We start from the raw sequence: 70,447 nt of genomic DNA on the forward strand, positions 1-70,447 counted from the left end.
GAGATCCCTGTGCTGCTGTGATGGCATAACACCTAGATCTAAATAAAAAAAATTAAATACCAGCCTATATTTGCACCTGTACAATACATATTTGTCGCCATGTGACCGGTAGCATTCTCTTAATGAGTTTGTGACTCTTTATATTGTATCACCCAAATGTCTACATCATTATCATAAATCGAAGTTCATCAGAAATTACCTTCTGATAGGATTAATGGATTATCTGCATTGAATACAAGTCACAATGTAACGTGCAGGCTGTTTTTTATTTAAATTGAGCTGTAACGATGGTTTGCTCTGATTTAAGAGATAAGTCTGTTTGTTGCCTTCAGCAATCCTCCACATGAGTGAGAGAGCGGTTCATCAACGTAGTATCGTAGCAATAGTCTTCAAAAAGAGACAGAATATGTGACGAGTACGAAGCCAAGCACAAGCCCACAGGCTTTTTGCTATAGCATATTGATTGGACACGATCAGATTGGTGGATTTGACGGGCAAATATTGAGCAGACATCCACGTGGTGATGCTGTTATTTACGTTGATGTGAAGCTGGCAGAGCTGCAGACACCTGCTATAGACTGCGTCTTCAATCTGTCAATAACGGCAATATCTAAACGTTGTGAATGAGTGACGCATCGATTGTGTTCAGCTTCTGGATTTGGTGTCAGCAACGCTGTTTTCACCAGCCTCACTGACTGCAATTCACTGTATAAATAGAAGAATTAAATAGGGTTGTTTTGTGTTTACCAGCTTACAATGTAATTTATTTAAGAGCTCTTAATTGGACTAGTTACTCATTTGGCCGTCGTCAAGTCCCACAGCAGATCGCAGCTCTATCACTACACACTGGGGCACGCTGGAGTACGCAGCCAGAGAGACGCATTGTACACAGCCAGCTGTTTGAAGTCTGCAGCCGCACCGTGCAGCATAAATAAACACACAATCCCCCGATGAGAGGACAGATCGACACACTGGAGACCCGATTGCAGGCTAATGAACTATTAATGTTGATTTGAAATACAAGCACTTTTTGGAGGGTCTTCTCTGCCGTCATTCATAGCTCTGTGTTTGGAGAAAGGAGAACAAACTAATTTGTATGGACCCTTCACTGCCACCACCACCCCCCAAAAAAAAAAAAAACAGCTGGGCTCAGATCTCAGAGGGCCTGATGTGTTGCTGAAGACCGCAGCAAATGAGGCCATATAAAATGTATGTCAATGGGTTTAGCCTGGCTTAGCACTCTCCACAGTAGTGTTAATGGAATAACTATAAGATGTATAAATGATCCTGATTTAATTCATAATAATGTTGGACCTCATCGCCTGCCCATTCAGCCCAATAGATTATGGAAATAGCTGTAATGAGTACTGGAACAATGAGCCAAATTGCATTATCATTCAGTGGCACGTTGGCTTTGAAATAACCAGCAACGTCCCTTTTCCCTTCTCTCTCTGAAGATATGAGGCAACAATGGCCAGCAGTCATTTTACACCAGGACAAATGAGGAGTGTTGAGCGTGAATGGAGGTTTTAGGCTGTGAAAGGAGATCAATAATAACACAGTCAATTCTAACATTAACACTCATCCACATCCCGGTACGACTGCCTTTCCCCCAGCTTGACTCAACCCGCCCCCCCCCACATACCCAACATGTGTGCCTCATGTCAGCAGGGTTCCTCACCCCAAATGTCCATCTCATGCTCGAACACCACCCACCAAGACAAAAGAAGCAGTCTCTCCATGTTTTATTTTTAGCTCAGCCGTGGACTTTTGTGTTTTTCCTCCATTGAGCAGAAACAAAAGGAATGAATGTTAACATTCAGTCCACAAGATCTTTGGTGAAAGCAAGACAATCAGACATAATATTTCATGGAAATAAAGGAAGAATATAAAAGAGTACAAGAGAATGGCAGATGAGTAGAAATCATTGCAGTGTTACAAAAGTCTTACATCACATATGGCTGGATTCAGTTTATACTCCCTAACAGATAATATATAACCTGGTATCATTATAATCATTGCATTAGTGTCTTGTTAAAGTGATGATGAGAGCAGCAAAGAGGATTTATTTAAATCCTATTAACTTTAAAGGCACAAGGAAGCTTCTGTGATTAGAAATACTTAAATGACTGAATAGTTTCTAAATATTTTAATCAAATTGTCTCATTTATTTTCCTGAGGCCTCACATCTGTACTGAATGGTCTAATTTAAGCTGACTAACCTTTGTAATAATGTGCATCAGTGTAAGGACTGTCAGGAACTCTTGATTGATTATGTGCAGAATATACAGTAGATCCTCTTCATTGGGTAGGGTTTGCATGTCAAAAGTGGTGTAAGAGCAGCCTCTGGTGGTGTTTCTTCGTCGGATAGAAAAAGTACATTTCACTTGGCTTTTTCCATTGTGTGCAAAATGCTATGCCTTTCCCAAAATGTATTAGTGTTTAAAATCTTTAGAAAAAAAAAAAAAGTTATGAATATACATTAAAGCACATCGACACGAATATAAAAAACGTTTCTGAATGCTGTCAAAGCGACCAAAGACAAAGAGGCACTGGCCAGTGATTTAACGTTCTCCTCTATGTGCATCCTGCTCACTGTGGTCACAACGACAGTTTCACAGACAAACCAAACGCTACCAAGCTCTCAATTACTTTGACATTAAAAATCTTTTACAATTACAAACCCCAATGTGCGAGTAACCACAGTTTTGGGGAGTAACGACTCTTTTCATTCTTTCAAAGAATATTTGGTTAGAAAAATCAGGTATAAACTTTTAATGTTCTCAAACTGCACTGTCATTTTCCCACATGATTATAGGACTATAGATTCTGTTAGTGCAGTTAGTAACTAGATATGAATGATTATAGTTTCCCCACCCCATCCCACCCCTCATTGATGTTACTTCAGTTGTGGAGATGCAAAGAAGTTGCCCTGGTGCTTGGAGGCAGAAGTTGCTTTGCTCTTGCTCCCAAATCTGTAGGTGGAGAAAAAAAAAGAAAGGGACGAATAAAACTTAAGTCGTCTCAGCTGGAAGAAAGATAACCAGAAAATTCAGGATTTCCCAAAAATAAATAATAAATTATTCTAAATAAAATGGACACTTGATGACATAGTGTTTTTTTAGTTTTTTTAAGTTGTCATGTGGTGGGGGTTTTTTTATATGGTTTTTTTTCCCCTGTTAATGGCATCATTAATAGTCACTCAGTCGCTTCAGTAAAGGCGTGGCAAGCATGCAGCCGACACAGCGGGACCAATGTGGCCCTCAGGATGACATTGCATTTTGTGAACATTTTAAAGAAGTCATTAACTGAAACGTTATCGGTAATTATCCCCCAGGGGTCACTCGGTTTCCGTAAGACAAGCTCTCATAACATAACTTTGAGACACAAAACTCAATGTCTACGGGGTAAAAACACATAGTACATGTATGAATTTAACAGTACAGGATGGGTGATCTTACATGGTGGTACTGGACAGGGTCTGCATCATGCGTTGAGACAGTGAGCCAGAGGACGGGGTTTTAGCCATCATCTGATGCTCTGGAGTGGTCAGTGGTCCCAATATGCTCACTGTGGAAAAAGAAATCATCCAGTTAAATTAGTTGATGTGGCAAACAGAGATGAGGAATGTCAGTGATTTCAACACTTGAATGTGCTCGACCCATTGACCAAATCATTTTGGAGGTCAGTGTATCTCACACCGATGTACCTGTATGCTTTGGAGTGTCTATAATGTGAGCATTGTCCATGTTTTCATTATCTGGATAAGCAAACCGACTCCAGTAGCCTTCTGGAATATTGAGCAGGCGCTGAACAACCTGAACAGAGAGAACGTGTATACAATCACAACCCCAGGAAAGGACATACTTTCAGTTTTCATGATTGCCAATCTTTGGAAACATAGTTCAACATATTTTTTTTAATTTTTAGTTAAACATTTCATATTGTATATTGTAATATGCCCAGAGACACAATATCTCCCACTCCGTTCATGGATTATCGTCAAGCAAACTATTGTTTACCCGGGGTTGCCTGGTGGTGTCATGCAGGATGGTCATGGGCTCGGGCTCGGGAACTGCATGACCCACGAGGGTCGGCCCAAACACCCTGGCCAGATTGTGTACATCCATCTTTGTAGCCACACTTTGGGCCACCCTGAAGAAAGAAAAGAGTTCAATCTGAGCCGGGCTGCAGAAATACAGGAAGCTCGAACAAAGTTCCTAAGTTGTTTACCCTCATTCTGTTGTATACAGTAGATTACGCTAATAGAGTAAAGTAAAATGAGATAAATGATGTGAAGCAGCACTGGGATGCAATTAATAAAAATTACTTCTGCAGATGGATCATCAGGCAGGCCAGAGTGTCTCGGTTGGGTGCAGGCAGCTCACTGATGGTCTGATACAACATTGCAAGACTGTTGTCGTCGTCCTCAATTTCTATAAAAGAAGAAAAAGGGGGGAAAGAACACTTAGTGGCCATTCAGTATAAATCCCCAGTCTGAGCCGTGTAATACAAACACAGACAGAGAAAAGTGCCAACAGATCTCCATCTTTCTCACCAGCTGCTGTCATGAAGCTCTTGTTGAGGTGGAAGGTGAGCAGTGGCTCCGGGAGATTTCTGAGGAAGTCTTTGAGGACACCTGTAATGACATTGATGTCGTCCACTTTGTTGAGAGGAGGCAGGGTCTTTCCTCTAATGAGCTTCTCCTTCAGCTCCTTCACTGTGCGCTCATTGCCTGAAACTCTGTACAGGCCAACCTGGGGCAAGGAGAGATAAAAGAAACCAGCTGTCATTGTTCGCCTGCCTCTGATACCCCCATTACTACTAAATGAGATAACCAATTAGAGGGAAATTATCCCTTATTGTCTCTCAGGGGAAAGGATTAGAGCTTCAATATGAAGGTGACAAGTAAACAAGGACATTAATAAAGCTTCACTCACCTCATGCAGGCCTCGGTGTTCAATCTCCCTTATGCAGTAAATAACCAAAGCAGGGATCTGTGGGGCAGTGGCTGGAGCAAAATCGGCGAGAGTCACCTAAACAAAATCATATACAGTCACATACAATGGTAACATGGGGGAGATGATGGAATATGGGGTGCAGGCAAAGATATGGCTGTACCTCTGTGTTCTTGAGGGGTGTGCAGCCGGCTGAGGGATTACAGGGCAGAGGGCAGTGCTCACGACACTCCGAGTGGCTCACGACTCTGCAGTCCTGGCAGCGAAGATACAACTTGCCGAATTTTGTTCTTTTTCCACACGGTGCACAGAACTCCGACTTGATCACCTAAGTGAGTGAGAAGTAGCAGTGTTTAGAGAAGGAAAGCATCTCATCAATACATCAGCGCTGTGTGTGTGTCGTGTGACCTATAGGCCCTCTGACTGGAAGAGTTTTTGTATCTTCATACACTGACAGAAAAATCTTAATCACAAATATAAAGAATTTTCGATCGACCAGTTTGGCATATTCAGATAGAGCCTATTTAAATTTTCCTAAAAATTCTACTGTGTGAAGATGTTTTAAATATTTTAAACTTTATTAAAATGGGGGAGGTCGAACCTCTCCTGGATGCATTTTTGCCAACATTTGTGTTTGTGCTCTGATTATATAAATGATTTAGATCCTGACAGTGAAAATGTAATAACCACACCTGCAACCATTCACAAAATATAAATTAGTTCTTCAGATGAAAGCAATACTGGCCTGACAAAGTTCAAAATAATGTGAAATATTTTATGGCTTAAATATGAGAACAGGTATATTTCCTTTAGTTTTGAAAGTTGTGTTGTGCACTTAAAACTTTTTCCAAGAAACTGAAGGAAAATACTTCAAGTCAGAAAGGCAGTGATAAGTACAATACAGGGACTCAGTCGTACTGTTTTCGAGATGAAGCGGTGCTTCTTTCCTCCTCTGTCCATTTTGGGTGTTTCTTGTTTGGCTTTAAAGTCTGGGACCAGTGAGCTCGGAGCCTCACTAACGGCCTCAGATTGGTCAGTAGTTGTATCCTCATACACTGGAGCAACTGAAAGTGAAACAACAGCATTAAAACCCTCGTTTTTTGTCTTCAAAATGACAAAAGAGGGACAGATATAGAAAAATCCTCACCACTCTTTCTGCTGCGTGTCCAGTAAGGCACCGCTTCAATGGTGGAGACGGCCTCCACAGCTCCTCCATTCATCGGCACAGTGATTGTTGTTTTGGCCACGATGGACTCATTGATCTGAATTTCAGGGGGGGGGGGGGGGAAACACAATGGCATTTTCTCAATCAGAAGATAAAATCGGACATATGACTTGTTTTTTGCCACAAGCAGTTGATAGAAATGTTATAGAGCTGAGTCGGCTGCAGAGGTCAGCGTTACCCTGTCGGATGGCCGGCCTGTGGAGCGAGGTTTCTTCATCGCCTGAGGGGGAACTTCGAGCTTTCTGGAGGAGCGCTGGGAATTGAAATACATTTTCAGAAAAGCGGTGCAGCAAATATTGGGATTAACTTTCGCTGATGAATTGAACTCCTGACAGGAATATGTCGAAAGCTGGGAATCGGGGGTGTCGAACTCAAGATCCAATAGCTCAAACCGGCCCACCAGAGGTTCCGTGCCAGCCCGCAGCATTAATTTATAGATAAAATTATAGAAACATTTAATGGAAATAACTTCTGTTTTCAATTCATTTATTGGGTATTGCAGTGTGACCGACATCACACTGCACCAGTATAAGACAGCGGTCTTACTGATGAAGTAATATGCATCGAGCCATAAACAGGATTTGTAAAAAATATGAATGCTGCAAATAAGCACATGCTTTTTGGAACATTTCTCTGTATTTTGCACCAGACCTAAGTTTTTGTAAATAAATAAAACCATATATTTTAAACAAATGCTTTTGTACCATTATTGCAGTCCACCAAAGAAAAACATGACATTTGCCAAAACTATGTATTCAAAGGTTACTGTGCTACTGGCCTGGCGAAGGTGAGCTGTTTGTGGCCTCTGGACAGAAATGACCGACACTCATGATGCAGGTTGAAACACAACTTACTCTTTTCTGGCGTTTGCGAAGTCTAACATTCTTCATCGCGGATGAATCCCAATCCTATGGGGATAGACTGAGTTTAATACACCACAGCCCCTCAAAAGCATGCTCATGATATTTATCCTGCAAATCTCTCCAAAACATGCAGTGAAATGTTTAAGAAGAAGAGTACACATACCAGAGAGTCATCTGTTTGGTCATAGCTGATGTCTGACAGCAAAGAAGTTGATTCATCAATCACAGATAATCTGCAAAATAAATCAAAATTGTATTTCTAGTACTCACAGGTACTCATTTGTCCTACACCAGTGCTAAACCTTTTACTTTCAACTCAATGTTTCGCAGGAAATATTTGCACCCCAGTTTTATTTACATTCACATTCAGAGACTGACCTCTGGCTAGTGTTGAGGTTAGTTTTAGCAGCGTGAGCTGCCTGGGAGTGGGCACTGAGGAAAGCCAGTGCTGAGCGCTGCTCCTCGCTGAGATGAACGCTGTTACCATTGTCTGCAATCAGCAGATCCCTGATCAGCTGGAGCTGTCGCTCCTTTTGCAGAGACAGACCGGAAAACATTCATAAGTTTATGAAGCTCAGTTATTAGTCACGTTCTATAAAGCATGATGAATGAAGTTATTCGAATATTGCGACACAGACCAGCTTCTCGTGGACGGCCTCAGCCTTCTGCCGCCGACGGACCTCTACGTCCACCTGGTTGCGGGCATGTTTTAGTTTAACTTCCAGAGCCCCCCTCTCAGTCTCCACTTTGGCCAGCGTCTCCTTGCAGGAAAGCAGCTCCTCGCCCGACTGCATCCACTTCTTACGACAGTCTTCGAAGTTTACAGCCATCTGAAGGAACTCTGAACAACAAGACAACCACAAAAGAGATTGTGGCTCTTTTCATTAGGGCAGTACCATTATAATACAAATTACCTGGAGAGAATGATCACAAAAGGACAGACAAAGCTCTTTCGGTAGCTATACCACATGTCCCCCTTGTGTCTACAGAGGAAGTTTAAACAACTTTGATCATCATGAGTGACACAGCAACTTCATCCTCACTTGTAAAGGGCCACACTGACAGTACTAATGTAATGAAAAGAACTATGTCTATTAATTTTATTAATCAAAATACTTGCATTGAGGTTATATGGTAATAACAAAAGTATTAAAACTGATCATCTATTCAGTCGCAAATAGTCTCACAAGCCTCAAGTAAAATGGATGAGGGGCTGCATGTATAACATGATCTACCATCAGTTTTGCCATTCGATGCAATCACATTCTCGCTCCGACGTCGTTTCATTTTCTTGGGAGGGAAAAACAACCAGCCTTTGTGTTTTTGTTTTTTCTTCTGTAGCTTAGTCTGTAGTTAACTGCATTAAATGTGCCACAAGTACCCCACAAGTGTTGCACAGATGTGACAAATACCAAAACAAAGTGTGTAGAAACTCACGTGGCTCGATGCTCTCATTCAGACCGTCGACATGGGCTCTGAGGCTCTGAAACTGGTTGTACAGGTTCGTCACAGATGACTCCATTGTATCTTCTTGCAGCTGGATTTACAGAAAACATCCACTCAGATTAGTATGGAGAAATGGGTCAGTTGAATGATGAAGTTACTTTTACCCGAGTGTCGTTTTAGTGCCAATTTGGCCTGGAAATGCCTACAAAACATGCGTTTTCAGACATTTTAACCACTAAATACCTTAAATACCAGAGCAGTGATGTAAGACAAGGGCGCTTAAACGAAATCCGCAACTAGTTGTGCAGATTATTTCAAACCCCGGCAGAGTAATCAAAATGTCCTGCTGCCGTGGAATAACTTTCACTTTTACTAGTTATAACGACAGACATGACGCGACCAGCTAACAGTGAGCAATGAAAGGAGGCGGCATGACTTTACAGCCGTTTGTTGTGTGGATGTCACAAAAACAAAGAGTTACCTGTGCGACACGGTCCCTGTGTTTATCCGACGAGCATATAATGCTGAAACGGCCAGTGAAAACGGCAGTTTGGCGATGTTTTATCGTCCCGTCGGGAGCAGAAGTCTCCACATTCCTCACCAAAGTTCAAAATCAGCGCCGCTTTTCTTCTTCCTCCTCAGCAAGCAGCCCGCGGACTGCACAAGACCTGCCGCCCCCAGGTGGCCGGAGGTGGAACTGCAGTGTATTGCGTTTTAGACCAGAGGCGTCAAACGTATTTTAGTTCAGAGACCACGTCATCTTGAGAATTGAGCAATAGTAACATTCAAATTTAAACTTTACAAATTTTTTCTTTGATGGGATCCAAGTAGACATGATGAAAATGTCTATATTTTTGCAAAAACCAAACGAATTACTAATAATATTATGTCCGAAAAAAACTTGTCCTATCGCTATTGTATTATATATGTTTTGACAAACTCACCATAATAGCATAGCTTTAAGAATAATACCGTCATCACTGATATATCAGCTCAGGTCTCAGTGTCGGGGCTGATACAACTTAGAAATGTGTTAATTTGCTCAGTGGTTTATGGTTGGATACATCTGAGCCTCTTGTGAGCCAGCTTTGGAGCACGGGCCCTATGTTTCAACACCCCGCTTCTTCATCCTCATGCTCACTGAATTGGGAATTCAAGCAAAAATATTTTGTAAACGCAGTGAAATAAAGATTTTTATCTGGCGCTCATGTTTGTGTTTCTGACCATTTTTTTTAAAATGTCACTGCATATATCTAACTTCATTTTGTATTAGAAAGCAATCATCAGTGTTGAAGAGATTCTGCAGACGATCTGGAAGGAAATCACTGGACTCAATGATGATACAGCGTTTATTACAGATGAAGTTAAGATATATCTTGGAGAATTCAGAATACTGCACAAAGGACTTGCGATCCTAATTCTGAGGAGCCGACCTTCAAAGAACGTATTCATGAAGAAACCCAAAGCATACGAAATAGGCAGAATTTAGATAAGGAAGTGTATTGATTGTGCAGAAGCCTTGTCTCAGTTAAGACATGATGACATATTTGTAAGGATACAGGTGACAGCCTTCAGACTGATTCCTGTCAATGTCCCAAAGGGAAGCAACATGTCTTTCATATGATACACAAGATCTGAAAGTGTAGATAAGATGTCAGATCAAGTTGCATGGGATCTATATGGAAGAGTAACGGTAATAACTTTTATTCTTTGATCGATCAGAATTTATGCATAATTTCTTGGCAAGACTGATTCCAACAAGGCTAAGATCAAGTCTGATGAACACACCTGTTTCAATAGACGAATTGATTATTTTTGGCTTCTCTGTTTCTGTGTAACTTGAATGAATGCTGATGTGCCGACTGTGCTCTGCTTTATATTGAATTTACATGCATGTGTGTACACACACGCACGCACGCACGCACACGCACACACACACTCTCTCTATATATAGATATATGGTTTGGGCATTTATTTATGTATGATAAGGTGATGTTCTCTCTTCAAGCCTGTCACTGGTTTTATATCTCACTTGTACATCCTGTTTCTCTTCAGGGTGTCTCCTCTTTCTCAGATAGTGAGCCAGGTCAAAATGATGATGGAGCAGAATCACAGCACTTGTACATTTAAAGAGAAATAATTGTGAAACCCTTCAGGGAAGAACTTTAACTTTCATATTTAGATTAGTTATCTCTCCATTTGGCCCGTGATGGACCTAATCAGGTTGTACTCTGCCTCTCCCTGTGTGATGGAATTTTATGTCAAATTTTCATCTTTTTTAAAGATTATTCCTCCGTTTATTTTTGGCACATTAGATGGACACAATCATGCTCATCAATAATGAATGGCTTATATGGGTGCACCAGTAACTTTATTGACAATAACTCAAACAAACACACTGAATCAAATGCAGAGGGTACATGTATGGTTCAATAACTCATTAGAAACATTTAAACAACTCAGCAGCAGTTCAAAGTTTATTTGTCTGTCACTGTATGATTTGTTTTAAATCTATATTGACTGTCTATTTCAGCTTCACACTTGTCCCCAGTGCCGTATGTGAGTCTTAAGTGCTCTGAGCCCATTACAATTGATTCAAGATAATAGGGTCTGTCAGTCAGTTTGCGCCCTTTCTCTTGATAAATTATTAATTTTTATATGTACATTTCCTCCAGTCATGGGTCATTTAACTGTCTGATTCCTCTTTTTACACCAATCACTGTCTTCCCTGTCTTTAACTGAGTGGACTCATTCTGCTCTCTGTAAGCGAAACCAAACACTTTACCCAGAGAAAAATGGGAAGTAATTACATTTCCAAAACAATTCCTTTCAGTAGACATTTTTCCATTCAGTGTAGTGGAAGGAGCGCATGTTTCTAATGTATTGCATTAGGTCTCCATTCATTATTTAACAAAGCAGACAAAATACAGTAAAAGGCACATATTTGTTTTCCTAGTTTAAACAGGCAACATAAGCCAACATACACCCTTTCAGTCATATATACATATGTATAGTATCACCTGCTCTGTAACATACCATTTCATTCATTGACAAATATTTAGTTTAAGGCAGAGTGTTTACCTGAGTAATGAGTTGACAGATATTCATTTGATCAACTTTTCTGATTAAATGATTTTCTCAGGTGTAAAAAGAAAAGAAAAATAAGTGTCAGAACCTGCTAATGCACCAAAGTTTCAGAGGAAGCACCTGCAGATTGTGCTGACTCCAGATCAGACCTCTGCAATGGCACCATTGAAAGGGTAATGGATTCACAAACAGGCTCATGGGGAACACTTGGCAGATAAGCAGTAAGTCTACTTAGTAGTGCACACCCTCTGTACATCCTGCACATATTTGTGTACACAAAGCAAAGTTTATAAGCTATGACAACACAAGCAAGCTTTGTGATAGTTTTTTTTTCTGCTTGTAAGCAGTATTCGTGTGCCCTTTGAGTGCACTCCTTTGAGGGACTAAAGTGCTTTTATTTTGTCTTTTTGGCATTATGCCTTTATGGATAGTGGCAGTATTGACATACACATAATTGTTGGATCTGAAGGAGTGACCTGCATACAAAAGGCTTTATGAGTTGAAATTCCAGATGTGTGTTTTACGATTTAAACGTTTGGCTCCTGTGCATCTCCAGATGCATCTTACAAAATGTGAATGAAGTGTAAAAGAAAATGTTTCCTCAAATCCAATTCAAACTGTGAAAATATACATGTCAGATTTATCACACATAAATCCGAATAGTTGAAGCTGTTCTTTAAAATGACTAACGTATGTCATGAAAAGAAATAATACAGCATCTCAAAATATAATAATACAGTATTTTGTGGGATATTTTTCAAAGAGTCATATTTATGACAATTAAAATCAGCATCTGCATTGCTGAACAAGCAAAGTTCTAAGTAACATGCACAGACTTTAAAAAAAAACAGACACAAATGTGAAGTCTTTACAGTTTCATTGAGTTGTTTGGACGCTGTGGTTAATGATGGGATTGTATCATATTTCAATTTGAAAACTTGCCTCAGTTTGTGACCACATTTGATTATTACATTACAGCTTTAGTCAGAGCGCAAAGAACTCCACTCTGTCAGTCTCAGCAAAAACTGAAGATGCAAGCTTTTTAATGGCAGTATGCGCTGTGTTGAATGCCATCATTTACCATTACGCTCTTGTGTTAACCTCTATGGATTTTTTTTTTTTTTTTTTTTAATCTGGCATCAAACGTTAACAGGATGTTTTTACCAAATGGGAAGTCACAACACTATCAAGTGAAAGGGAAGCCAGCTGAAACTGTTGGTGCTAAGTGAGTCTGCAGGTATGTGGAAAAGCTCTGACCAAGTGAGCACTGTGAGAAGATAATGCACACATAGGTGCACTCCAAACATCCCATCAATTGAATTACAAGTGGGATCTCCCACTCAGACAGTGCTTCCTGGAAAAGGCTCCCTCCTTTTTTCCATTGTTCCAGAGCCAAAGGTTCATCAACATCAACAACAGCCTTTCATTTCTTGAAACCTGACGCTTGGTAAACACTCTGCCTCACAAGGCAATTACATTCACAAGTGGATTAAACAGCACATGTATTCCAGATTTTGAAAAAAAAATGGGTGATAAAGTGTATAAAAATATTTTTTAAGTAATTTAAGCATTTTTAAGAGGCATATCTTGTTGCTTAAGGTAGATTTAAACTAAAAGTTATAGTTTAAAAAGAACCTAGTCCACATGAATTAAGACTATTGCTGATGTAAAACTCAAATACACTGATGAAACTTTAATCTCGAACCAAAGTGAAAGAAGCTCTGCATTATTGTGAAGAAAGGCAGGCAGCACTCGCAAATGCAGACAAAATAAGAAAGAAATAAGTCACTTCTGCATTGACTCAGTTTCACTACCTTCAGCATATTCTGTCAGAGTATTTCTGTTTAACTCTTTAAAACTACCGGTAATTTATTTTCCTCTTTCTTGAAAGGCTTGAATGAACGAGCATGACATGGAGAAATTTTCTATAACTGCACATGGGAATGACTTGTGTGGAATCAGGGTTCCAGGGAGAATCCTCCGATCATCCGGAGATAATAAATACCAGTATGGCATGCAGAGGAATGGTATGAGGCACAGACTGTCCAGGTTTGGGGTATTGCCGACTTTCATCTACTAATTTCCTTGACGTGCAAATTCCTGCATGCAGCAGAAAGCCGCTGACAAAATGCAACTACAATAAAAAATAAAAAAAAAATAAAACTAATTGCCTATTGGGCCGGCTTTCTGTGAGCCTTCAGAATCTCATGGTGCAGACAGGAATGACGATGATGAGAATGATCACCACTGCGAGGATGATGAGTGCAAGCAGCTTGCAGATCCTGGCCCGGCGGAGGTCGGCCTCCTTGCGTCTCAGCAGAGCGTCGTAGCCCGGAGTGTAGATGTCGTCCATCCAAAACTCCACGTTATTGGGGTTCAGAGACTCCTGACCCTGATAAACACAATGGCCTTTACTTTGACAGCAACTACACAGGCACATTTGCTGGATAAAAGAAGACTAACAGCACGTGATATTGTTATTTTTGATTTACTAAAAGCAGAAGCAACAAATTCCAAATGCTGACATTACTGATTTAAATTTTTTTTAGATATTTCTAATTTTATTAGACATATTGGAGGACATTTCCCTGGTTGTTAACTGTACTTATACACACAATGTAACCCATTTTACTGCTTTGAATACAATCACGTTTTTTCCACATTAACATAGTCCAACTTATTCCACACTAATAAGTTTCTTTTTAACAAAGACAGTTCCTATTGCTCTATATTTACAACTTTTTAAATACCACATTAATTAATATACTTTATTTAACATGGAAGTTGTTCCATATTTTATTCAGTTAAACTCAATCAAATGTCTGCAATTGATGGTGCAATAAAACATCCAGGGGTCAAAAAATAGATGATACTTTTACTGACGAATGTTTGAGAAGAATTGATTGTGCTTTTTTTTTAGCTGTACGTTTGCTTGGGATTTTACTGAATTACAAGTAATGTAATAGTAGTTGTACTTGGCTACAAATTTCCAGCAGGTTTTCCACCTCTGTACTTATTACTTTATTTTTCTTAGAGCTGCATTACACATCCACAGATAAGTCACATGCGCTTTAACAAATAACAGACAACAGAGTTGATTTAGATATTTATAGATATAAAACACTGACTCAATATGAAAGGTGGTGCAGAACAAAATTAAATGTTTTCAATGAGTCCAGACCCTAGATTTCAACAATCATACCTGTAAATCTAGAGGGGAGATGCGTGCCTCTGTGTCGTCCACGGTCCATATGGGCCTTCCTCTCCCCTCTGTCAGTCGGGGCTCCATGACCTTCCCAGAGGAGAGTCTGCCTGTCAGACTGCTGTCTTTGTGACGAAACAAGGTCGAGTTAAGCACCTGTTCCACCAGGCTGGTCGACTTTTGGGAGAGGAGGTTGGTGGTGCTGCCTGATTGCTCTGCCTACAGGAAAAAAAACAACCTAACATTAATATTATATGCATAGAATGTAAAAATTAAAAAAAAAAAAATACAAGTAGTACTTTTTATTACATAATTGACATCATTACTTAAATTCAATACATTCATGCACTTAAATTGAAAAGCGATGGCTCTGGTGGGTGGTGCAAAGAAACTAAATACACTCAATATTGAAAGTGTATTGACAGTATACTGTTGTGCTACTGCAGTTGCTGCTATGCAGTGAAATGCATGCTTAATATGAAACAATGCTTGTTAATTTTACCATACATTATTTAAAAATACAATTTACCAGTACAAAGTAATGCATCTGAATTACCTGTCCATTTTTTCCTTGAGAACCTTTGCCATCTTTAGTTTTTGAAAAAGACACAGTCCAATCTCTTGCAGAATTAGGAACATTCAGATGTTTGGAGTCAGAGACACTTTTCTCATCAGACAGCGTTTTAGAAGCACGTTGAGATGAGGCATCCTTCTTGACGTCTTTCACACCCTTAGAATCCGCCTGAGCTTTGTTGCTTTCCGTTTGGTCTCCGGCAGTGTTCCATCGACTCCAGTCCAGACTACTTGTACTGGTCCCTGGAAATAGATGCCCAGATAGAGGCTGAGCGTCTGATACATCAGAAGGAGACACAGGGTGGCTCATAAAAGAGGAGATGCCACTGAGAGGCTCGAGCCACCTCCCGCCAGTGTCCTGTCCGCCACCCCCACTGATAGGCTGCTGGATCTTTTCATCCAGTCGCTGCAAAGCAGAGAGCACCTGAGAAATCTCAGCCTTCACATCATTCAGTGACTCCAGTTGTCTCTCTATCTGGCTCATACGAAGCAGCAACTTACAGACGCTGGCCTTCAGCCCATCGTCACTACTTTCTAAAGAATGGAAAAGCCTTTGGAGTTGACCGAGGCGGCCACGCCTGGCCTCATGGGTGTCCTGGTTAACGGAGCCCTCGCTGGGGTGTAGGACTCCTGTGGAGCCACACATGCTAATGTCATCCAGGAAACGAAATATGACACTGATGTCATCCTCACAAAACTCCGGGTCATCTAAAGAAGTCATGAAGGAGAGGCGATCAGCGTGAACCAGGCTACGAAGTCGCCGGGCATCTGGTAGGTCTGTTTGTGTTCCCTGAGCTTTGACTCCATCAGTATCTCCAACCTCACCTCCTGTCGACATCCCCAGAATGTTTATAGCTGGGGTTGAGCGTCTTGGAAGTTTCCCCGCAAGTAATTCCATTCCCTTTTCAATGGTGCTCAAGCCTATGCGGTCCTCAAGACTCTGGCTTTTATTGCTCCAGATTGGCCGTTTTTTCCTATTCGATACAATCTGTCGTGGAGCTGACTCTGGGATTGATCCGGGTCCAAAATAAGTTGAATCCTGTAGGTCATCGATGCTCTCATGTTTAGCCCGCTCATCTGGTGGCTGGTGAGGGAGAATAGGTGATGGGTAAGGATTTTGGATGAATTCAAAGCTCTGATTGTCGAAGCCTTTCTTCTCTGGATTTGGACTCAGAGATTCGCTGTTAACAGTCACCTGGGGTATTAAAGGCGGTTGGTTGTGGAAGTCCTTTTTAAAGATGTTTCTCTTCTGGTCAACTGATGATCCTTTTTCAGCGTCAAACACCTCCATGGGAGCAGACTCGCCACTAGACTCGCTGTCGGTGTCCAGAGGCATGTAGATATTCTTCATAACCTCGTTAGGGACTTGACCGCTGGCATACAAAAGTGTGGTATGAGGCAGATCAAAAGACACAGCTCTTGCCCTGATGGGAGGGGAGGAGGTGAGTGAAGTGGGATCCGGGGGAAGACTTCCTCTCTTGTGGGCGGAGTAATTTGATTTTGGAAAAAGCAAGTGCTGATCAATAGACCTGCCGCCGGAGTCGGAGTGAGCTCGTGCTCTTTCTCGACCAGGAATGTTCAGTTGGTGGATTCCAGGCAGATTGGGGCCTGGGGAGTGGTCTACAGGGAGGACGGTCTGCACTCTCATTGGATGATCATCCAAAACCCCACCCGTCATCTGGATAAGATTGAAGATAGTTACTATATCTGCAGCAACGCCGATGGGTGATAGCCCCTGTCCTCTGGTGGAAACCCGGTCTCTGAACAGAGTGGCTGGGAAACATGGATCAGTGCTGGCAGCAGAAAACAACAAACTCCTGAGCTCAGTGAGGTGCTCGAGATCAAACCGGGTACTGACCATGCGACAGAGGTCCTGGAATGACAACCACTGCCGCATATTGGCCAGTTCCTCTAGGATGCCCAGGAGGACTCCGGGGTATTCCTGCTGCAGGTTAGCCATTTCTGCACACCTGTGGGGGGAAACAAAGCAGTTAATAAAGCAAGGTAATTGAAAATATCATCACCATCTATCTAATTCTTGAAATATACATGAATTAACACCAACGTTGAAAATAATATACTCATAATCAGGAACAATATTGCAAATTGAGTAGAATGCCCATATTTGATAAGACATATTGTTTGCAAAAATTATGTGTACATGTTGTTTAGCACTTCATAAACATTTAAAGTATTTACAGCATTTAGTACACATATTGAGTTTGGCATATTTGCAATCATAATATACTTTAAATTATTATTTCATTACTGTGTGAAATAATGCAGATGACATGTCATTTAGTAAGTTGATGTTGACCATATATATATATATATATATATATATATATATATATATATATATATATATATATATATATATATATATATATAGTTTACACAGTTTAGTGGTACTCTGCAAAGCGACCTTGTTTTCAGGTCCCAAAATAACTGATCATCTGATCCGGTGACGCTGTCACACTGCGCACATCTTTACCTCACTGGACTTTTTTTTTTATTTTTTGAATCCACAGCTCTTGGACATGTCACCACTTTGCACAATACACATATCAATACACTAGAGTGCATTTGGCTTTTATTCCAGCTGTTGCATATGAAGCAAAGTCGTTATAAACAGGACGGGACATCTGCAGAAAATGCGCGCTGGTTTGCGCCCTGGGAAACCTTCTGGGTTTGTGTGTCAAGAGTTTGAACAATAACAACGATGCGATACTGCTGCAAGTAAAATTGAGGTTGCAAGCGTTGCAATCATTAAATATCTCAGGTTTCGGCCACACACCCCTGCAGACACACTTACCTGGATCTACTGGTAAAGAATCACAGTTGCACCTGCATCCATCAACAAAATCCAGATTTACGCAAACAGCGAGGCCATCCTCCAAACGGCTCGGCTCAACCTACAACACGCGTTTCACGGGCTTCTGTGTTTGTAGCAGCGAGTATAGCCTACAGCCCAGGCAGCAGAGGAGAAAATTAGAAATCAGGTCATCTTCCCACAAGTCCCTGCAGTCCCCTACGGGACCTGAAAATACATCCAAACGGTTTTCCCCTCGCCACAGATCAGCCCACGACACTTGGAAAGCCAACGCGTCTCTGATTGATACATGAGAGCAGAGGCGCGCTCCTGACTCCGACGAGTTTGAGTTTGAGGGGGTCCGAATCAAAGACATATTTTCTCAGGGTGCCATTGCCGTAATTGGCTGTGTGTGCAAGTTAAGCATGCAAATAAAGGGGGGAGATTAAAAATTGATGTCCGCTAATTGACACTCCTAAACGTCCAAACTGACAGTAAACCATATGGTCCAGGCTAAATTGCCTGCTGGATTGCTGCACACACACACAGAGCACACACACACACACACCAGACTTCAGCCTTCACAGACTTTTCACCATTACTCTACATTATCATCCATAAAGGCTTGTACTTAAAACCCCATTAGACCAAGAGAGGGGCAAGGCTTTCATTGTTGAGTAGTAGCACTCTGCTGCAATCAGAGTGGACATCTCTAATTCATCTGACAACTCACTGAGGAGGGCATCCATCATCTCCTATACTCAGGAATCAATGCAGTGAGTGAGCCCTCGTTTGAAAAGCAATATGGGTGCAGGTATAGGCAGTGGTGCATTACTGTCAGGCCTGTTGCTTTTTTGTTCTTTGAGCTGGATGCAAAGTCAAGTTGACACATTTAATTTTTTTTTTCGGTGGTGCATTGTTTCAGAGTATGATTAGAAAAGATATTATTAAATGTTTTTAATTGACATTGCATTAAGCTTGAGCCATGCCACAATTAAACAATAGGTGGCGGTGTTGAGTCCAAACCTTTATGCTTTGGTTGGTATTTGGAGGGCTTCACATTGTATGGAAAATGAGTGAGCTCTTCATAAAATCTGTGCTTGAACATTCATATGCAAACCAATTGACTTTGCATTAGTTTGTTCACGGCAAGTCTGTAAGCTATTCAATCCTGCTCGGTGTCCTTTTTGTGGTGAAACGTGATCGCCTGTAATTATTGAGTATGCCACACCACTGTGTGGGGGCAGAGATATTTAGCACAACGTTTTTATGAATTATCTTCTATAGTGTTTTGAGTGACTCCAAACACCATCCGGTGGTACAAATGTGTATCGCAACAATAAATGGCATGGAGCATCACAAAATTGTGTTTTAGAATAGCCTACATTGAGTTGTTTATTATCCTCCAAAACGAATTGGGTCACAGTGCTTTGGCATTGTCAAACTGAAATTATCTTATTTCATTTGGGGCTTGGAGGCCTTCTTGTGCATGTTTTATTTGGGTATTCTGATTTCATCCCACAGCCCCAAAACAAGCCTTTAACTCCTGGTGGACAGTTTGGTGGGAAAGTGAGAGAGATGAGGTTAAAATGGATTCATTATGTACGTATTACAGATAATAGCTGCAAAGGGGAAATGATGCTGAGGATGGAGCTGCCATGCAGGAGAAGAGGAAGGCCAGTGATGAAGGATATGCAAGCGATGGAGCAGATATGATCTACTGTGACAATCCTTAACAGGGTAAGTAGAAAAGGCTGGAACAATAAGATGTGTTTTAAATTGACTGAGTGTTTCTTTGTTCGCCCCGATATGGACGTTGACCAGTCCAGGCTGTACACTGCTGTTCACCAGGAGTTAGCAGAGATTGGCTTTAGCCTCCTGCGACCCTGACATGGATGAAGTAGTATGGAAGATGAACAGATGCATTATGTCATGGCATCTTTACTAATACTTTATTAAAAATGTTGTTGTTGCATGACTTTATCAAGGCATTAACATAGAAAAGAGAGACAGATTTCTTCATACTTTACAAATACAAATAACTGCTATCAAAAAACAAATACTGACTTGTTGAGGTACAGACTATAGAATGAAAGTAAACTTTTCACAGGGGAGGCTGGGGTGAACACATTGGTAAGTTATCAGCTGAGATGAGACTCTCGTTCTCTTTTCTTCTTTGGTTTCGTTTTCACCGCTGGAGTAACAAAACTTGGAGTCAGTGAAGGATTCAGGGCAGGATCTAATGCTGGGTTTAAAGCCACCAGGTCCAACATCCTGGCGCTCTGATCACCTGTTGGTATAAACGTCATAAACGTCAGGAAACGGTGGATTGACACAGACAGTACTTTAAAACAGCAGCCATATTGGTGAAGCTAGAAGGAGCTCACCAGTGTCGTCATCTTCATCACTAGATTCTGGATGTGGACTATGGAGGACAGGTACTCGGGCCAGTGCTGCCAGCTCAGTTATAAAGCGTTCTTCTGCCTCCTAATGGACACAACAAAACAATGCTCACAAGGAAATAAAGTTTTAAAATGTATTCTGTAATCCCGTTGAGATGTAGCTTATACACACTAACCAGTGACTCTTCTTTGATCCTTTCCATGACTTCATCCTGAGCGGCTTTCCTCTGCCTTAGTTCGTCATAAATCATCTCCCGATCCAAATCACACTGATCCAACACCTTCCTCTTGTGCAGTTCAACCCTAATGTATAAAAAAAAACCAACAACAACAAACAAAGACATCAGATTCAATGAGATCTAAGTGAAAGGTCTAACTAAAAAGAACAGCACAAGCAGTGTTAATTGTACCTCTGCTGGAACTCTGCGGAGGCAGGTTTCTTGCCCCAGTTCACCAGCTCCCGCAGCAGGGCTCTGTTCAGCTGGCTGCTGCTGTCCTGCTTCTCACTCACCTCTGAAGGAAAATATGACAGCAGTGAAGTTGAAAGTTAAAAAATATTGTTTGAGGGTCAGTCACTAATGAGGTTTGCCAAGATGGGAAAATTAAAAATCGGTAATAAACCGTCTGTGTTGGTTTCATGTAATCTCAAATGACCTTGGCACATTTAAAAATGTGACCGCACCTAAAAATCTCAAATACACCAAACATCCCAAATGACGATCTATATAGACTTGTAAATGTAGAATAAAAACATATGCTTTTATAGTGGAGCACAGGTTCACACGCATGACAATTTCAGGGAGAAAAAAAAAATCTCAAATGTTTTACCACACGTTGCATGAATCTAAATTCAGTTCACGTAATATAACCTGGTGATTTTAAGTAATTCGACAATGACATTTGTACCTGGTAACATCTCAGTGACTTGTGTAATACTCTTCAGTCTGGGCTTTGCCCTGTAATATATAGTACCAGATTAAAGGTCATCTTAACCTGCAGTGCTTAATCTGCAGGTCTAATTCCAGAATGTTTAAATTACATTAATAACAACACACTGTGTTAATCATGATACTGATTTGAGGAGTCATAAAGTCCTCATGCTCAGTCCTCAGAAGTACAATATATATCTTGGGGTCTTTTGATTGTCTCACCGTAGTTCTGTGGGAGTTTCTTTGTGATGTCCTCCAGGTTTGAATAGTAGCTCTGAACCAGGGCAGCCAGAGAGTCTTTGGTCACATAAACACTCTCTGCAGCAGCCTCTGTTAGATGATGCTTGGGTAAAAAACAAACAAACAAACAAACAAACAAACAAACAAAAAAGCACTTTGGTCATAAAAAGCCTTTCCAAATGATCGCAGTTCATTGAATTTATTTTTATGGAGCTAAAACTACTTCCGCTCACCTTTAAGTCATCGTCCTGTTTAGAGCAGGTCTGTGACCCACTGTAGGAGTGACTACTCATCAGTTGGATGGTGTGGCTGAGGGCATTGCCCAGCAGCAGCTGTGCGTGGCTCTGAAGGAGTTCTGTTCCCGTCTCCAGCTCAGAAAGGAACTCCTGCTGGAAGCTGTTCTCCAACAACTGACTCTCAGGACCCAGATGTCTCTCTGCCAGGCTGGCATTGCTAGCCTGTCGATGTCAGTAAACAATAACTATCATTCATTATAATGCGAGGTAACTCATACGTTAACCATTGCAGTAATACAGAATAGTTACAGAACAGCTCCTCGGATGCAGATCCCGTAGTCTGCCATACAGAGTCTCCTACCTTGGGGGATGAGTTTGCACAGGGTTGGCTTTTGCAGGGATCTTCCATCAGCAGAGCTCTGAAATCAGTCTGTGAGAGTGCCTTCAGCTTGGACAGTCTCATCTCCTTCAGCATGTGCAGACTGAAGTGCCTGACCACAAAGTACCTCTGCACCGCCACCAACAGGTGTTCATGTTTCTTCCTGATCAGCAGCCCCATTTGACTGGAAGAAAGATCACATTCCATTATGTTCTTATTGGACCCATAAACATTGATCTCAATGCTCCACGTTGCGTTTATAGCCAAATCGAAGGTAGTGGTGTTTTGAATCTGCTGTCAGCCTGAAAACTATTTGATTTACATCATCGACGTGCTTCAAATACTTTGCGACACGCTTCTGAGGTTCACCTGTTGAGTGTGTAGTTCTGTCGGGCAACGATGTCCTGGAGGATCTTCATCTGTTCTTCACTCAGATGCCTCAGGCAGGCCTGCACCAATGCCATCCCTTCACTCCACACCTACACAAGGAGAGGCTAGTTTAGTAAGGAAATGATCCAATGTATCTGATCCACTGCAGCACGTGTACCTGTTCATCTCTATCCAGCTGGGCCTTGATGTTGTCCAGCTGCTGTCTGGTGGTGCTCTCTGCCTGCTGCAGGTGAGCAGCCAGCTCCCGATCCAGGTCCAACCAAAGTTGGTCACAGTGTTCAGCTGACAGCGTCGTCTGTGCCCGAACCGACGCCAGAAACCTGTCCTTGGCGAGATCGCCGAGCTTCTTGGACCATGAGCCACGGAGTTTCTGAAGATACACGATTATACATGACTGATTTGCAACCACAAGCACGCATATAAACACGTGATATAAACATGAATATTCACACTTTCACCTTCCACAGGTCACAAAGGGCTTCTGCCACCCTGTTGTCCTGCTGCCGCTCCAAGTCACAGGTCTGCTGCCTCTGCTTCATCAGGAGCTCCTGGTACGTCTGAGGTAGGGGCCAGCCCAGATTTAGATCCCAGCACATATACATTTGGCTTTATGTCCTTATGCAACACAATTTGTCAAGCTGAGAAGTGACTCCAGAAGCAAAACACAAATATAAACCAGTAAGGTCTCACAGCTACACCATAAGAAGTACTTCTGGCCTATTTATCAGGTCACAGTGATCCCTGCTTCATACTGACATACAGGAGGGAAAAAAAATGTTGTGACCTTGGAGAGCTCCTGTAGGTCACTGTGCATCTGCCGCTGTTCCAGTGTGCGACTCCTCTCTTTGGACTGGCTTCTCTCAAGCTTTTTCCTCTTGGACTCCTTTTTGCTGCACTTCTCGTTCACAAGATCGGTTATTTTCCTGCAACACTCTGGAACGCAAATATTAAATGTTTTAATGAGCAGGATGAACATAATTATAATTATAGAACCTTAATAATTAATAATTAACCAACCCTTATCGTCCCACAGGATTCAACATGTGCGTTTCTTATAACTGCAACTCCTAAATTGCAAATGATATCTAGAAAATTTGAGACAGTACAACAATAATTGCACATTTATTTGATAATTCGATGGCCAAAAACCCAATATAGATCCTAGAAGATAGGCATCTTAAATATCATTATAATGATATGGTAAATATGGTAAATATACTATATAATCAATGAACAGTACTTATAGAACAAATCTTAAGACCACAACACACCAGCTTATGAGTGTTAAACGTGAGTACAAAACAAAAGCAGTGTGTATGACCGGTTCATGAGCAAATGTAAGGACTGCTGTAGAGGTTTTTTGTTTTTTTTTGGCAGAAAGAGATTGAATAAAAGTGTGAGACACAAAAAATGCTCAGTACTGTCCTGGAAGAACCTGGCCTTATTTAAGGAGCTAAAATGGATACTTAGAAAATGGTCTATTTAATTTAAGTTGAAAGTAGGTTACATGCCCATTCATTACTATCTGCTACTGGAAATTCTTCAAGTATAGATCGAAAGCACATCAACACACAGTTTGTCAGTCTATAGTGCAATCATCATTTTTTGTTGTTGTTGTTGTCTTTCTTAATTGACAAAATGCCCCACCACCTTCTCCTCTGATAACACAGTGAGCATTCGGTTTCATCAGGCGAGGTTAAATCCATTCCCAGTTTCTGCACCTCACCGTCACTGCACTGCTGAAGACCTTCAGTAAGAGCAGCCTGAATCTCTGAAAGTATCTTCTCCATGTGGCTGAATCTCAAGACGTCGTCGCCCGTCAGATGCTCCAGCGCTGTGGCGATCAAACCCTGCCTCAGGGACACTTCCTCCCTCAGCAAGGCAGGCTGGGATTGAACCAGCACGGTGACTTCCTCCCACCACAACAGCTTCTGTTGTATCCTCTGAGAAATGAAAACGTTCAATCAATCAGTCTGCATACAGTGAGAGAAGGATATGAATAATGGAAGCCAGTTAATGCTGCTTTACCTTAAGATCAGCTTCTTGTACCACCATCAGGTGAGTCTCCACTAACAGAAGTGTCTCAGTGAGGGAGAGAATTACTTCCTGCGCTTCAACCGGAGAGAAAACGCTGGTCTGCTTCAGAAGATGTTGGCACAAATCCTCCACCTGTCTGCTGAAACTTCTGGACTGTGGAGAGACACGGACACGAATTAGCACAAGTTGAAACCGTCGATTTCGAAACTATTCATCAGTCTGCCTTCTTTTTTTACTGTTTGAATGCCATGCTCGAGGAGATCTTTCTGAGCTCTTTCAATTTCTTCAAGCGTGCAGGAAGCGTCAGGACTCTTCTCGTTGACAGTTTGGCCTGTTGGCAACTGTTTTCTCAATTCACTTATTTCCTGAAAGGATAAGTGGTGACATTTCACTGTCCTGCACATGTAGAAAACTGGCAAGTGCAGACAAAACCCAGTATGCTTGTATGTATGTATGAAAGGAACACAACTCTTCCTCTTACTTTCTCTTGCATCTGTAGAATGTTCTTGGAAAAGTCTGCATCGTTTTTGTCTTTTGGAAAACGACCGCTGAAAATCCTTTTCAGCGTTTGTAGAAAAATCTAGAGTCGCAAAAATGAAAGTACAAATTTGAGCATTCCTTAAGAACCACCGGTGCATGCAAGTATCAAAGCTCACCAGATATTTTTCTTCCTGAAGTTGAGTGCAGTGATGCTGTATATCCTGCAGGGCCAAACAGTAAAGGCTGATCCTTCCTTCAAACCTGGAGCCATTAGACAAATGTTACTCACAGATTAAAAAAAAAATTGCCAGTGCATTTTCATGAAGAGGTTCATGTTGTGTGTTTAAGGTTCAGCCTACCCTGTCTGCATCAGTGTGTGCGGATAATGAGAAACCCGGTTGAAACTCTGGTTCTGCAGGCTTTTGGGGACCAGCGAGGAGGAGATGAACTGGCTGCTGTCATCGTTGTCCTGCTCTTGGCTCAGAGACTCGCCGTCCGTGGAGGAGCAGGACTCCTCGTTAGGCATCGATGGCAACTTTGAGTGCTCGTGGAGTGACGGGTTAGACGCTCCGTCTGCTAAAGGCTGCCAGGCACAAGAACAACTGTCATCAGTCGCTCGTGGGGCATCGCTAAAGTGATTACCTAATCATACTCTGCTGGTATGGAAATTCTTAGGAATCACTCTTGATGAAAAGCTCAGTTGGAAGCAGCATATAAATATCATAAAGACAAAATTAACTACAAATATTGGAATATGTAAAATCAGATCATAATAAATAAAAAATCACTACATTTAATATATAACTTCCTCTTTCTTCCGTATCTAAATTATGGTGTGGAAATGTGGGGAAATAATTATAAAACAAAAATTTATCCTATTTTTTTTTACTTCAGAAAAAGTTCATCAGACTCATAAATCAAGCTGATTATTCTGCTCCAACAAATCCTGTGGAACAAATAGTGTTCCCTTAGAGGACAATTTATGTTAAGAATCTCAGGAACGGCAAAGAAAATACAAGTTTTGGTTGTTTTTGGTTCTGTTGCAGAAGCTTTATGTGTATTGTGTACAGGGTTAGGCAAAACACTTTGAACGTCAGCCTAAACCCTTCGGTCTACCTCTGCTTGTTTGATTTGCTTTGTTTTGTTTGTTTCTCCAATCAGCTTCTTCCTTTCTAATGTCAACTCAAGCCAATGTTGAACAATTTTCTGAATGTCTTAATCTGTATGACTCAGTTTAACTGTGAATATTTTGAAATAGGATGCTTTTTTTAACTGAAATTTTCATTTTGATGTGGTTTTTTTGTTTGTTTTTTACTTTGCAAACTGATCCTGCATACAAAGGTCGTACTTTTTTTTTGCCATATGTTTAACAACACTGATTCATACTTATTAGTTCTACAATGTTTATCAGAAAAGACAATACAAAGGCAAGACCATGTAATAGGTTCATAAAATGCAAAGAAAAGTACTTCTGTTCCACTATTTAGACATATTATACCATTTTGTGAACTTACTCTGTACTTTTGGTTGATGGGGTAAACCACCTTTGCTCTTGATGCAAATGCAGCCACATCACTGTTCATGGGCGGCTGCTTCTTCTCCTGGTAAATCAGCAAGCAGGGTGAAATATTAATGAGAATTCCATAAGTGAACTGTGGACTGAGTCACTGTGATGACAAAAGTATGTCTATTGCGACCTTCCCGAGGCAGCAGGGTGGTGATATCAAAATAAGAGAGAGAACATCTGTGGTTTGAAGTATTTCTGTTCGGAGTTTGCACATTCTCCCTGTGTGTGCACGGGTTTTAGGATTGTTGATGACTATAAAGTACAAGTGTCATTACAGTCTGTCGGTGTTTTGTTGCAATGGGGCGCAAATAAATACTTTATTATTGGTGCCACTTGGAGCCTCCTTCCTGCTGTTGCTCACACGGTCACTGTGGTTGTTGTCCAGATCTCCATCTTCGGGTTCGAGCAGCTTCCTGGCGTTGTAGCCCTGCAGGGAAGCAAAGAGGGAGGCACGTTGGGAGACAGTGTGTCGGCAGAGGATCACTTGCGGCATCGTGGAGCTCACTTGTCTGGTCAGTCTCAGAGGCTTCAGGCAGAAGACGTACAGAAGCGCGGCCGCCAGAATCCCCGACAGTCCTCCACACACCGTGGCTGCCGTCAGCAAACCGCTGTAGACGTGCAGAGACTCGGCGAAACTGACAAGAACGTCCGTCCCGCAGTCCTCCATCATGTCCAGCTCCTTCAGAGCAGAAAGCCTCTAGAAGTTCGCGTCTTGTAAAAGAAGCCCCATCTGCACGTCCGTTTGCATGTTTTCTCTTCCTCTACAAATGCTTTTTAAAAAACTCACATGTGATACGTAAAACCTTCTCACGTAAAAAACAAACTTATTATTGTACTTCTTCGTCCAGTGGGTGGATACAATTGAGGAGACGCGTCAAAACAGTCAAGCCAGCTGACAGATCCCGGAAGTCCGCCGTTTATTTTTCACCGTAGTAGCGCATTTAATAAGCAGCGCTTAAAAAGTTGCGGTCTGTGAATCTATGTAAAACTATTATGCACACTGAATTTCATGAAAATGAGTGCTTTTGTTCTGTAAAAATGTTTAAAGATGTAAAACCCTAAAACAAGAACAACAATCGTATGTGCCATCTCTTACATTGAAAGGTTAAAGCGGAAATCACCCCGTTTCCTTTGTTGCCTTGGAAGGTTTCATGTTCTTCCAAAGTTTTGGATTTTTTTTTTCTTCTCCTCCATAACTTGTTCTGCTGTGGAGATTATGGCTCATTCGTTGGCCTATAACTCGCCAGGACGGCGCGTTCTGTTCCTGCCCAGAGGCTGACAGGCACAGAAGATGTTCTCTCGAAACACTTTCTTCGGAGAACCGGAGGAGAACGTTACAGATGCGGGGCGATAGCTAGCGGCTCTGCTCGGCGGTCGAATGCTGCGGGTACACTCCCCGGTGAAGGGCGTCTCGATACGGTCGCTGCTCCTGAACATCCTCGTCGGTCTGCGTCTGTTTCTCTGGGTCTGTTGTCACGACGTGTCGGCTGGACGCCAGCTTCGGCTCTGTCAGAACCGTACCTCCGAGGATAGTTCGCGGTGCCCAGCAACAGCCCCTTTCTCACACAAATGTGAGGTGAGTAAGTTCAAAAAGCTGAACGTCTTTAGCCTCCGTTCCTCTTAAGATCACGTCTCCACTAAAAACGATTCATACATAACGCGTTCTTGTCTCTTTGTTCTCATAATTCTAATGACTGTTATGTGCAAATATAATCTGTGCAATAATAATAATAATCTCAGGTATTTTTTTTCCCAAACACTACCAACAGTATCATGCAAGAATGTTGAGTATTGGCTCAGGTATTATCTTATTTTTATGTTATTGTTTACTTATACATATATATCTCCACTCTTTTATTGTTGTCCACTTGCTGCAGCAACAATACAGATTTCCCGCAGATATACATAGTTATAGCAGCGCTGTTCATATTATCCTAAGAACTTTTCTTTTTGGATGTTTGCAGACTTGTTCTTTATATATGCAATGTTCACGACTTTTTTGTTTCTCTTTTGTCTACTACAATATTTCACAACAAAGGTATCTTAGCAAATAGGGTGGAGATCACCTGGTGTAAATTGCACTGGAATGTGTAGAAAATGATCTTCCTTCAAAAGTACAAATTCCCAGAAAGCCAAATTGGTAACAGAAATGAGGCTTTGTGATCTGGCACTTCTAAGCCTGATGTGAAGCAAAACTGTCTCAACAATTCAGACACCATTGTTTTGACCGAGTCTTGAGATATTACACAAGAAATCGTATTAAATGTGTAACAGTAAACATCTTTTTTCTATTTACCAGAGCCGGCCCACAACACATGAAGTGCAGCATGACTCGGAGGGGAAACAATCTCTGAGGATGGATGGTGTGTGTGCTTTTCTATGCGTATTAATTCTTTACTGCATAAACTGTGTATTACCAAATACACACCGCAATGTTCGTACTTGATTGTCCCCAGACAGAACTAACATTTTGGCAGATGCAACTGCAGAAATAATCAACAATTGAGCATTTTACACGGAGCAGTAAAAGAACTTATTGACACTTCATTCAGACGCACATAGTCAAGGAAGACGTGTGAACTTTGCGGTACGCAAACGGAGTGACGATACAGTGTGTGAGGCTACCATGCTACATTAGGTTTCTTATAGTGGTTCTGATGTGCATACAATACATTTGAGTACATTTAATCGGTCGGTAAAAGTGTTCAAACCCTCTGTATTTGCACAATAGGTATGACCGAAGTGACCGGCCCTGGTCCCCTCCTGTCTTCAGCCCCCTCGGGTCCGTGGGGACACTCTTTGTACTCCGCGTTCAGCTACATGTCAGACGTCATGCATGTCAGGAGCAGCAGAAGCACGCTCACCAGGTTCAGCCCCGGGCTGTCTCTGCCTCAGGTGTGTTACTTCGTTTTTTAACCATACCGTTATTTGCAGAGTTACAATGCATGAAGTAATAATATTGTTTTAATTGGCTGTGCAGGTTCAGAGTGTGCCGCCTCCTCCGCCGGTGTTTGGTGTGAAATTTCAAAAGTGCGCTCAGGTAGATCAGCAGTTGTTTCTGCGAGGCTGTACTATCGACCACATAGTCCGTGTATGAATGTGTTTGTCGACCTTTAAATGTCTCCTCCTCAATCATGTGACCTGCCCTCAGGTGAAGCTGGACACTCATCCGCCTCAGCTGACCTTCTTCCTCCTGATCCACAACATGGGTCCTGTCGGTGGCACCAACCTGTCTCAGGTGGCCGTCCGGGACTCTATTTCAGGGATAGTGCCTCTAAAATCTGAAGGCCGGGTGGTGGAAAAAGGCTACCAGACATTTACTATCGATTCCCTGATCGGTATGTTGGAGAGTCAGAACAACTCAATAAGATAGAGTTTCATTTGAAAATATTATGTCAACTGTTGTTTTTATACTGTCTTTTCAGCTATTAACATTTTCTTTTCATACTTTTTAAGCTGGTTCCCACATTATTGTAAATTACACCGCTCATGTGAGGAGTCACAGGAGTGAAGTTCTTGACCTTCCAGCTTTTCTCACCTTCTCTAATGCCTCACAGGTACTTATTTATGCACATCATATAGTTCAAACATCTATCAGCAAACCATGTAACATGGTTTTGTTTTCCTCATTCCACAGAATGATGTCAGCATGTTTGGCCCTTTAACAGCTAATCTGACACTGAGGGTGAATTCCACCGACCGGGTACGTTTCAGATGGATCCTTGACTGGAAACACAGCTGCGGCACTCGGCGTCACATGTTTTTGATTTCTGCACTTTAACTAAAACAGTCTTAATGGAAACTCTGACGCATCTGCCCACCACTTCTAGATTTTTCCGAACCACGGAGTCCACTTTGCTGGGTTTGTTGCGGGCTTCTTTGTCACGTTACTGCTGCTGTCGTTGGGGTTTCTGGTCACGAACCTGATCGGCCCCAGAGCCAGACTGAGCCTCCTTCAACAACGGGTATCACAAACTTTAAAACACCAGGCATTTTGTTTCAGTCAATATCAATAACAAACTGTTATTATAAGTAAAATTCACATTTCTACATCTGCTATTATAGTGTTGTTAGACTATCAGCAGTAAAGTACTGTTTAATCAACCATTTTTTCCCCCATGAATATACTTCTATCTTTAGTCATGTTTACTGTGTTATTGATTACATCAGTTATTTTGAATTTGTGTTCAGAGAAACAGAGGCGATTCCGACCCGGAATATGCAGACTGCAACCTGAGTGAGACTGTAAAAGACGAGGCAGCGTTTGAAGATAAGATGGTGGACATCATGGTACTAGAGGATCCCCAGAACATGCACCAAGCTTTGGAAAAGTGAGTAGACACTGGAGGACTTCACGGTGTGTTCATCAGCTGGGAACTTGGAAGGGTTTTAGGTTATTGAGGAATCCCCACTTTCGAGCTTGAAATTTTCACATGACATCAAGCTTTGTGTGAGTTCCACCAGACGAACTTTGTTTCTTTCCTGTCACATGGCATAACTTTTGCTTGTAATGTCAATATTTTTGATAAGTCACTTCTACACATATGTAAATACTCGTGTTTTGGTAGCTTGTAGGCTACACAGGCTAAGCTAATGTAGGTTAAGCTAGTGAAGGCTTCTTGTGATGGTGGGTTTATTACATAGTCCATCAATAAGAAATGCAGTTTTTCATGTAGACTTACAATCCCACTTGCTTCTGGGATTTTCCGAATATTCTATTACTTCCGTTCCAATACTTTTCTTCATTCGTCTTTTGTAAATAATGAAAAATGCAAGATGCACATTTATACAGTTGGTCACCGGTCCATAATAGGTGGTAATCCAGAAAAAACACACAACCGAAGAGTCACCAATAAAAACTAGTGATAAGACGTGGCTGTAGAACACAAAGAACACTGTACGATTTATTTCGTTACTTATTGAACCTGTATTTACTAGACAGATCATCTGTCTCTGTATATCTGAACTAAAACTTAAACCACTTCAATCCCTTCAAGCCTTGAAATGTCAACACTGCTGCACGCCACCAACAACCTGGAAGCCACGCGGATTCAGATTTACAAGGATGTGATGTCCTCCCTGCTCGGCGGGCTGCGATCGCGGGGCCAGGCGAGCACCAGGGCCCAGCAGAGGCTTCTCAGCGTGCTCCATGGCCAGCTGCTGGGCATGGAGGGGCGCCTCAAGGAGGAGAGAGGGGCCCGCATGGCTGCCCTGGCCAGCCAGTGTAACCTGGAGACCCGTGAAGAAATGGAGGCGGAGCATCGCAGGGAGGCTGCGGAGAAGGCTCAAGCTGAGCTGCTGTGTCAGCATGCAGACCAGCAGGTAAAATATATGTGGTGTTTTTGTTTTGTTTGCGTAATTGTTGTTTTTTTTTGTCTAAATAATAATGTCTACTGACCCTACAACCCTGAATTGGATAGGTGGTATACAAAATGATTGGATGGATGGAATTTATACTGACTAACAAGATAAATATCACCTACGCAGTATTGTTGCTTTGATGAAATATCTTAACAAAACTTTAAAATTCATGTCACCAGGAGCTCCTGCAGTGCAGTGTCCTTCTGGAGAAACTCCACAAACTCAGCCAGAGTCGCCTTCAGCGCAGCTTGTTGGTCCGACATGAAGAAGCGTCGGCGAAGGTCCGGAGGCAGATCATTGAATGGCGACGGGTGGAGCTGCACAAGATCTTCTCTGAGGAGCTGGAGGAGGCCACCAGGATGGGGGAGTTGGAGAAGAGCACAGCGAGGAGTCTTCAGCATGATTACTTCACTTCTCAGGTGGAGTGGCATTGTTTTGAGTGCGTATCCATCACCTGTAGCTTCTTTATATCAAAACCAGGATCTGTTTATCCTTGCTGGTGAACAATGAATGGCTGGATTACACCTTAGACAAGGCATCAATTGATATTCAACATGTAAACATAAAAAAAAAAGGGAATTATCTCCTGATGAATACTGTCATTGTTTGATGTATGCTGTCCAGGATCAGCTGGAGGAGGTGTTGGATGTCATCCTTGCCAATCAGCGCTATGTGCTGGCTGAACGCAGCGCACAGAGGAAGTTCTTGGTGCACAGCCTCCACAGCCTCAACAGCCTGATCTCTGACACCTTCACCAGCACCTCCAGCAACTTGGACAGCTGGTTCACTCACATCAGGAGGTAGGAGCGTTCCGTGTATACTGCAGAGGTGATCAACTGGTCCTGTCATGCTGAGAAATATAACATAAATAATAATAGTAATTCCAGTTGTTGTGTCTAATCCCTGATGTTTGTATATCTACATTTTGTATTTAAAAACAAATTCAAAACGATGCTTTTTTTTTACTTTGTTTTTTTTTTTAGTTCCGTTTATAACTTAAAATGACACCGATGTGAAATGTAGACAAACAAAATTTTCAAAATATGTGTTTTTCACTTAAAAGTAAGCAAATGTGCATAATTCAACACAGACTCTGCATTGCAACATAATAATGTGAATTCTTCACCTTCTGGGTCATCTGTGGTTCTATTTGTCTTTATGTTGTTTTGTCCACCAGAGGGAGCTGTGGGCCTGCGGAGCAGCTCGACCAGCTGCAGGAGAAAGCTCAGAAAGAGCTGTTGATGGTCAGGCAGAGGCTTGATGAGGCACTGAACCAAGAGAGAAGAGCCATGCGCTGTGGACTGATAAAGAAGAGGAGGGAACTTATCTCCGAGATGGTGAGGTGATCGCTTGGTACATCTTCTGCGGACGAGCAACCACAGATCACATTGTGGAGCTTTTTGTTTTTCTCCCCTGCCCTCTACTCTGTCCAGGTGAGAGTCCACAAACAGAGACAGAAGGACTTGTCAGTTCTGTCTAAAGGTCTAGAGGAGAAGGTGGAAATAGCGCAACACTTGAACTGCTGGCAGAATCTACTGACCGCTCACAGCTTGGAGCTCGCGGAGCTGATTAACAACCTGGATGAGGAGGCAGCAGCCGACATTCGCAAGGTGCCACCCTACCAATACACATCAGTCGGTTATAATCACCCAATCATCGGAGAGAGCAAGTCGAACTGAGCTTGACTGTCTGCGGTTTAACCCTCATCTGCTCTTTAGATGACCATGCACGTGATCCAGGGTGCCATAGCAGATGCCAAGGCCATCCAGCCTTCTGCAACCCAGGCTGTGCTGACGCTCCTCCCTCCGGGGGCGCAGCGCTCCCTGCTGGAACCCGAGGCAGCGCAGGCACAGGCCTCAGGACAAGGAGGCAGTACTCTCCTGCAGGGCCAGGAAAGACTGCACCAGGAAGGCAAGGCTGCTTTACGCACTCTGAGCTGCACCAGGGAAGCGCTGCAGGAGAACATGAAGGCAGAGCTGCAGGAACAGAAAGAGCTCAGGGCGAGCTGCAGGGATTTCTTCAGGTCAGTGAGATGAGAACAACAAGCCATGTCACATTCGTGAGTTTTTATTCACTAAAGCTGTGTTTGCCTCACCAATAATCAGATATTTCAGAGGGAGAAATACTGTAAAGGAATGGAAAAACACATTGAAGAAGGTTTTACAAAAAGAAACAATTTTAGAAAGTTGGAAATATTTTGTGAGTTCCAATGTTCAGAACATTAATAGATGGATTTCTAACTGTACTGTATGTACATGTTTATGTTACCCAGCATTGTCATACCTCCACCCTGAAAACACATGTAGGCTGAAGGCTTTGTTTTACATTGACATGTATTATTATTATTATCTTAACAACAGCTGTATCAGTGGAATGCTTTGAATTTGGCTCAAAGTTCTACTACCAGTTACTGAGCCACACGATCAATATCACTATTCAGCCTTTAATATAGTTATATATAATATATTATTTTGTGTGGGAGGACAAGTATTGGGTGATAGAGCAATAAAGCCATAATGTATAAAACTCGTGGTTCGTCTTACAGTGGAATCAAAGTGCATTTCTCTGTGGTGACGTCTTCTGTCCGTCTCAGGTGTTTGACTTTGTCCCAGCTCGCTCTGTCTGAAGATGACAGGCTGAGGATGAAACTGGAGTTTCAGAAGTGTCTGTCTGTGATAGACCGCTGCCTGGTGGTGCCCCATGCTATCTCCAGAAGTAAACTCCACGCAGCGCTGACGGTGTGGAGGAAAGAAGGCGAGAAACAGATGGTGAGTAAATTACACACATACAGCAGAATTCACTTTATTAGCTCTTTTGATGCTGGTGTGTTGAATTATTGCCGTCAAAAGATTCTGTGTCACCGTTTGCATTTATTTGTCTTTTTCAATATGATTCACCTAGGCTTCGGGTTCAATATAGAAGGCAGAGAAGTTCTGATCTTCCTGTCCCCAAAACATACTAATGCTCATTAGCAGGGATCCTGGGCCATTCCCAGGCCAACTGAGTGATATTATTGCATCCGTGACTCCTGGACCAGCCTCTAAGGCCTGTTTCTACTTTGCGGTCCCTGAAACACCACCAGCAGGAGGTGGCCAGGAGGCATCTACATCAGATACCAAAAACAACTCAACAGACTAATGTGGAGGAATCCTGGGAATCCACAAACCTCGGCCTCCTCCTGTATCCCTGAACTCCTCACCGTTCAGACCGCCACCCTGTGGAGAAAACCTTTTTCCCCCCCAAGATCTCATTCTGTAATAAATGTCAGGGTGGGAATGCAGTTAGACCTTTGAATGGAGAGCTTTGTTTTACGGCCCTGTTACCTCTCTCCATCACCCATGAATACAATCCTGTGATAATTAAACTCCTCCTCCACCTGAACACCACATGTCATTTGTTTATATGAAAGAATGCGAATTCACTTTTAAGGTGTCCAAAAAGCTTTTTCAAACTCATCTGGTCTGGATTATCAAACATCCCTGCTTTCTAGATGATCTGTGAGAGGAAAGTTGATCCGTTGTTCCACAGCCAAGACTGTAGCCCGCATTGTTCCCGACTGTCAGTCAGTCTTCGTATGAATACCAAAGAACTAAAGAACTAAAGAATGAATACTATGAATACTAAAGAACTGAGGATTCATGTTGGAGTTGCTGACTTGTATGAAATGCCGTCCTACGTAGATACCATACCCCTAGCTCCACGCACGACGCCTACCAGAGGTACTATCCATGAAAGTTATGAGCAGAAGCCGACGTACAACAATCAGAGTCCAACGCTCAACTTGAAGGATCGAATATAATGATGGCTCTTTAAAATAACTCCTGGTCTTCGCTGGTGAATTCCCATCGGCAGTGACCATATGTGAGAAATTTAAAAGAAACAATCCAGCCGAGACAAAACCTGTTTCGTTCAACCTGAGAATAATCTGTGGATTGAAATCTTAGTATAAGGTGTATCTATCTTATCCATCCCAGCGTTGCCTTGAAAAGAGGTTTTTAACTCCCTGGTGCTTCCAGGTCATTGAGAGGTCTTTAAATAAGTTGAAAACTTATTCTCACAAAAGCTTTTTTTTTTTTTTTTCTCCCCCTTTTTGTCAATGCCTGCAGCTATAAATACTTTGTTGTATTCATGAGAAGAAATGTCTCTGTTATAAAGTTAAAATATAATTGTGCTGTTTAAAAACAGAAAAGAAAAAGAGGACGATGACCGCCAGTGGAAACCACACTGCTATCTGCCTCAATTGTGTGGCTGCTGCTTGAGTGCACGTTGTTATGCAGAAATAATAGAGGGATCCGCAGAGTGGTTTCATTTCTAATCACATCATAACAGTGAGCTTGGAGGACTTTTCCCAACCACCTTGTGGCTATTGTGGTTTCTTGCAGACGAATGTGCCGTCCAAGGGGAAACCCAGTGAGGCCAGACAAAAAACAGACACGTCTGACCGACTGCGATTCCAGAAAAGGCTGGAGGAGAGGATCCAGCTGTTTGAGAAGGAGAGGGAGATGGAGAGTGGAGTGATGAACAAGGCAAAGCTTTTTCTTATTGATCACTTTCCATTGGCCTTCAGCTGAAGTCACTTTTAAGAGCTTTTGCTTCCTTCCATGTGTTTTACAATGTATCAAAAGCATCTATTAATCATGAAGATACAAACCACAATCCTCAAACTACATGAGGGTTTTTGCTCAGCTTTGCTGTCGGGATTATGAAAGAGGTGTTGTTTGTGGTTTGAAGCAAATCTTCTCACATGCTGGCAGGTGTTGGAGGACATGCAGAGGGAGAGAGAAGACGCTCTGCACTCTCAGGCAGGCGGCCTGGCCACGCAGATGGCTGCCATCCACTACCAGAAAGCCGAGAGGAGGACCAAGGTTTTGGAGACCGCCAGAGCCATGCTCACCCTGCACAGCATGCTCATCCAACTGCTCAGAGAGAGAAAACACCAAGAGTCACAAGACATGGCTCAGAGTATACAGAGCCACTGCTTGGTAGGCAGTCCTTCACTCGTGGGTAGCCTGTGTTCAAGCTGTGGGTGACTGCTAATGTCTGCGAAGCATGTGACGGCGTTTAAACCCTGCGGTTTTCCTTCTGTGAACTCACGAAGGGAGTTGATTCAGCTTTAATTAAAAGAGCTAATTTGCCACAGGGTTTGGAGGAAGCAGAGCAGCAGCTTCAGAAGGAGCGGTCAGAGTTAGACGGCTCGTCCAAAACAAAGGCCTCTGATGAAGATCAGCACGAGGACGAGGGGGAAAACGTGTTTCAGCTTCAGCTGGATTCTCGGATGACATTCATCCTTCAGGAGTCTTTTCACAAATGTGAGCAGGTCCTCGCTCTAATGGCTGAGAGGTGAGCAGTCCACGGACTACTGCAGTCACTGCAATAGACGCAAACCGTCGCATTTTGCACTCAGGAACTTGTGTGGCGTTCTCAGGTTTCAAGTACTGACCGCCAACAATCAGGCCATGGAGGATCTGAAAGAACAAATGGAGCTGAAGAAGCTGTATGCGAACTGTGACCAGGTTCGACTTCATTCAGAATGTCTGGAAACAGTGGAAAGCTGTCCCGACAGGTGTAACGTTTTCTTTTTCCGTTCGTTAGGATTTGGAGTTTGCAGCTCGGCTGGTGAAGCAGAGTCAGATCTCTGCAGAGGTTCTCCTGGAGGCTCTGCGGTTTCTCCTCCCAACGCTGCCCGAAAGCGAGCTCCTCTCCATCACTGACGTTCTCTGCCCGAAACAGCACCCGGTTTCCTCAGAGCAGGAGCATTCTGGGTAAGAAGCACGGTCAGGGTTTTATTTCCTGGAAAATATAGTTTGTGTTGTGTGAAATAGTTGTTCCCACTCCATTGCAGCCCCCCCCCCCCCCCCCCCCCCTTTGATTGCCTTTAAGAAAAGAGGTAAAACACTGGCAGGGACTCCGTCACACTAACACACAGAAGCCTATGAAATAAATTTAAAAAAAAGTTACAGTAGCTCAGTTACCCTGCAGAGTCTTTTTCTGGTTTTCTTGGGGTTCTGAAAACCTTGTTTTGACGCCGTCACAGTGGTAAAAATGTCGGTCCTCAGTTGAGTTTTCTCTCTGGTGCAATAACACGAAAGATAGTATTTTTGTTTTGTGCGTTGCATTCCAAGCGTTGATTTTCCTCTTTTCCTGGAAAATGACTTTCTGCTGAGAAAGAGCCTCTCCTGGGACAACTTAAACAGTTTGTGAAAACCCTTCGATTTGGCAAACGATTCTTGGAAGTCTCTGATCTGCATGCCAAGTCACAGTCCCGTAGTTTAGCAGCCCCATTACCTTTGGTAATGCTGGAAGGAATTTGTTTGTCCTGGAAAAGTTGTGAACTGAGTTTTGATGTTACTGTGTGTGAGGAAACTCTGTGGGACTGTCTCACAGTGTGACCTGGCTTCGCCCAGTGGTTCACATTACATGTTTATTGAGGAAAATATCTCACCAAATGACTTATTGTCTAACAAAATCTGATTCGGTTAGGTTTAGGTTGGTTTAGGTTGGTTTCCCTCTTGTCTTCCTTGAGTACAACAGCTCTGATACAGGTAAAGTAGTTTTGCCTGAAGTCCACTGCCGGGGACTCAGCATTTCGTGTTTTAACAGCATAGTTTTCTAAACAAAGTGATTAAATAAAATCACTTATTCAAGAGCAGCTGGTTGAATGTCAGCCATCTCCCGGTGTTGTCATGACTTGAAGAAACAGATGCTGTTTTGAGTATATCTTCTTCACTCGGGTCTTTTTCCCCGAACCAAGATGGAGAGATAAATTATTGTACTCATCATTTAATTTCCTTCTCTTCCTGATGGCCTGGGACAGTCATGTTTGGCCCCTGCTGAGTTTGGATTGCTGTGCTGATGAATAAATGTCTCATGCATGAGGTTGCTTTGGATCCAGGCTGTAAGACAAGGGAGTGAAAATGTTTGGAACAACATACACGACATGTGGTTTCATTCTCTATTTCAACTGCCTTATTCCTGCTTTCATTTCTAACAGCAGCTTTAAATCTAAATCAAGAGATTTTATGTGACTTGTTTTTCATTCAAGCAGGGAAATGGCGATGTTTGTTTAAGTTGTCCATCTGAAGCAACAGAGCTGCTGTCAGTATGAGATGTTGATCATGAACATTTCAAGTCCGCAACACATCACAAATCTATGTTCTGAGTCTGTTATAACTGTGTTTTCAACCATTTAAAAGTTAAAAGAAATTGCTACATAAATACATTTGAGCGTGATAAGAATGTGTTCATGCTCTCTTCAAACCGCAAGTTCAAAATATTTTTTTCCCAAATAGTCCCTTCTGGCTGGAAATGGATTTAGCAGCTAATTAGAAAGGAATGATAACATTTTCAAAATTGCTTTAGTCAAACAAATCCTGATACTATCTAAAACTCTAGTATGAGATCTGAAGTCTGACCCAATCTGATAGTTTATCCATTAATACATGGGGAGAATGGTCTCATCTGAACATTAAACATTAATTGCTAGGATTTTAAGTCAAACCCCTTCACCCTTCAAGAATTTATTATTAAGTAATTACTGTAGTAATAACAAAAACATCCCATTAAAATGTGGATAAAATCAGGTCCTTCCTGTCACCCTTGAAACCAATAATTAAGATCGTTGAGATATTGCGGGGACACAAAGGACAAGAGCACAATGTTGTCTGTCACTGCTGTGAAGCATCTAACCTTTAACACTCTGATGAAAAGATTATATGACGCGCCCTTTCAACTTATGCCATTATTACTGAGTCAGTGACTCGGTGGCTTCACCCTGTCGATGCCCTTTCCACCAGGTGTACCGGGGAGTTTAACAGCAGTCTTCCTGTCAAACTGAGAGAAGATATCGTGCAGAAGAACAACCTGAGCGTGACGTGCTGCCCTGCAGAAAAAGAGAGGCGAGTTTGATAAAGTTCTCTTTATCCATCGGCCATGTTCGGAACACGAGGTTGGGAGTAATTTGTAGCTCTGTGGTCACCAACATTGACGACAAACCTCTAATTCACGTGAAATATGCCTTTCATCAGAGGAGGGTGGTGGCTTGGCTTACACACACACACACACACACACACACACACACACACACACACACACACACACACACACACACACACACACACACACACACACACACACACACACACACACACACTCAAATACTCCAGCACTAACAAAAGCTCCTTTGTCCTCAGACTCCGGGAAAACATGCAAAGTCTGATGGAAAAACTGCTCCCCAGATCCCGTCTCCCGGGTCCAAGAGATGCTGAATGTTTGCTGCTTCAGGGGAAAGAAAAGGACAACAGTTTGACAAAAACACAGGAGTTTATTTATAAATCTGCCATGCCTGGTGAGCGACGGCACAGTGACAGTGCCCAACAAAAACCCAGGGACGCGGTGAAAGAAGCATTACACAGCACAGCAGAGGAAAACACGGCCGCAGCCTCCGCCTGCAGTTTCGCTTCTGGAGAAAGGTTGTTTGTGTTTCGAGACCCACCTGAATCATGTGACTCTGCAGATGCTCCCAAAAGGAAGAAGAAGAGGAATTTCCTCAATCTGAAGAAAAGCTCAGTGGCTCCAGCAAATGTGCCTTGAGACTTTTGAAAATATTTTGCTGTCTGTTTTTATGATGTAGTCCACAAACAAAACAAATTGGTAGTTTTGTAGCACATTTTTTTCTGTACTTCTCAAAGTGTTTGTAGCATCTGGCTTTGTTTTTAAGTAAAGGCAGCTCACTTACCCTGTCCACTGTTGTTTTCCTTGTATTCTCAGACGTGGAGGTCAAAAATAGGTTAAAATGCTGGTCATCATTCAACTGCTGGCTCAGATCCTCTCAAACACGTGATCACTATTTCAGCGACAGAAAACCCATTGGGGCAGATGACGAGTCTGATTGTCTCGAACATCCTTTAAAACTTGAATTCATGAATACAGATTTGATGTATCTGTGTCTATACTCTATGTTAACAACAGTAGGGTTCAAAACGGCCCCTCAACTCTGAGGCAGCTCAGGCTTTGGTTCACATCAAGCACTATTTCTTTAGTTCAATGCCAAACTTCAAATTGGAAGGTATTGTGAATAGCTATTAGGATTCACGTCATAAAGTTACATGCTTGTCATGTTTGAAATATTTAGTGGCCTTTGTATGTAGTCTGCAACTTTTCACAGCTACTTGTTTGGTTTTACTACAACATTTATATGTGCCTTGAGAGATATAGATAGATCAAATCCTTCTCCCTGATTTCCCCTGAAGACTCACAGCTTGCGCTTTATTTGATGTAACAACACACCCAGCGACCTGACTCCCCTCACATACTTCAACATACACAGACGGATTTGTATTTGTTTTAGAAAATGAGCTTCAAAACGTTTCATCAGATGGCCCCACCGCCGGTATTTTTTGGCCCGTATTTCGTGCGCGCAGCCCTGATTTACTCTCCTCAAACACCGCGGACCCCAAATGTTTCCCCCCGCGCCTCCACGTCATCCTCAGATTTTTTTTTTTTTCGTTTTTCTTTTTTTTTTTTCCCCATCCTTAAATGTGCTGCCGGTCCTCCTCTGATCCCACTTGCACGACTGTTGGAGCAGCTGAGAGGAGGACCGTGTGGGACCGCCGTGATGATGAGGCTCGGGCTCGCCGCGCTGCTGTGCGTCTTCAGCCTCGCGCGTCTGTCGGAGTGCGCGCCTCCGACCTGCTACTCCAGAGCGCTCGGCCTGAGCAAGGAGATCATGACGCTGCTGGATAAAATACACAACTACCACCGCACGGTAGGCGCACATCACTTCCACCGCGCTGATTTGCACTGAGTTCGCAGCAGGTGTGATTTTAACGCTGACTGTTTGTTGGGGTTGCAGAAAACGTGCGCACTGGTTCTTCCTACGATCTTCCTCGACGTGCACGTAAGTAGAGACACATCTGGGCGATGTGTACATGTTGGTTCAAGTTCATGTGCGCATCTTGACTTCAGGCTTCAATATTTGATATAATTTCACACAACGTTTAGATGTATTTATGTGTCAATATTGGAATAAAATGGAGCAGAAAAGTTATTTTAAAGTGTACCATTCACTTTTACTTAATGTTTCATATTATCAACAACATATAGACCCTCAAGCATTTAGATCAATCCTTTTTTTTCTTCCCATTATCAAAACTGCCCTTATTGTTTGAATAGGTGTTGATGATCTGGTTTATTACATGGTATATACTATTATATACTTATTTATAGGGCATGGATGTTTGTGTCCATACCCCCAGTCCCTGCTCTCCCTCCAACAACATGCAGTAAATGTAATCTCAGTGTTAATTACTTAATATGACATTTTGTTTGACATGGTGTTTTAGTTTTAGTCCTTCAACAATTTGTAAAATGACTTCAAACAGATCAGAAACCAGTTAAACCTAAAGATATCTGTTTCCAGCTCACCCACAGGTGATGGCTGTTGATATGTCATGTAAAAGTGAATTCTATTCATATACTATACTATATTTGTATATTGTGAATACTTCACAAAGATTATGTTTTTTTTTTTTAAGGTTTATAAAAAGATTTGTTCCTCTCTTCATAGAACTCATGTGTGACCACCAAATTGCGAGACTTTCTCTACGTGGTGTTGAACCATCCGGACCAGTACTGCCGAGAGCGACCCAGGATGGTGCTGCTGAAGCGCAAAATCCAGAATCTGTACACCATCATCACCAGAATCTGTTATCGGGTGAGAGCCTGCGCAGACTGTGTTTGGTCTCATCACACCGTGTCTCACGCTGCCAGCAGCTTGACAGCAGCCTGACCTTGTGTTTTTTGTTCTGGTGGCAGGATTTGGTCTTCTTCACTGATGACTGCGAGGCGATCGACACCGGGCACAGCCGGCCTCACTACGCAGAGGACAGGCTTCAGCTACTGCAGGAGGATGAGCGATGAGAGATCAAAACCCTCACAGATATACACTGGGCTGTCATATTCATGGGAGCGCTCCAGTATGCAGACTGGTTGAGCATGTACAGTAAACACATCACCCTGCAGGGTATCAGATGCAGCATGAACACAGTACCGTTTCATGTCGTACCTAACGCCGGCTGCAGAACCTGAACATGTGTGGTTTTACGTTCCAGCAAGGAGGGCAGAACTTTCCACAGGAAATTTGCTGAATGCCAACCATGCCGATGAAAAACCTTGAAATAATAAACCAGTAAGAGATGCTTGTGAGTCGTGCTTCACCGCAGCTTTACTTACTAGGCCTGATCAAAAGTCCATGTGCCATTAAGAGAAATATGTTGTGTTGTCTTAACCTGGAGTCAGACCAGCGCATCTAAAAGAAGCACTGTACAGCATTTTGTAAACATCTGGGGAGATGAACATGGTGGTAATGACTGTTATGTAAGAAATTAATGTTCAACGTACTGCCTTCTCACACTGAGATATACAGTGTTTCTCTTCCTGGGGTTTCTTAAATACACAAAGTTTTATAGCAAAGGAGTTCTCACTGCTGCTGCCTCTGCGACATGTTTTCAGGACCTTAAGGAAACTGAACGTGACATTATGAATCCACCGCTGGAATAGGAGTGTTATGTCTATGTTTACAATAATTATTCAGTATGTCCTACATGGAATAAAACCTGTAATCGTGTATCACATGTTTATGTTTTCTTCTTTCAAGATGTCCCCTAGCCACTTTTGGTTTACGAAAGAAAGAAAGAAAGAAAGAAAGAAAGAAAGAAAGAAAGAAAGAAAGAAAGAAAGAAAGAAAGAAAGAAAGAAAGAGAATGTTGTGGTTCATGTCCAATAGGTGGATAAGCAGACTCTTGTTTTTATGAAATTCATATTCCAAAACAAGCAGCTTTCCACTTTAACATTCAATGACTTACGTTCTTCTATCACATGAACACACCAGAGGGGGAGGATCACTATTTATTATTGCTGTTTACATCAAAGCTATAGAAAAAATCCTCTACAAACCACAATGAACATGTTTGTATGTTGACATGTTCAGTCTCAAATGAAGAAATGTGGCTTTTACACAAAGCACCTCTACATTCAGCAAAGTCAAAGAGTTTAATATCAATGTGCACTGCAAGGAAACAAGTTTGCTTTGTGTAAATTTGTCTTTGCTGGACAAAGGGAATGACACACAATAGAAGTCAGGAATGTGAAACAGATGCAATATTGATGCAAAGGGAAGTTAAAATGTGAGAAAAATTATACGTAAACAACAATTATGCACTGTTCTAAACACTATAGCTTCAATATAGATACAAATACTAAATTTTTTTCATTGGCTTTATTTCACGCTATTACGCGTTATTTTTAAACGTGTAAAAATAGGCAAGAGGTGCCAGTGATCAAACTGCTGCCTGCGTCGTGGTCTTTGCTACCCCCTCGTGGCCAAATTGCGCTCACTCCACGGAGAAAGCTTTCTTTTGAATTAAAGGTTTATTAAGAACCAGGAAATTATTTCGATAAGAAGTATCAAAGTTATTCTAGTTCAGGGTGTCCTGACAACCCAGTCTAGTCACAAGACGGCCACGTTTTCCTTTGTTTTAGTGTCAAGAACAACTAGGAATGATAAGAAATTATTTCATTTTACATGTATGAATCATACCACAAAACCTGAACGACTTTACATTTGTGAAGAAAATGTCAGCATTAAATCGCTTTAATTCTGCTTGGAGTTAAAGCTGATTTACTTTGAGGGCTGTGTCACATCAATACACGTTTCTGTGTTGTGTTATGTCCACTGTTCCCCAACATTGCAATCCCATCTGAATCAAGCAGAAACTGCTATTATTTTCAAAGGAAGATGTGGGTGTTGAGATATATAATTTCTTTTTGTTTTTGTCTTTTTGAAGATTCACACGTAACCTTTGGCTGTTCGGGACGATTGAAAGGCCTATCATTTTTAATGCCAAGACAAAAGGGGTGCAAACCACATTTGTGCTATATTTGCCTGTGTTGATGTGCTAAATAAAGTCTGCTCTCCTGTAAAAAATGTAAAGCTGTAAAATAAATGGATTAACTGTATAATCCCTTCGATCTTTCCATCCTTTAAACAAAACACAAAATCTCCTCCAGGCCACATCAGTCTGTTTTATCTTGCAACTTGGACTTATTCATGGTGTATATGCACAGACAACAGCTCTGTTATATATAAATGTATTCACTCTAAAGGCCACAAGATGCACTCTTTCAAGTGGTTGCACTCTGATGTACCAAAGGCTTGGAGAGATTAGACCAAATTATACTGATTCCTTCTACAATGTGTGCTCACACTGTCATTGAAGAGGCTTTTTGTCAAAGGCCACATATACCAATATTCACAATTGCATTCAAAGCTATCATTATGAATACATCAGATATATTTATTGCTGCCTTTTATGTGTCTTGATATCTCTTATTGTGTTTAATATGATGAATACATCTTTCGTCACGTCTGGTGATTGCGCAGTGGCTTCTTCATGGTCTGTCATCCCTTGAAAACAAAAACTTGATCACAGTGAACTTCGTGGTAGAGTAAAGGTGGAATAAAGTTCATTTGTCTTTGAAATCAATACAGTTTCAATACTGTTTTGGAAGGGAGGTCAGTGATCAAAGCGCTTTGTAAAAAACCTTTTGTCACAACTGGTTTCAGATATTAACAATGTTTATGCTCTGACAAACAAGCCCTGAATAACAGATGTGATAAAGCCTCTGAGTGCACATGACGGCAACATATTTAACATCTCTGCTTGTTGATTCATAAAGAAGGCGATTCAACAATGAAAGGCTTGATGAGAGAATCTATAAAAATGCCACGGTGCTTTTGTCTGAATGATTAATCGGTTGCTTTTAAAACATGTGGTACAGTAAGATTATCATTGCAAACAATCTTTCCCTCCCATGTACCACACCTTGTGGGCGATTATTTAATATCTGTTAAAGGCTGATAACTGCCTGGTGTGGCAGCCTTCTAGAACATACTGTTCAGCAAAAAGCTCCATTGTTTGTGTTTCATACTGAATTTGCATATGTGGATCCTTGTCTTACCTGTTTGCTATACTAGGCCGACAGGCTTCTTCCCAAGAATTACCGCCTGGATTAATATATTAACATTTATATTCTAATCTAATAATGTCATGCCACATGGTATGTTCTACCCATCATGAAGATTGACTTCCAGGCTTACAGGAACTGTGCAGGTAAGAACCAACCATTTGAGGCTTCAGGCTTTGGGCAAAACCACAGGTGGAGGAAACAATTTTGAGATTATAGAAAAACAACATTTTACAACCTTATGATTGACAGGAGGCAACTGAAAGGAGTGTCACTCCTCTTGCTTGTAATGTATTTACTTTATCTCTTAGCAACCATTGTCCTCTGAGTTTATTTATTTGCATTTTAATGTGTGACATCTCTGAGAAGATTCACCCGCTGCACCTCAAAATCACCACAAACAGTTTCAAAGAGTCAAACAACTGCTCACTTAAAATTCCGTGAGAAAAAAGAGCAGCATTTGAATGCAGGAAAGGTTTTAAACTTGTGGAAAAGTGGAAAGTTTGTGTTCTGATATTCAAGATTTTGGTAGGACTTATTGTAAGACTTCAAAATGTAACCTTCCAGCTCAGCATTGAAGGGTATTTCAAGTCAATTTCCATTTAGTATATTGTTAGATCCCATTTATATAGGTTGTAACAAATTATATTGAAAAGGGTATAACTGGACAAAGTCGTATTTGGGTTCCTGGTAGTTTAGACTGCAGAAGACTTGTGCTGCTGAGTTGTAATGTCTATTGACTGCTGGGTACATATGTCCTGAATCAGGCACATGAGGCACATTTTGCATTAACATTTTTTATTTTTTTTAATCACATAATGTCACTTAGATTCGATGTAGTGCTTTGTCCAGATTTGGTTACCCAATGTTGCATTTTCTAAATAAATGCAGCACTCGGTTGCCCTGCAGGGGTTGAATCAACATCTCATATTTGGGCAAATTACAAGTGCATCTAAATTGTAGATTTAGATGACTTCCCGGTTAAAAAAAAAAACTTAGATAAACTAAACAATATTGAGCTTTTGTTTCTTTGTAGTCTCCATAATTCTAGCCTTTAAATCGTTAAAATAAACAATGCAGCATCTTACATGATTTTATTCCCAAGAAAGATGCGCTGGGGCCCCTGAACGACGCCCTCGGCCCCCCGGCTCCCCCTGAGCGCTGAGGCTGCTACCGATGGGTCAATTCGGGATGGAATCCCACTTCTGTGGATTAATACAGTGCTAAAAATAAATACAATAAAAATACAATTGTTTGAATATTTCACTAAGTCAAAGTTTGTTTCTTTTTTATTCATTTTTGTATCACTTTTAAAATATAAGACATAGCTGAAACCACCTGGACAAAGAAAAGTTCTTATAGGAACAATTGTTGGTCCACCAATAATAATCTATGAAGTTGAAGACTTTTGTTTAAGTTTTATTCGCACGAGAATACTTCCAGTTTTATTGATGGTCGGTATAATTTCTCGTTGTTTCTTTAAATAGAACATCCATTTGGATGACTTCCCGAGATTCTGGCCTATGACCAACAATTACATTGGTTAATTCATTTTCATAAAATCTAAGTTTAGAAATACATTCAATTTCCCGGAAAAAGAATAACAAAAATACTATTACCACTTCTAATAACGACCAAAATAATATTAACAGGAGAGTAAAAACCATAAGACTAATGATTTTCTAAGAATTTGAATGATGTTGACTGAATCCATGTTGCAATGGTCCCTGTTTCTTTCAAGCCAGCAGTCTCGGTGCTTCAGTTGCGCTCCATCAGCTCCGAAGGCCTCCCAGCTCATTAACTCAGCTCGCGCACGTCAGCGCTCGTCAGCAGCATGTGGCTTGTTAAGAAACCGGCGCGCGGTGCGCTTATAAAGCCTAATTGCTGTGCTTATTAATCACCATTACAGGGCCGCTGAATCCACTCTTATAAGGCCAAAAGTGAGCACAGGGCACTTAAACCGCAGGCGGCCAGGTGATTGAATCCATTTATGTCCTGTGACACGACACCAAAATGCTCAATGCCACGCATTAAAACGCGCAACTTTGCCCAAGGGTGACAGGAATCATTCTCTGCTTTGTTGAAATGAATTCCCTTGTAAATGACACATCGCAAACCCTTATACAATAAAGTCCCGGCAATGCATTTTGTGATGCCGTCATGTTTATGAGCCTTTAAGGCAATTTTCCATCACATTTAGAGCTTTTATTGCATCTTAAAAGAATTGTTGCCTCATTAGTGCGCAGAAGAAAATGCCCTCTCCTACCCAGATTTCCAGGAGATGACTGGCACACTGCGTACCAGTTGCAACAATTAAGTTGCTCAGTAAATCTCGACGCAGACTTGCGTTTTAAAGTTCAACTTGTACAGATAGATGTCGTCCTGAAAGTTCTCATCTGTGTTATTCTCTGAATCACACAAGAGGGTCAGAGAAAGGATCCTCACACAGAAGAACAAATACATCTAATAATACTGCCGTGTGGAACAATGATCCCGACTTCGGGATTGTATTCCCACCCTTTACGCACGCAGATACTGCTGCCCCCTAGGGGAATTCCACAGGACGGTGTAAACGCCAACTGAACAAGTTTAGAACCTAATTTAATAACTTAATAATAAAGCTTGTAGTTTGCGTCTAGCCAAAAGCCCAGCTTTAATGCGCATCTTACTATAAACCCGTGTGCCTTCACGCGCACAATTATCATTGATTTTACATTATATTCTTATTTCATTGCATTGGAAAAAGGAAATAAAACTTTAACAAATATCTGAATAGGAAATATAGTAGCGTTCATTTAGAAGCAATGAAAGGGTTTTAATGAATTAATGTTGCACTGAGATGCTGCAGGTTTCAGTTTTACTAGATCGAAGAACCAGCTGTTGAAGGGATCAGTATAACCAAGAGGACATGACCTAATAATGTTTAATTATGACTGTGAAAACTGAACAAATAATAAAGAAATGCATTCAAATGGTTGTATGTTATAGAGGGACACCTTATCCTTCATTTCGATCACTTTCTGGTGATCTCAAGGTTTTAACTCTTGGCCGGTAGCTGTGCTCCATGACACGTGAAATACACTTCTGATAAACAGAACAATGAGTTATCCACTGTTCTCTGCGCCATTTTATCTTCTTTTTTTTTTTAAATGAAATACAGCCGCTTCACTTTATGCCAGCCTCTTCCCCACTATTCCCGATTAAATCATGCGTTCACATCTTCACGTTTATTCTGGACTCTGACTGTGTGGGTCTCCCAGAACAGCCTGCGATGTTCCTGTGAACTCCAGATGAGCACATCTGGCAGCGCATAGCTCTTTATTGCTCTTTTCGGTATGGGCAGCCGCAAGAAATTGGTGATGATGTCTTTCTTCTGAGGCCTGATTTACAACATGCATGCTGCATTATTAATCGGCGGCATGTTTGAATCAGGCTTTTGGATGCTTTGCGCAGGACTGGAAAAGCCGGAAAAAAGGAGCGGTGCGTAATGCCTCGAGGTCAATTTGTTTATTAGTTAAATTTTCAATATAATATTTTTATTATCCATTTTAGTTATTCGGGGTTGTGGTGCAGTTTTAATAATATTTCAAGAAGTTAAACTTTTTCACTAGTTGATGAAGTCATGTAGCATTTCGATTATTTAAAAAAAAAAAAGATTAATCACAGGTCCCAGATCGTCTTCATTGTTTATATTGCAGTAATAAATGTAGCCTATTTATTCAACACAAACCAGACAAGTTTGACCAGTAAGACCAGAATGAACAATTTTAAAAATGTAATTTGTTGTTGAGATTGTTTTTGTGAGGTCAAATGGAACTAGTGCGTATTCTGCCACTCCGACTCTGAACAGAAGGTGGTGGTGTGGTATCCAAAACTGTTATGGTCTTTAAAACGTAAGAGTAACGTTTACCAATAACAGGGCAATGTTTGGGGAAACGCTTGTTTTGTATTCAATTAGTAAAGTGAAATTAGTGAGGTGATCCCCAGAAACAAAAAAAGTAATGAACTGTCTGTTAACAATGTGAAAAGTGGTTTTAAAAAAACAAACAAACAAAACAAAAAAAAAGAAGCTTAATTTGAATTCACGTGCAGCGAAACAATGGAGATGTTTTTATTTCTAACCTGAAAACACATCATGTCTGTCCCAAAGTGTTGAGATTTAATTTTAGTTGTTTCAGACGTACCTGGGAAGTCTAAAGGTTTAAGTCATTTTCTTTAACCATCACATATACGAGGCGGCTCCTAATAACCCTTTTTCTTTTCTTGGGGATCAAGGGGTTTTACTGCAGAGTCAAACTGCCTCCTGTGATCTTTTGGATGATATAAACAAGTGACTTTTGTTTTCTGTTTGGCTCTTGGCAAGTCTGAGAGCTGGGGGACAAAAGAGTGAAAGAGTTTAAAAGAGTGGACTGATCCCCTTTGCCTCCTTTGTGTCAAGTTTCTCCTCTTTTCAGATAGACCAACCATCCGTGTGATTTAAACTCATTGTCCGGGATTATGTATTAATTCGTGCCTCATGGATAAATCTGAGCTGGGATTATCCGAGGAAAGGACATCAAATAGCCTAAAGAAAACATTATGAACTCAAGTGAAGTTCTCTGGAAATAACCCGAAGACGTGCTATTATTAAAAAAAAAATAATAATAAAAAAAAAATTGGAGGCGATTTTTAGTCAAACGCGCGCATTTCCGTGAGTACTTGAATATATAAAAGTGTGTGTTGGAAGACAGCGCGGCTTTTAGAGAGCTGAGGAGAAAATGTGTGCTGAGAAGTGTTGCCCGTCCCAGTCCCCCGTTGACATTTTAGGAATGATAAAAGTTCCGCCTTGCCTGGAGCTACAGCCTCGCTGGAGCCGGCCTCTGTCTGCGGCAGATTGCCTTTGCTCATTACAGCAATTATTTTACTCGAGTTTAACCCCTGCCTGAATGGCAGGGAAGTCAGGAGAAAGCCTTTTAAAACTGCTGCGGAGTGGCCTGTAATTTCCCCCCCTATCTGATCCCTGTTTTGTCATTTAAGTCTTCCTGATGGCACCAAACGACTCTCCGCTCCAACAATGCAACATGTTTATGTGTGGATCGGCACATGGGCCCCTAACACCCTGTATTCTCCATAATGGGGTGTCACCTGGCTCATTTTACACCCTAAACACACATAATGACACCCCGGTGGATTGTTTACGAGCTATTTAGCCCAGAGTGGCAATCTCCAATATTTATCGGTGAGTTTTTTGAAGTCGAGCACAACTGGTACTCCCCCCCACCCCAAATCTCCACCCCTAAACTCTCCTGGCGCCAACAAAGTCTAGGTTAGTTCTTTCGGAGCAATAAGCGACAGCTGTCGGAATCCCACTAAATAACATGTGACAAGTTTAAATTCAAGGCTGAAGATCTGTGTTCAGAAATGTGACAGCTCCAATTAAAAAAAACAAAACAACAACTGCCTGATGCCAAATGAAGGAACTGGGATCTTTTATACAAACTGTTCTGGTCTTTAGTCTTCTCAGTGATTTAAAAAACTTAATATTTAAATCATACTGTCATTCCACTTATCTGTAGATTTTAACACGTTCCTAATAAATTATTAATTTAGTTGTTTTTTTTCCAATTTCAACTCATTTTATCCAAAGATGTCCAAGAACACTTTAAAAGTCAATACGGCATTACATACTCCCCCATTTCACAAAGCCTATTTGTCAGCCTGGTTATTCTAAAGCATCCTTCAAATGTTGAACTCTGGCGCAAGAGTCAGTCAAAACGAACAAATCTTTTCATGAAAAAGAATAAACAATTTATTGTTAAGTTATGTCACAAATATATTCATAATATAAATGAGGATATTCTTCAAATATACATTATTTTACAGTACACACATCCCTTCCGAAGGGAATCAATCCGACAACAGACAGTGCTGTTATTTAAAAGAAGGAAGAAGGAAACAAAACAAAAGTTTGCAGTTCTCCAAACTCACAAAGAGCACTCGTTGACACTGGATTCAGTAACCCATTAGTTACGCATTGATATGAATGCAAAGAATGATATGGGTTTTTCCTTTTTTTTAGGGGGGGGGGGGGGGGGTGCTGATAGGCCAAAGTTGACCCTTTTAACTGGCTGTGAGGAAAAAGTGGGATGTCTTGGACACTCTGGGGCGCTCAGCTTTACTGTCCATATACTTTAAAGTCCATTCACAAGGCTACTGGCACTAAGTCTTTCTTCCAAGTGTGTACCGCGAAAATATCCACCTTAAAGCCATTTAGTGTCACATTTACTTTCTTTTCCAAAATGAAATGTTGAAATTTCGTGGTTCTTTTTCTATTAATAAAAAGATTTAAGACTTTAGATGACGTGACTCTGAGCTGGATTGTTTTTGCGGTGTGTGAACTTACTGGAGAGGTCAAGAGAAGTGGATTAACTTCAAAGGTCCTCTGCAGCGGGCCTGTTTGGACCCTTGACAAGCTACGACACTGACCTCACCACCAGGATGATACTTTACTTGTACAGCGTCACCTCTTTCTTTCTTTCTCTCTCTCTATCCATTTCTCTCGGGGCCCCTCACAAAGTAGTCTTACCCCCTTGTTTCCCACTGCGCGAAGCCCCTCGTCCTCCGTCCCTGCATCAAGCAAGGTGGTACATACTGTATCCGACATGAGCGGCGTACAGTCCGACGGGAGAGACCGGCAGCGAGTGCCTCTGGAACGGATGCGAGCCCGCGTAGGACGCGGGGACGTGAGCGCCGAGAGGAAAGGAAATCCCGAAAGCTGGAGGCAGCATGGGCTTCGCTGCCATTTTCAGTTTTTCAAGTTCTGCTTCTTGCAGGCGCTTGGCTTTGGCTCTCCTGTTCTGAAACCAGATTTTGACTTGGGTTTCCGTCAAGTTGAGGGAACTGGAGAACTCTGCGCGCTCGGCGATGGAAAGGTACTGCTTCTGGCGGAACTTTCTCTCCAGGGCGAGCAGCTGGGACGTGGTGAAGGGGGTCCGGGGTTTTCTGTTCGTCTTGTGTTTGCGCAGCGGGCATGCAGGGGGACTCAGTCTTCCTGTGAGGAGGCAAAACGCTTTCATTTAAAAACCCGGATTGTAAATGCGCCGTGCCAAAAAAATGCGCACAGAAACAAAAGTTCAGATCAAAACACACCGACACTGAAAGAAAACCTCTATCACTGTTGTAGTATAAATAAAGCTTAACACAACAACCCAAAAACATTGTATAATTGTCGTATTTAATGTTTGCGTGATGTATGACTGCGATACCAAAAGCTGAACTTACTTGGAGGCGTGGGGGAAAAGCGGGGACTTTGTATCCACGAGGACCTGTCTTTACAGTCCGGACTCTCGGGTTTAATCAGCACGTCGTCCGGCATGTTCATGATGTCTCCCACCGAAAAGGAAGAACTCATCGGTAACCCGGGAACTGAAGTATCCAGACTACCGAAGGAGCTCACCCGAGCCCCTTTCCCCAAAACTTGTGACGTCCCGGCCACGGACGGCGCGTCCGGGGACGACACCTCTCTGCTGGGCTTCCTGTCAGCCATCAGTGCCTCCACGCTGAACGGCAGGATCGCCACTTTCGGCTTCCCGGTGTCCTCTCCGGAGCTCAGGCTGGTCTGCATGTCGCTTCTGTTGACGAGAACCGAGCGTGGAGAGAGATCTTCAGTTTTCAAAGCAGCGGGCACAGCTGACATGGTGGTCGATGGGGCCATACAGGTTCGGCTGGCACTGCTGAAACGACCGGGTAACTCTCCTGGGATGTCGTGGGAATGGCTGACTTTTTGCTAGTTTGCTACGACGCGCCTTAAGGTGACGGTATCCTCATGTTTATGTGGCCAAATTGTGGGCGCAGGGCTGTGATAAGGCGGGCGAGGAGAGAGAGGCGGCCAATCAGCGCGGAGATGGGCTGGGCTCTGTGTGAGGAAAGGGGTGTGGTGGCGTTGCGCGGGGGTGGGGGTGTAGGGGGGGTAACAATAATGACATTTTATAACAACCAACTTTAGATAAACATAAACACACAACACTTTAATGGATCGGAGTTTCATCAAGAAAAACTGCTCCAAATATTATCTCAACGTTTGACAATGTTGTTTTCCCAATATGGTGCGCAGTCAGATGTGCGTCTCCACTGTTATTAATTCCTTTGTTTATCAAAAATGTCTCTCAAGTTTTTCCAGCTTTAAACATTTTGACAAGATCCACTTCTGACTTTTGTCCACCGGCTCATGCGGTGAGAGTGAGTGTGTGGAGCCGCACAGCACTTTGTGCGACTCGTTCCTCGCTGCGCGCAACGCTGCGCAGCGCAGCGCGCTGTTTATTGACGGCCGCGGGACTCTAATCAGATTGAAACACTCAGACCCTCGCAGTCATTTGGGGGTAATTATGGGGCTTGGGGGAGGGATCATTTAGATGATCCCCCCTCCCCCCCCCCCCCCCCCCCCACTTGACTCCAACCATTAAAGTCGAAAATGATGTGCGAGAGGAGGCGGCAGCGTGGAGCCAATGGAGAGGTTCAACCCAGAAGTGTCGTGGTGATTTACCTGTCCATCGATGGTACCCTCTCATTACCTGCACTGCGCGTAAAGTGGATTGTTTTATTGTTGTCGCCTGTAGGAAATATGTCAACGATTCTGAACGTTTGAAGAATGGAGGGAGGGGAAAAAGGACATATCCCTCACTGAAATCACGCATGCTCTAAATGTTTTTCTTTGGCGTTAAAAAAAAAAAAGTGCTTTAAATTGGTTTCGCAAATCTCGGAGTGAAAATAGATCAGGCCCACCTTTTCTCTGCGGTGTAGTCCGTTCTCAGGATACAGTCTGCGTCGCTAATTGGCAGGCATAAACAATCTGTCACGATTTGTCAGTCTCTCTAATGGGCAGACAAGTTATGTTGTTTTTAGGCGCCAGCAGCGGCCCGATCAAAGCGCAGCACTTTAGGGAGACTATTGAAAAAGTTGAACCCGCACCGAGAGAGCAGCACCGCCTCCTCCTCTATCCGCCCTAGCCCAGGGACACTGAGCCATTCAGCCTGAAAAATTAGCTTTTTCTCAGCCGATCGCACGCTATTTCCATCTATTCAAATGAGCGCCGCGGTCGTGTAATAGTAGGCTCCTCGGAAGAAAAAGGTCAGCGCCCACCGGTTCCTCCGAGCTGAAAAGGATTCCTCTGTGCAAGTGTTTCCCCAGATACACAGATCACTTTGAGATGCGCTGATGTCCGGGAGAATGTGGATCATAAGTGGAAATCACAAGAGGACAAGGGGTATTGGACCCCCGTTAAAAACGAATAAAGTCCCCCCCCACCCCCCAGTATATCATTTCTGGCTCTTCAAAAAGTGCTTTTTGACATTTACGTTTTTTGTCTGCATGTATATTTACGTAACCACCTATTTTTAAATTCAAAGAAGAGGCAGGGCAAAATCACAAGTTATGTTTGGGGGCAAAATACCACTTAATTATCCCTCCAAATATTTGATTTCTGGATAACTGCGAATTGCTAATGACTATTTCTACTTTTTAAGCGATAATGTATACATTAAAATGTATAGATGAAGACACATCTATCTATCTATCTATCTATCTATCTATCTATCTATCTATCTATCTATCTATCTATCTATCTATCTATCTATCTATCTATCTATCTATCTATCTATCTATCTATCTATCTATCTATCTATCTATCTATCTATCTATCTATCTATCTATCTGTCTATCTATCTATCTATCTATCTATCTATTACTAAAAATGTTCGTGTGTTACCATTCATTTCTAAGTTGTTGCCTGCTGTATATGCAGATAGAGGTGATAAGGTATTATTTGCTTTGGCTCGTGGTAAAAAAAAAAAAACAACCCAAAACATTACATGAAGCCTAGATTATATTCAATGCCATTGTCTAAATGACAGTTGAATATTTGGGACGATGTTCGTTTCTCTGACACAACAGGCAGGTCCGGTCGCATTTCCTCCGAACACTTACTTCATATTCAAATGGGAGCCACAGCTCTGCTTCACTGGATGTTAAGATCAGATAAGCGGCTCATGAAAAACCCAACACACAGATATTCATTTATCGTTTCCTCAACGCCACGTCGCTGCGCGCGCGCGAGCGTGCGTGCGAGCTGGAGAGCGAGCGCGCGCGCTTTGAAGTACTCCACCGGAATCTCGCGGCTCTCAGGTCCCGTCTGAAGGCTCCTCCGCTTCAGCTTCAGCCGTCCTGCGACGTCCGCTCGTTAAGCAGCTCCGCGTAAACACAAACAGACACACATGAGACGCATTACCGTGCTCCCATTTTTCCACAGACCAGTCCCCCCCCCCCCGAAATCAATCCTCCAAATGAAACAATCTAACGATTGAGTTTATTATGCACCCTGAATATTGGACATTTAAATCACTTTATCTACCCCGCCCCCCCCCCCCCCCCCCCCCCCCACACACACACACACACACTCCCCGCATAATACAATTTGTTCATAAAAAATGCTTTATATAATGTGCACACCACTCATATTTTCCACAGAACCCTATTTTTCATCCCCTATCACTGAACCCGACTGTTCGGATGTGATCTCAACCAGAAACCGATTTTAATGAACCTACATTTAACCTGATTGTAGTCTCCGGTTGTTGCAGTGTCATTGTTTCCAGTTTATTTGCCTTGTGAACAGAAGGGGCAGCGGCGCTGGAAAACAATGTTGCTGCTGGCAATTAGCATCCCAAACACAGGCCCCTTTTAAGAAGACTGATATGCCATGGAGAAGACGATTACCATACCGTTTTATTTAAATCCCAAGGCAACAAATGAGGGCCGAGTCGAGATACAAAACAACTGTAAGGCTCTGCGGGCCTTTATTTAACTTTATAAACTACCTTTGATTCCCGGTCAGTAGGCAGGGAAAAGCAGACAAAGGCCTATTGTTGCCTCCTCTCAAAGTTGTCTTAACCCTTTTCATGCGCGCTCTGTCAATTTAAGACTGTAAAGACATAAAAAGGCAGAGTGGATGTCAAAAGGCATTTTCCAGGCAAAATATTTGTACTTGGTGGCCACTAAATGACTTTCGTCTGGGGGCAATGGCATCGCACGTGTGAGTATTGCTCCTAAATCTCACTCGTTTGTTTGTATTTTTTATTTTTAATTTATGGGTAATTTGTGCCCGTGCGGCGCAGTAAAAGCACTTCCGGCATTGTCAGTAACGATGAAGTCGGAGAAGCCGTTTTCCAAATTCATGACCGCTGAGGAGAGATCTGCAGAAATGGGCAACGTTTTTAGAGGGGTTTTAGTTAATAGGATAGGGACTTCTCGACGCACCCTAAACAAATATCTGAAAGGAGGTCCAAGGTCTGTGTCATTATACATAATGTGTCCTATTTCAAAGTAATTAGCGCAATCGGGCGGATCGGGCCACTTTTGCTGCCTCTGGTAACAATGCCTCACGGTCATTTAAGCTTCAGGGCGCCATTCACACTGCGCACAGAGGTGGCAGGTGGATGTGTCCAAAATCCACAAGTCATGTTGTGTAGGTCTCCGCCATCCTCAACCAAAAACAAAGCAAAGGGATATGGTTTCATATAAATCTTGAAAACAGTTTAGGCAATATTTTTTTTTATAAACAAAGGGGCAGAAGTGTCAGCTTAAAAGGGAGGATTATTATTATTTTTCATCTATGATTTTTCATGCAACTACCATTTTATTATTTGCATAGTTTGTTGTTTGTTCTTTTGAACTAATCAACTTTAAAAAGCATTTTGGAATATTTTCCAGTCGCGGATGTGTGTCTGCAGCTCTCAGTGAACGGCAGGAAAAACGGCAGCCCGACAGAGAAATAAAGAGTCCAAAAGTGAAGGCTCGCCGGCTGACGATGATAAATGCATGTGAAGCTCCGGCCATCAAACCGCCGCATGCGGCTGCAGAGAGGAGAAGGAGAGAGGAAAGAAGGGATGCATGCCAAATTATTAACTCTCCAAGACCATCAGACGCACCGCGCACTGAACTTTATTCCCCATTCATCTCCCTCACCTTCCCCTCGGCTGACAGGCGCGATGAATGCGTCCGCGCGCTGATGATGATGAAAACCCGCACGCGGTCCAGAAAAAAAAAAAACCCGCTGCTCGGCCGAAGTGAGCCCGATGAAAAGAAGGGACGAGCGGCGAGGGGAGGGGAGAGGAGGGGGTCTGCACAGAGAAACATCCGAGCCAGTCCTACACAATCACTTTGATACACTATTTCCCTCCTTTCAATATGATGCAGATGGATGAGTGAAAATTACATGAATGTTTCAATGTCCGACTTTTATTGAATAACTATGTTGTTGTTGTTTGTTTTATTAATTTTTTTTGCTCAGGTAGAAACATTTTTGGGGGGCATATTTGTGGATTTGTTGTGGTTTTTCGACTGTGATTGTGTGGGTTTTAACCACAGCAGCGGTCACCACATCCTGTTCAATCATTAATGCGTTAATCTAAAACGAACCCAGCCGACCGAAGTTATTCAAGAGCTGCGGCTCAACTTACCACTCCTTGGAACAATGCATAACATTTTATAGCCATGGCATTGCAAATCACAATAATATATTTGACGTGTTACGATTAAGTGTAATGATTTTTAGTGTGGAATTTATATAAAACTATGCGCACTGCGACTGATTCTTGTTTCTAATTTAAGTCTTGGGCTGTCAAACATATGGCCCGAGGACCAAAATCGGCCTCACAATTGCAAAAGACAAATGAATTGATAAAATAAAAAAAAGGTTTTTGACTGGAAAAACAACAATAACAAAAAACAAATCATTATGAATAACCACAGTTTCTGTTTTATTTTGCTGGTGGTTTCACTCTTTATTAAGAGCATCACTGATGCAGAAATTTTGTTGGATTTTTTTTTGTGGTAAAAAATAAAAAAGATCAACAAGTGGAGGAATTTTTTTTCTTTTTACATTTTCTTGTACGTTGCAATTTAGTTCACTTCATATCAAAACTGCCATAATCTTAAAATTGCTCTTATTGGAACTGGATATTGAATAAAATCTTTGTAATTTACTTGTTTGCCCTAAAAACGAACATTTATAGAACATGTACAGAGCATTTGCAGGTTATTATGCTGCACCTTACTGGTTTGAGAATATAAGTTGAGGATTGAATAATTGCAAAAATAGCTTGCCAATGTAAAATTATGATCATTTTTAAAACACATTATTATTATTATTATTATTATTATTATTATTATTATTATTATTATTATTATTATTATTATTATTATTATTATTATTATTATTATTATTATTATTATAGACTGACAATATTTTAAACCTCCATGATAATCTGTTGTCGTGGTGTGTAAGGGATTTTTATGTAGCCTTCAAACGTACACACACACACACACACACACACACACACACACACACACACACACACACACACACACACACACACACACACACACACACACACACACACACACACACACACACACACACGCACACACACACTCACACACACACAGTCAGATAAGATCACTCCTCCTCACACTCTGACCTCTGCATGACTCTAACATCAAAATAATTTCTCCATGTGCGCGTCGGTATCAGTTCCTGCGCCGGCTCTGTAAAACTTAGATAAAACTGCGGCTTTTTACAATTTACTACATTTCATCGTTCAGTCAGAGACATCTCAATTACCCGAGGTATTGGTGTGAAATTGAATTATCGCCCCTTTATTTCTTTCACGCCATTAAACAGGAAGCATACTAAAATCGTTTGCAAATCACTGGTCTGGTTAATATGATATCTAAATGGATTGATTAACTAATGGTGGATTGATTTTGATAAGTCCATCATTTGGGCTTTTCAAACAGCGAGTGCTCGTGTTGATTAGAAACTAAATAGAGCCCTAAATGAAATGCTTAATAAGCGACTAACAAGCAATAGATTCAGCAACAAATCATTTCTGTAATCAGGCTTTAAAAAGATGAAATAAATGATGTGGAGCATCTAAACGCTGTCACCCATATTTCCCTGCTCTCCAAACAAATTGCAAGAATAATGAAAACATGCTCAGTTTTATTTTAGAACAGAAATACTGCAGCATTGTTATAGGCTGTATACCATAATTTACACATTATTATTATTATTATTATTATTATTATTATTATTATTATTATTATTATTATTATTATTATTATTATTATTGTTTTTGTTGTTATGGTCATCATCATCATTTTTACTTGATCAACTACATTTTTACATTTTGAATATCTACAATATGTACATTTGTTTAGTTTGATCACTGTCTAATTGCTAATAACGAATAACAGTCTATTATTTGTCTTTTCTTACATTATCACATTATAATTACTGCAGTAGCCCAAAACAATTAGGAATTTAATTTGCAGCAGATAGAGTTTCCTCTTGGGACAACTATCAGCTTTTTCAATCTCTCTCAAGTAGATTTTACTTTAGAAAGCTGTAATTATTTTTCATTTTTATCAAGATGAGCAAGAATAATAGCTGTAGGTAGTTGGTTTGGAATTAATTCTATGGGAACTGACATGAGATACAAAATAGGTTTTGAAATGCAATCATAAGGATTTATACTGTGGTGTGTGGTTCGACCGTTTTAAAATATCTCTGCAAAATCTCTGCCGTGCCCTTCCAGTGACTGAATGGACATAAACCGTCCTTTACAAAAACCTTAAGCCCATCATTTTGGGTCATTCCCTCTCGCTCTATAGATCTGGCTAAAGAAAAGCAAACCAAAACAAAAATAGGGGGGCCGAATCTAGGGGGCTCGTCTGGGAGGTAGTGCTTCGGATGGCGAGCCGCTGTGTGCCCTGTCCTGGCTCCATCCTAATCTCACAAGTCTCAACAGTCTGCAACTCAAGTTTATCCAGAGGGGGTTGAGCCTCCCATGGCCCCCCCATCACCATCCCGTCTAACCCACCCCTGTCTTCCGCCTCCACCCCGAGGAACACACTGTCAGTGACCCCTCGCTGACTCCGTCGGCTTAATCCTTTAAATGTGGGCAAAGCCAGAAATGATGAGGAGTTGGGCTTTTTTTTATACAGGTGATGTCCTTTGCCTTTCCGTGTTTCCCTGTGGCCAGCAGGATCAGACTAAAGACCGGGGAGATCCTCTGGTTGTAATGGGCAGCAAACCTCCCAATGAGGAGCAGGAATGCAGGAGGATTTGTGTCAAATTCAGCCACACTGGACTCGACGGAGACTTCAGAGGAGACTCGACAAGTCCGAGCAGTCAGCAGACAGTGAGGGAAAGTCAGACTGAATAAATCAGCTTGTGTTACAAACTGAAGAATAAACGAAATCCCATTTATTTAATCTGCTTTTCATTTGTGTTGAAATGTGCTCAGAAGATTTCAGTTTGATTAGATGAAGTACAGATATAGTTGAGGTTCCAAAGAGATCGGTGGTGTCTTGAAGCTATTAAAACCACATTGGAGTAACTGTTGAATAAACTTGCCCACTTGTCTTGCGTCTATAATACACAGTGCATGAGATGACCTTTAACCTCTGCCACTGTATGGCATCTCATGCAAAACCTAATGGTTGCAGTAAGCTTTATTTGATTAAAATAAAACTTTTGATTAAAATAAAACTGCATAGATGTAAATATCATGGCATGAAGGGTTGACAGTTGAATGTTAAACATCAATCATATTCAAGGAAGCCGTTTTCAGCTTCAGCGATCTTTTTTTTTTTTTTTTTTAAGCGCAAGCATTGTGAGCGTGTGGAGCAAAATAGACGTGGTTATGATGGGTTCAGTGGTGTGTTGGAGCTAATAAAACTGTACTGCACTAACTGTTGGATAAACCTGTCCAGTAAATGTCTGAAGCATATAATACCCAGTGTGTGACTCCATCTATAATAGACACTGAATCTCTTGCTGTCCAAAGCCAACTGCATACGCCCTCAATGAAGTTGAAATAATACAGCATTAATGTAAATATGAAGACGTGAAAGGTGTGAAATTTTGATTTTTATAAAACGGTTCTATTCAAGCATTTTTTTAAATTTAATCTCCAGTGGTCTTTGTTAAAAAAACAAACAAAAACAAACCACATCCATTCACAATGAGCACATAAAACGCAGATCTTCAAGTTAAAATAATTGTAAATGCTTTTAGATGAAAGGTGCAGAGTTATTGTTGTGATATTACAAACAAGCTCTTCACTTTTAGACTTACCATGTAACTGTAAATGTGTGGGCATGATGTTAAAGTCAAAGATTCAAATTAGTGATATGGAAGCTGTTTTTCAGCGGCATTATAAACTCGATGGAGTCACCTTGAATGGTGTGGCAGGCAGCTCTTGGAGGCGTGACGTAACTGCAACTACAACATGACTTTGGAAATACATTCAAAAAGGTCAAAGTTTGCTCCCACTTTATTAAGCCCTCTTCACCTGGACACCACTTTTGCCAGTGTAATGACCTCATTGTAGTTTGCCATTTAAGGGTGTTTCTCTCTCTCTCTCTTTTTCTCATTATCTCTCTCTTTTTCTCATTCTCTCTCTCTCTCTCTCTCTCTCTCTCTCTCTCTCTCACACACACACACACACACACACACACACACACACACACACACACACACACACACACACACACACACACACACACACACACACACACACACACACACACACACACACACACACACACACACACACACACACAGCCTCTACAGTGGCAGTGAGCTCACTCAGGCACCAGCACCTCTTTCCACAGCTCCACCCCGCTCCTATGGGGGACATATTTAATTTAATTAAGGCCTGTCAGCGCTATTGATTTTGGCACTTTCAATTATGGCCCAGCCGTTTATGGGCTCCATGGGCTGTGGATCTACTGATCTGTGATGAGGGGGGGCCCTATCAGCGCGGGACCACATGGACGAGAAGCCTCTTTGTCTTCCTTATGGCCCTGCGCTGTCTGCTGGAGACACTGACACATGGCTGCTGCCTGGGTCCCACTCCCCTCCTGCTACCCATAATTAATCCCTCATTAGACAGGTCTTTATTGTTTAATTTGTGCCGTTCGTAATCAAATTGGGCAGATTAATTGCTACAGAATTTAGAAACGGGTTGAAAAATAACCATTTTTAATTGCCTTCAGGTTTTTATGACGCCTCAAGGCTCTTTTACAGAGCCATCACTGGGTATGGGTGAAATATCTCACATCCTAAAGAATCAGCTCTTGAGTGATGAACCATTACTGGGGGCTGCTTTTTCTTTTTTACAGAGAGAGAGAGAGAGAGAGAGAGAGAGAGAGAGAGAGAGAGAGAGAGAGAGAGAGAGAGAGAGAGAGAGAGAGAGAGAGAGAGAGAGAGAGAGAGAGCTGCTACTTAGCTGAAGCTCATTAAAATGTTTCTGTGAGATATATTTTCCCTTGCAGTCCTAATTGCAAAAGTCAACCTTACAAATTCTTGTGTTTATTTATGGTCTTGGCCTTTTGCTTGTGTTCTGTTTGTATGTGCTCCATGGTCAGCATTTGGGTGAGTGTGTGTGAATGAGATTAGGGGAAATATTCTAAGTAGTACCTTATAAAAGAGACGTGTGTGTGTGTGCACATTTGTGTGTATGTACATGTATATATTAATATATATATATTAAAAACTATTGTTACAGTATTACAGAATAAATGCAAATATGAGCTTTTTCTACTGTATACTGCATTGGTCTACTGGGTAATTATGAGCCGCTCTCAGTGGATGGAGAAAAGTGATTTGAATGAATAGTGTTAGGTGTGACAATAAAACTGTAACTAGCTATTTGCTTGACACATTTTTACGGCATGTATTTAAGTGGTGACTAAAGCACTAGTAGCTTCTCACACTTAATAAAGCCAGAGTTTTGTATGCTGTGTATGGGCACCTTGTAAATGCAGTTCTAAGCCATATATAAGTGAAAACAGAAATGAATATCACGGCCGCTTTGTATTGGTTCAGGTTCACCGAGCTGAGTGGAGGAGTGAAGGTAAGCCGTTGTTCTGTGTGCAGAGAGTCGGAGCTGTTTTAGGCCTTCTTCAGCTATTAGCAAAACATTTATGCATTGATGTTTAATAACAATAATTAATAATGTCCAGAACGATGGTTCAAGATTAGAGACCAACTTTTTTGTTTACTTTAATTCGAATTGAATTGAATTGTTTCAAAAACATTGAGAGAATGTAAAGCAGCTTCAGCTGGCAGTGAAAAATGAAGAACAACTAAATGATGCAGTGCAAATCTGAACTAAAGTGATCGGTTGGCTTTTGCAAATTAAGTATTGCCAGTGTGTGTGTTGTGGAGAGAGTTTATCTGCTTTCGTCTAATCCCTAATCCTTGCACTGAAATAAAAAAAAAAAGTTCATTTATTCAGTGGATGCATGAGGTACATAATACCTGAAAGCCCTTTCAGAGACTCTGTGACATGTGTGTGCATGTGTGCACGTGTGAAAATGCTGGGCCTGGCTCTGTGTGTGTGTGTGTGTGTGTGTGTGTGTGTGTGTGTGTGTGTGTGTGTGTGTGTGTGTGTGTGTGTGTGTGTACACAAAGCTTCATGTTTCAATGACATCATTTAATGAGAGCATTGATGTCAAAAGTAGGGTAATTGCGTCGGCTGTCGTGTCACCATACACCTTGGCAATTATGGTGTCACTCAACGATTATGGTTCATTATCTATCTGAGAGGCCGGCAGTCCAAACAATGGACTCGCACAAACCTATATACTAATTGCTAGCAGACACAAGTAGACATGCGGAGCCAGCCAAATGGGTATATATTTAGCTTCTGTTAAGTCTGCGGGAATTATGAGGGCAAGTTACACAAAAATGATTATTAAGTTTCACTTGATGGACAGACGAGCAGAGCGAGAAGTACAAGTGTGCTATTTAGTGATGGACGAAACCGTTAACTGCAGCGTCAGTGCGACAGGGTTGGATGGCCCCTTGGGAAATGCTAAGAGCTTCTTGAGTGTTAGAATTAAGAGTAATTCATGGGAGGATATCAAACTTTTTTTTTTGTTTCTTTCACAAGTTGGAAAGGTTGAAGTTATGTCAGCTCAGCCATGACTCATTAAATCCAGACAATTGGACACACGTGATCTAATCGCTGTGGCATCTGCTTTGAATGTGTTATTTTTTTATTAACATCTCTTAGTTCCACCTCTGTAGATGGGCACCTTTTCACGTGGTTGAACTGGTACCGTCCACCATTTTGTGCCCTCACTAACCCCTTTACCCTTTCCGCACCAGATGGGACCGTATAAGGCAGCATGGATTCCTCTGGCTTGTAGCCTTCGTATTATCTTCACATCCCCCTTATTCAATATCTCTGATGGTTATCTTTGTTGAAGTTGAGGCCCATGACCAGGAGCCTCGGCCCTTTTATGCACAACTGGATCCTGGTCCATGTTTTTTGTGTCATAGTGTAACAGTTGTGTAATTGGTTTTGTTTCCAACATATGTTGCTGTGAAGTGACTGTTTGGGGACACGCGGCTCTGGTGCAGATGTTTTACAAGACGACTACGTGCTGCACCAGGTATGATCACAAAAACCAGGTCGTCACAATCAAACCCAGTCGGCTTTGACTTTTATATGACAGTAACTCACTTATGTCCAACATCTTTACATTACAAATAAAGTCGGGTTATGTAAACATCAGGAAACCCGAAATCAGTGAAGTAAGTGAAAGTAGTTGAGCAAATTCAAGTGCAGTGACCTTGATCATTTCATGGCTTGTTGTTATTCTGTGTTGGACTTGTGAACAAAACATTAATTTCATTAAATTTCATTAGATTTTGAAAAACTTCAGTCCAGATTTATTTGGTGACACTGAGTCAGGAACTTTGGGTTATTGCTACAGAAAACATTTTACATTGCGTCGTTTTCTCAGAAAGTCAGAATCAGTGGAATAGCTGGCATTTGTAAATACAATAAGTGATATACTAGGTTGTCTTAAAACAGGCTTTTGACTTTGAAAATACTAAATATGGATTTTTTGCTTGCAATAAAAGAAATTCCCTCGCAATCTAAATCTGTTTATTCATACGTCCGCCTTCTATATCTGCTTTATCCATGTCGTGCTCACCTCAACGTTTCTCCAATCTTAATATTGCTCTAAGCATGTAGAGTATTCATTTGAGGCAAACCGATTAAAAATAATTTAAAACCACTACCAGGCTTATTTTTCATTCTTAGCGGGCTGCATTGTTTAGAATGATGCTTGCACTTTTGTTTCACAATCCGAATTTTCCCAGTTTAAAATTGGCTGTGAGCTTTTCTGTGTGGAGTTTGTATATTCTCACTGTGCATATAGATACTCTGGTTCCTTCTCACAGTCCAAAAAGAATGCATCTGAGTTCAATTATTGACTTTAAATTGTAAGTGTGAAAATAAGTGTGTGGTTGTGATTGTATCTGTGTTTCCCCCTATAACGGACCATCAACATATCCTGCCTGGATGTACCCTACATCCCCACAAAATCAGCTGGGCTCCAGATCACCACGCGCATTTGGATAAAAAGTCCAAATAAGATGAATGTGAGGATGGATAGCTGTAATGCAATGCCTTTATTGTCATTGTTTGCTATGTGCAACATGTGCCATAATAGGAATGCAGCCAAACTTTCAAAACACTGTTATAGAACAGCTTATAAAAGTGTAATGTGTAATAATAAAGAATAAATGTAATGTTTAAAAAAAATACAACTGTCAAATACAAGTGTTCTAAAAGTCCAGATAGAATAGGGAGAACAATAAATAAGTAATCATCAGATCATAAAATGATTTGTGTGCCTTGGACTAAGTTCTTTTTTAAATTATTATTATTTTTTATTAAAATCAAATTACTTGTTTAAGCAAATACTCTCAGGAAACATGTGACTAATCACTGTGATATGATTGTTGTGTGGTTTCACCACAGGTCTGTGCCTGCCACTAACTATAAATACAAAGAAAAGTAATTGCTGTCTGTAAAAACATGATACGGCTGCCTTAGGAGCAAATACGTTATTAAAAGATTGTGGTTTAATTTCATAAAAATGAAAGAGGGATATAGCATGGAGGCACATTCACACACCGGAGCAAATATATACATCGAGACTCATTATGAGCTGGGGTTGCATAGCTAATTATAGCTGTGTCGGGGCCACGATGGCAAGGCGCGCTCCTCGCTGTGCGGTGGAGCCACGGAGGCTGCACAAACATCTTCTCGGAGGCCCCCGCTCCTTGTTTAATGAAACATTGCAGGGGCCTGGTGAATGCACACAGAGAGGCACAGCACAATCTGATGGACAGTGTCACCGGGGCCATGCCAATTATGCTTTCAGCAAGAAGCCCACCAACCCTTCTCCCGCCTTCATCTGCACCCCCCCCCCCGACCCACACCTCCTCCACCTCCCCGCTGAGACGTAGAATAACAGGACAGAGATATGATTACTAATCTGCCCTCGGCTCCAAAGAAAGTCAAACACTAAAGATGCTGGGATTTGTTTATTCAGTCATCAAGAAGTCTTTCACACTGAAGCGGCGGTCTGGGGAGGATGACGATGTAATGAGAGTTCGCTGCTTCAGATGTTTGTTTTTGTTCTGATTGGATTGCGTGAGGCTTGATGTGTCTCTGAATGCTCGCCGGGCTCATTATGGCTGCGGCAATCTACTTTTAATGGCAGTAATTTGTTGGGCCAACCAGGACTTGTGTCAGGGACTGTACTCATGATCACAAAGACGCATTGTGGACAACGTCACGGAAGGCAGTGGACATGTCTTCTGACTTGGCGGCTCTGTTTGTCTCATGTTCTGTCTGTGTGTCTTTGTTTGCAGCGACGGATGAAAGTATTGTCTTCTCTTCTCTCCTGATTGTCTCTGCTGTTGTGCCTCCGTTGGTCTTTTCACCTGTTTGATATGATGAAGTAGTCCTCTCATTCGGCCATTGTTTGCAAAGGCATTTCATCCCTCTGACAAGAAAGGATGGATCATTCATTCATCAAACTCTGTAATTATGTCACAGTTTGACCTAAGTACCAAAACTGACGGTAAGAGGCAGAGACACAGACGAGAAATCAGGTACAAAGAACATTCATTGAAGGTGATTTAGTTTCTGGTTTGAAAATGAATATATGAACAGAAGAAAAGGTATTGATCATTGTCTGTGAGAAAAAACATCAGTCACTTTGTCGGTTTGAGCTTTGCTCTGCATGAACTCATTTGCCCTGTGTGTATGTGGCACTTAAAGTGATCTACAGATTAGTCATTTTTATAATGATATACAGTCCAGATTCTAAATGTTATGAAAGTTGAGTTTCTGCAAATATAGAACATCTTTATTTTTAGTATTTCTATGTGAACACTGAATATCAGAATGGGAGATAAATGTATTTTGTTCCACTCAAAGGTAGAGGAACCCTAAGTGGATGATGAAAATGAGTTTAAAAACAACAAAAGGTCCTGATTATGAATGAAGCATCAAGATGAAGGCTCAATGCTTACAAACAAGATCCATCTCTCCTTTTTTCTTCATTCAATTCAGCGTCTGGAGATGAGTACAGACATGTCACACATGGTTAGTTGGCTACACAACGGAAAAGGTCACCATCCATCACAGGGAAAAAACAGAAACACACTCACATTCACACATATGTGCAAGTTAATTACCAGTATGTCTTAAACTCATGTTTTTGGACTGAGGAAGGAAACTGAACATACAAACTCTTGTTTTTCTATTTCTGACATTGTAAAATAAATGTCAGTCTCGGTGTAACACTTGATCTCAGTCAGAAGGATAAACTCGGACTGACAAAACACTCTAGTGGAAACTTTTGTTCCTGTATACTTTGGATATGTTAAACGTTCAAATCTTGGGGGTTGCTGTTACCAGTTTATTATTATCTCTGATCCCACCGGTAGACTTCACAATGTGGCCTCCGATTTCTAAGATGGGATATATTGAGAAATCAGGCTGCTTTAGACTGTACAATGAATAATACCATGAACCTTTCAACAACTATGTTCCAGTGAACAGTGCATGTACAAGGAAGAAAACTTACCACATGTTTAGAAGTTACCCACTTACTTTAAGCAAAACATGATTTTATCCTATGTTTATTATTGTTACCATGACCATCAAGGTCTGACTTGCCAGTGGCTGAGACCTGTTTGATATAATGTTGTTGAGATTCAGCATAATCTGGGTTGGAAGATATGCAAAATGCCCACATTTGTTTTTGTCGGGAGACCAATCTTGAGGTCCAGGTCGGAGGCAGAGACACTCTGGTAGCGGCTGTAACAAAGGCCAGGGAGAACCTTTGAAGATGCAAGTCATTACCAGTAAGTAACAGTCAATGACTCCAAAGAATTATTCACAAAATCTTTATGTAATCCCACAAAGTCTCAACCTCTGTATTTAAAAAGACTGTGTCTGCCACGTCCCAGTTTACTGTAGATGAGGGCAGGTTCCACCCCAGTACGTTAATGATGTTTATTCTCAAAATATCTATGGTGAAATTGTGTAAAAACCAAAAAAAAAAAAAAAATGGATTAACAGAGTCACTCACACACATTAACTCTGCCACTGAACTTATTAAACATATAGCCCCCCTTTTTTGTTTTCAGTCTTTTGTGTCGCGCAGCAGGGGAGCCACTTAGACAACAATGGCGGATAAACCTACATGTATATAAAGGCAAAAAGACCTGTAAATGAGCAGCGAAAGGTCTTTAGAGTGGAGGACGTGGCCATGTCTTTATTTTTGCGTAACAGGATTAGTGCGCCCGTGAAAGGCGCACAAAGTGACACCATTAGAGGCACTGTCAGCTTCACTTCACAGCCTGAAGCGCTCCCTCCTCTCCCTTCCAGGCGAATGAGCTGAGATCGCATCGGCTGCTTCCCAGGCCTGAAGGTGCAGCTCTGTGTGACACAAGGGCCTTTTCCACTCCTCCACCCCCTGCAGCACAAACCCTACAGCCACAGCTCATTGGGCAGAAGAAACACAATTAAATTCAGCTATAGCAAGCCCGCCGACTGCTCGACCGTGCTCTAATAGGCTTAACAGGGGAAAATAAATCTAATTGCGTGTTATTGCTCAGAAGTTAATCCCCCTGCGCCCGACACTAGAGTGAGTTTTGGTGGGTGCGTGAGGCAGTGGCAGATCATGATCGACTCACTGAGAGGGGGTTTTGTGGTAACAAAGCCAAAGGGTTGCACTTGACTCCTGACAGGGGCTGAAAACCACTAAGAAGCTCCTTAAGTGGCCATAAGTCTTATCAAGTGTGCACTCTTCT

The 70,447-nt window shown here is 41.7% G+C and overlaps 6 protein-coding genes across 7 annotated transcripts; 2 read left to right on the forward strand and 4 right to left on the reverse strand.

Annotated features, from left to right (window-relative positions):
• Positions 1–2,899: 2,899 nt before the first annotated feature.
• LOC308129684 (rac GTPase-activating protein 1-like) lies at positions 2,900–9,079 on the reverse strand (the record flags this gene model as incomplete). The annotated part of the gene is made up of 17 exons (XM_080495706.1): positions 8,974–9,079; positions 8,484–8,583; positions 7,685–7,887; positions 7,425–7,576; positions 7,210–7,279; positions 7,038–7,091; positions 6,362–6,436; positions 6,106–6,220; positions 5,877–6,022; positions 5,122–5,286; positions 4,941–5,036; positions 4,559–4,757; positions 4,331–4,436; positions 4,023–4,155; positions 3,710–3,818; positions 3,462–3,570; positions 2,900–2,975 (listed from the first exon to the last, which is right to left on the reverse strand). The coding sequence occupies exons 2-17, from the start codon at positions 8,566–8,568 to the stop codon at positions 2,900–2,902; spliced, it is 1,893 nt and encodes a 630-aa protein (XP_080351832.1). The 5' UTR covers positions 8,569–8,583; positions 8,974–9,079.
• Positions 9,080–13,776: 4,697 nt separating this feature from the next.
• LOC308128725 (major intrinsically disordered Notch2-binding receptor 1-like) lies at positions 13,777–17,314 on the reverse strand (the record flags this gene model as incomplete). The annotated part of the gene is made up of 3 exons (XM_080494391.1): positions 13,777–13,971; positions 14,782–15,000; positions 15,338–17,314. 3 exons carry the CDS (start codon positions 17,312–17,314, stop codon positions 13,777–13,779), a joined length of 2,391 nt encoding a protein of 796 aa, XP_080350517.1.
• Positions 17,315–20,117: 2,803 nt separating this feature from the next.
• On the reverse strand, positions 20,118–27,694 carry evc (EvC ciliary complex subunit 1). 2 transcript variants are annotated; one of them, XM_080494661.1, is made up of 21 exons: positions 27,614–27,694; positions 27,332–27,505; positions 27,143–27,253; positions 26,774–26,860; positions 25,619–25,842; positions 25,436–25,520; positions 25,261–25,359; positions 25,016–25,144; positions 24,771–24,932; positions 24,469–24,685; positions 23,527–23,675; positions 23,201–23,299; positions 22,900–23,112; positions 22,722–22,831; positions 22,335–22,536; positions 21,971–22,195; positions 21,720–21,840; positions 20,979–21,081; positions 20,745–20,871; positions 20,554–20,653; positions 20,118–20,456 (listed from the first exon to the last, which is right to left on the reverse strand). In XM_080494661.1, the coding sequence occupies exons 2-21, from the start codon at positions 27,494–27,496 to the stop codon at positions 20,308–20,310; spliced, it is 2,877 nt and encodes a 958-aa protein (XP_080350787.1). In that variant the 5' UTR covers positions 27,497–27,505; positions 27,614–27,694; the 3' UTR covers positions 20,118–20,307. The 2 variants fall into 2 exon arrangements, with proteins under 2 accessions (XP_080350787.1, XP_080350786.1); XM_080494660.1 differs by having other exon boundaries at positions 27,332–27,625.
• Positions 27,695–28,047: 353 nt separating this feature from the next.
• LOC308128885 (limbin-like) lies at positions 28,048–40,927 on the forward strand. Its single transcript, XM_080494595.1, has 23 exons — positions 28,048–28,402; positions 29,126–29,189; positions 29,558–29,721; positions 29,807–29,866; positions 29,978–30,164; positions 30,283–30,383; positions 30,464–30,529; positions 30,657–30,791; positions 31,018–31,157; positions 31,824–32,148; positions 32,367–32,606; positions 32,812–32,987; positions 33,365–33,524; positions 33,621–33,797; positions 33,906–34,210; positions 34,781–34,955; positions 36,570–36,713; positions 36,942–37,169; positions 37,328–37,527; positions 37,613–37,700; positions 37,780–37,949; positions 39,981–40,082; positions 40,377–40,927. Exons 1-23 carry the CDS (start codon positions 28,205–28,207, stop codon positions 40,774–40,776), a joined length of 4,005 nt encoding a protein of 1,334 aa, XP_080350721.1. The 5' UTR covers positions 28,048–28,204; the 3' UTR covers positions 40,777–40,927.
• An 834-nt stretch (positions 40,928–41,761) lies between these two features.
• On the forward strand, positions 41,762–43,740 carry cytl1 (cytokine like 1). Its single transcript, XM_080495869.1, has 4 exons — positions 41,762–41,950; positions 42,038–42,082; positions 42,752–42,898; positions 43,000–43,740. Exons 1-4 carry the CDS (start codon positions 41,801–41,803, stop codon positions 43,102–43,104), a joined length of 447 nt encoding a protein of 148 aa, XP_080351995.1. The 5' UTR covers positions 41,762–41,800; the 3' UTR covers positions 43,105–43,740.
• Positions 43,741–51,979: 8,239 nt separating this feature from the next.
• msx1a (muscle segment homeobox 1a) lies at positions 51,980–54,004 on the reverse strand. Its single transcript, XM_080495842.1, has 2 exons — positions 53,470–54,004; positions 51,980–53,239 (listed from the first exon to the last, which is right to left on the reverse strand). The coding sequence occupies exons 1-2, from the start codon at positions 53,900–53,902 to the stop codon at positions 52,821–52,823; spliced, it is 852 nt and encodes a 283-aa protein (XP_080351968.1). The 5' UTR covers positions 53,903–54,004; the 3' UTR covers positions 51,980–52,820.
• Between the last annotated feature and the right edge of the window lie 16,443 nt (positions 54,005–70,447).

Source organism: Blennius ocellaris (assembly GCF_963422515.1).
Source record: "Blennius ocellaris genome assembly, chromosome: 4".
Classification (NCBI taxonomy): Eukaryota; Metazoa; Chordata; class Actinopteri; order Blenniiformes; family Blenniidae; genus Blennius; species Blennius ocellaris.

Bases quoted from the DNA above. Each gene is read 5' to 3' on its own strand.
- evc (XM_080494661.1), bottom strand. From the start codon at position 27,496: ATGATGGAGGACTGCGGGACGGACGTTCTTGTCAGTTTCGCCGAGTCT. The intron at 23,676-24,468 runs GTGAGGTGCAGA...TTTGCGTTCCAG, and splicing joins TCTTCAGCAGTGCAGTGACG to AGTGTTGCAGGAAAATAACC. The intron at 22,196-22,334 runs GTAGGAGACTCT...TGACATCGACAG, and splicing joins GTGCAAACTCATCCCCCAAG to GCTAGCAATGCCAGCCTGGC.
- LOC308128885 (XM_080494595.1), top strand. From the start codon at position 28,205: ATGCTGCGGGTACACTCCCCGGTGAAGGGCGTCTCGATACGGTCGCTG. The intron at 30,165-30,282 runs GTATGTTGGAGA...ATACTTTTTAAG, and splicing joins TACTATCGATTCCCTGATCG to CTGGTTCCCACATTATTGTA. The intron at 33,798-33,905 runs GTGCCACCCTAC...TCTGCTCTTTAG, and splicing joins CAGCAGCCGACATTCGCAAG to ATGACCATGCACGTGATCCA.
- cytl1 (XM_080495869.1), top strand. From the start codon at position 41,801: ATGATGAGGCTCGGGCTCGCCGCGCTGCTGTGCGTCTTCAGCCTCGCG. The intron at 41,951-42,037 runs GTAGGCGCACAT...TTGGGGTTGCAG, and splicing joins TACACAACTACCACCGCACG to AAAACGTGCGCACTGGTTCT. The intron at 42,083-42,751 runs GTAAGTAGAGAC...CTCTCTTCATAG, and splicing joins CGATCTTCCTCGACGTGCAC to AACTCATGTGTGACCACCAA.
- msx1a (XM_080495842.1), bottom strand. From the start codon at position 53,902: ATGGCCCCATCGACCACCATGTCAGCTGTGCCCGCTGCTTTGAAAACT. The intron at 53,240-53,469 runs GTAAGTTCAGCT...GCCTCCTCACAG, and splicing joins CTTTTCCCCCACGCCTCCAA to GAAGACTGAGTCCCCCTGCA.